The following is a 72,089-nucleotide window of genomic DNA, read 5'->3' on the forward strand; positions in this document are numbered from 1 at the left end:
GTTTGAGACCAGCCTGGCCAATGTGGTGAAACCCTATCTCTACCAAAAATACAAAAATTCGCCAGGTATGGTGGTGGTGGGCACTTGTAATCCCAGCTACTCAGGAGGCTGAGGCAGGAGAATCACTTGAACCCAGGAGGTGGAGGTTGCAGTGAGCTGAGATCGCACCACTGCACTCCAGCCCAGGTGACAGAGCAAGACTCCATCTCAGAAAAACAAAACAACAACAACAACAACAAAAAACCGAAAATGTGGTACATACACATCATGGAATACTATGCAGCCATAAAAAGGAATGAGATCATGTCCTTTGCAAGGACATATATGAAGCTGGAAGCCATCATCCTCAGCAAACTAATACAGGAAAAGAAAACCAAAACCAAACACCGTATGTTCTCACTCATAAGTGGGAGCTGAACAGTGAGAACACATGGACATATGGAGGGGAAAAACGCACCCCAGGGCCTGTCAGGAGGTGGGGAGTGAGGGGAGGGAGAGTGTCAGGACAAACAGCTAATGCATGCAGGCCTTAAAATCTAAATGACGGGTTGATAAAGACAGCAAACCACCATGGCGCATGTATACCTATGTAACAAAACTGTATGTTCTGCACATGTATCCCAGAACTTAGAGTTAAAAAGAAAAGAAAAGAAAATCAAAAAAGTCCTGGCCATTATTCCCAAACCTGGGTGTGCAATGTTCCTTGGAGATGTGGGCAGACTAAATGCAGATCCTGGAGTTTCACCTCCAGGGATTCTAGCTCTGCCACTCCATCCTGAGTCTCAGGAAGCTCAAGTTGATTAAAACGCCCATCTTAGTCTGTTTTGCACACCTATAACAGAATACCTGAGACTGGGTAATTTATGAAAAACAGAAACTTATTTTCTCATAGTTCTGGAGGCTGGGAATGAAGTTTAAGATCAAGGCACCAGTAGGTTTTGTCCCATGGTGAAGGTCCAGTCTCTGCTTCCAATTTGACATATTGAAGTCTGTGTCCTATGGACAGGAGGAATTCTGTGTCCTCACATGATGCAAGGCAAAAGGGCGAAAAGGGATAAACTCCCACCATCAAATCCTTTTGTGAGGGCACCAATCCCATTCACAAGAAAGGAACCCTCATGGCCTACCCACGTCTTAAAGGTCCCACCGCTTAATACTACCACATTGGCAACACCTGAATTTTGAAGGGGACACATTCAAACCATAACAATGCCTATGGTCCTAGGAACTCATTCAGAGAAACTCTATTCTTACTAATATAGATCAGAGAGGAGAGGCAAGTGTAGACTGTAGGCAGGGTTCACAGAAGTAGCAGATTTGAACTACCCCTTGAACTAGGCCTTAGAATATGGATAAGAAAATCCTCCCAACTTACCTGTTTCACTAGACCAGGACTTCATGTTTTACCAGCTGCCTAATCTCCAGTTAGAAAGTGTTCACTGAAGATTTACATGGATCCTGGGCTCCATTCACTAGACCTCATCCATCCCACTCAAGCACCATTGAGTCTGTTTCTAACTTAAAATGAGACCCACCCTATTGCTCAACTTCAAGGAGCAACACCTGCTTCCTTTGTAATCCAATCCACGAAAGGGCGGAGCCATGGATAGGAGCTTTCGCTGGTACATAGCTCACACAGGGGTGACTCCGAAATCACAAAACATAAGACTGAGATTTGGGAGCAGAGAATATGACTACTTCCATGATATGGTCCCAGAAGAGGCTTTTTACCCTCATCTAGGGAGATAGGTGAAATTGCCAGGCCATAAGCCAGCTGCAGGGCCAGCCCCCATTGCCCCTTATTAGCACATATCTAGCACACGTGGGTTATTTAAGAGAGTTAATTAAAAGTCAGGGTATGTGCTCTATGTACTTGAATCTCCAATAATCCAGGCCAGAGGACCTTTACCGATGACAATGTTGGAAGTTATTTTTTCTCTAGTGAATTTCCAGGATCTTGGAAATACGGAAGCAGTCTAAATTCAGTCACTTGGGGATTTCGATGGATTGATTAGATTTTTTATGGATCAATATGTAGTCTCTTTGAATAACTGTCCCAGGACTCTAAGGCAGCAGAATCGTCAAACTGACAGTCTTTGCTCCTCCTGAAAGGGAATTTTGTCTGACCCCCTTTTGACTATCTTCCATGCTGAGCGATATATCCAGAAATTCAGAGAAGCATAATCTATGTCCTTTAACCAGAAAAGAGGCTAAACACACAAACCCATGGAAATCCTATCCTTGCAGCCTTTCTTCCAAATGCAAAGAGTGCATAAGAGTGAAAAACCTCCTGCTCCTAAGACGCTTCTCTAGAGGCCTGGCTTCTTCATAAGTCCCAGAACTTTTAGCCTAGGAAAAACTTCAGGCTGACAAGGGGAGAAACTGAATTCCTCTAGAATTTTCCCATGAGATACCTTAAAAATTGCACTGTAATCCCAGATGGAGCAGAGTGGATCCAACAAGCCCCGCAGGTGGCTTTCCCCTCACCTGGCTAGGGAGGCCAGAACATGTCCCATAACTTCTCTGGGCCTCAGTTGCCCTTCAGACAAAAGAGGGTTAGACAGTCCTCATGTCTACCCCAGAAGACAGTAAGACAGGACATGATTAAACAAATGTCTCTTATGAAGGTACTTGGAAAAAAGTCTAATAAGCTCTATAAACAAAGAGTGTCTCCACATTTTCAATGTTCATATTGCCTTTAATGCAGACACCCAGTCTATCCTGGGGGTGGGGAGTGAGGAGCGACATTTGGCAACAATTTACACTACAGATAAATACACCCACCTTGACATTTTCAAAGCCTGGCTCAGAAGAAAAAGTCCCTTTTTTCCCTGAAGCATTAAGAGAAAATGTGCATGATTATCATCTGTCTAAAAAAAAAATGAGGAAAGAAAGAGGGAGGGAAAAGGAATACAGCTGAACTGACACCGAGAAACTCACCATTTTATTCTGCACAATTGAACTTCATTAATCATAGAAAATCAGAGATGGAAAAGACCTATTAGGTCACCCCATCTATCCCTCTGAAAGCATTAAAAGCTTTCAAATGAGACAGAAATCGGAGGTCCTGACTGCTGATGGCCATTAAAGATAGTTTTTGTGAAGAAAAATGTTAACCTTCGTGTCTCTGACAAATTACGCTCTGGGTAGTTACGGGTTGCCCTTGCCAGAGCGCCCCAGTTCTGGGGTTGGAGATCACCATCCCTTAGCATGAGTGCTGCTAAGTGGCTTCGGCAGGGACCCCTATTAGATAACCACCACTCGTTGACAGCGAGGACCCTGCAGAAGCAAGCATGGCCCAGTTTCCTGCTCTTCCTCTGTTTTCCACGAACAGAGGAAGGATGCAGTTTCCTCTCCAAAACACCATTCATTCAGGTCCTGCTTTTCCCAGGGAGCCATCCTTCTCTGGCTAGCACACAGTACAGCTCCTTTGCTGAGGCTTTACATCTTTTCATTGTGGGCCTCACCAAGCAGCCCTGGCCTACAGATGGAACACCTGCTGTTTCAAGATGTCCCAGATCTCTTTGACTCTTCCTCTGGCCAGAGTCCAGTTGCAGGGAATTGTCTTTGTCCCACTCCATGTGGCTGTAGTGAGGCAGAACCCCCCTTTCTAGTTCATAAGAGTGGTCACATACCCCAGCCTGCTCATCATAGTAACTCAGCCCTCTGACTACAGTTATTGGCCAGGGATGAGCACATGACCCAAGCTGCTCCAATCTAGGTCATTCTCTGGAAAGAGAAGCTTTCTCTTTCCTCTGATGACATGAAGGTGACATAATACAAATCTGAAACTGCAGTAGTGGCCACTCCCACTGCAGGGAAGCAGCTCATGTAATCAGAATAGAATGAAGACAACACATGAGGAGGCAGAGAGCTGTATGTACCTCAGGAGTCCCCAAGGGCAAGCACTCCTATTTTTCTCAGTTATGTAGCCAATAAATTAAGCTTCTACACTTAAGCTACAGTCATGCATCACTTAATGTTGGAATACATACTGTTAGACAATTTTGTTGTGAACATTATAGAGTATACTGAACAAACCTAGATGGTATAGCCTACTCCTAGGCTGTATGGTATAGCCTATTGCTCCTAGGCTACAAACCTGTACAGTCAGTATGTTACTGTACTGACTACTGTACGCAAATGTAACACAATGGTAATGGTACATCTAAATATACCTAAGTATAGAAAAGGTACCATAAAAATATGATATTATAATCTTATGGGACCATCATACATGTGGTCTATCATTGATGGAAACATCATTATGCAGTATATGACTATGCCTTGAACTTAATTTCTCTCCCTAATCACCAAATGCCCACTAGGTTCTGTCATTTTACACTTGCTTACATGTGGAAATCTTGAATCCCCAACCGAATGACGGCTCCAAGGGGGCAGAAAACTTGCTTTCTCCTTCTCTTCAGTGCCAAAGCCCAAGCTCCACCCAGATGGTCATTATTAAATACCAGTTCATTGAACTGTAGCCAAATATCTTTGCCTGCAGAAAGTTGCCTTTACTTTTCTTTCCTGCAGAGACTGCTGGTAGCTGAGAAGCATCATGAGTCACACCTCACAACTCACTAGCTGAGTGACACACAAATACATGCATCCTCCTCTAAAGATGCAACAAACATGGCCCAGTAGGTTGCTCACAGCACTGGCCTCCTCTTCCCCAGGACATCTTGTGCTGTGGTTTTTCACTGAGGGCTCCATTTGCATTTTAATATATCATACATGACTCTGCTCATGCCAACCAAAGGCTGATTCCTTTATTTCCTTCCTATAACATCTTGCTGTTGTAGTCATGAATCAGGCCCAGCTTGGGGACCTGCCCTACAGGACCAAGGACAGAATTTGGTGAGAAGAAATTTCAATAAAAGCAGAGGAGGCATCAGAACTATTTATCCCAAAGGCAGAAGGTGACAAGAACAAATTAGTCTTGATGACACATAAGAAATAACTGAAGTTAAGACCCTAAACAAAATCACAAAACTTTCATGCCCCCTCCCTCTCCTGTGGCATCACCCCCTTCCTGCATCCCTTCTCTAGGGCTCTACCCTCCAAATTCACCTCCTCCCTTGTGTCTCTGAAGGACTCCCAAAACCTTCATGTGGCCAACCTCAGATAGGCATCAAAAGGTTACCTAATGCAACCCATTTTTCATTCATCATCCCAGCAGGAAGCTGTATGTTTTGCCTTTGCTTTCTAATACTGATAATAGCAGCACACACTTATCTACCACTTCCTAGGTCCCAGGCACCATTCTAACTGCTTTACAAAGATCAACCCATTTCATCCTCACAAGAACTTTAGATAAAGAGCTAATATAATCACCAGTGAGGTTAGGTAATTCAATCACATCCACATGGCTGATAGACAACAGTACTGGCATTGGGTTTTTTTTTTTTTTTTTTTACAAGAAAACATCTGTAGTCAACAGAATTAGGAAGATGATGCATTATTTTAAGTAAGGGATCAGTCGGGATATTGAAAGTTTGGGAACAAGCTGGGAAGGAAAATTAGGAAAGTGGGAAAGATAAACCACAATGGGCAGGCAGTTGGGGCTTACCGTGTAGAAGGGAGCAACCACACAGAATTTGGACAAGAAGTCTTTGAGAAGGCTGGAGGTGGACAATAGCAGACTCATTGCATCCAGCAAGTCAACTAGTGGGTGGCAGGCAGTCCCTGAGGAGGGCAGCACAGGCAGCAGAGGCACCTCACAGATGCTGTAGCTCCAGACTAGCCCTGGGCAGCCTCTGGGATGGCCAACCCCGGTGAGAATGGCATAGACCAGGGAACAGAGATATCAATCAGAGTTCTAATAGTTAGGATTCTTCTGGACTGAGACTTTGTATGTAGAAATATAATTTGAATTTCAAATGTTGGTACATACAATGGTGAGAATGTGGGGATTCATATATTATAATAATAAATTATTTTGATAATTTTAATTATACTCAGTAAAACACATGATTTATATTTAATTGCCTTGCTTAAATGAAATAAAGTGGTTGAACTATAATTGTTACATACAATATAGAATTCATATTATAAACTAAAATAATTCTATTATCATAAACAAGTACATGATTTTGTTAACAATTGCACATTGCAAATGTTTGACCTGAAGGTTTTTTCACATCCAGGTTGATGCTAAGGTTTCTCAGGTGGAGGTCTATTTTGTAAAATTCTGTACCTCATTGCCAAATCAGGATGTGCATGGCCCCCACCTTGGTGATAGGTGGGCTGATTGTCAAAAGGAAACAATCTCCTGGTCCTTGATAGGTCAGCTTCAACTGAAGAAAGGATTACCTCCACTCCTTAAAGCAACTTTTTATTAAGGTATACTTTACCTATAATATACTACAAACATTTTTGGTGTACAAGTCAGTGAGTTTTGACAAATTTGTGCATCCACTTAACCATCACCACAATGCATGACCACTGAATTGAAAATAAAGAAATGCAAATAGGTATAGTACAGACAATTAATGTTTCTAATGATAAGGAATAGGATAAATCCACATAGATTTAAAAATTTATAAATAAGATTTTAAACCCACACAGATTTGTTGATAATGGGTTCAGAAGCACTTAGGGCAATGACTGACGCTTTAGGCTTACTATAGGGAAAAACAGTGTAAGTCATCAAATATCCAGGAAGAGATAGAGGATTGTGTCAGAAAGTAATCTAACAGCAGCAAAACAAAAACTTTAAAGATATTCACTGATTCTAAGTCTTGCTCCAGTTAACCCTGTGGGAACAGACCAAGTATAGGACAGCACTATCTATAGCTGTATTTTATGAATCAAATTAAAAGACTGGGCTCAGTGATCCTGCATGTGACCACTCTCCCTCACTTGCCAAGATGTCTCACAAAGTTGCAGGTCTCTACGTGACCCCTCATCACCCTGGATCCTAAGAGGTTAAGCTTTTGTAGCCGTCACTAATGTGACTGCAAGAGAAAGCCAAATTGTTGAGCACAATGGGATTAAATGTCTATCAACTCTCTTGCATTTGATTCTCTCAGTACTCTTCAATTGTGGGAAATCTTAACCCTGTGCTTAAGGTTATTTTGGGAGCCAAGGACATTCCCTGCCAAAGATCAAGTGTGATATTTACCATTAGGATCCAACAGTTGAACACAGCTGTTTTCTGAGACTGTGTTTCCCACAAGATGAAAAAGCAAACTGCGTTTTTCAGAATTATGGGTGCAAAGAGGACAAGAGAGTGATGGGCAGTTTGGGCACAAGCTGAGACTATGGATTCTCAGGTCCACTTAAGACATTTCAGATGCTCTCAGAGGCTGAAGGACCTGGAAAGCACCTCACCTTTAGCCAAGAGAACTCTAAACATTTCCCCTCTTCTTGAGCCTTCAACTCCAAGTTTGACTCTGTCAGTCTCTGAAGACTGACACTATTCTAAACTAATAAATTAAAATACATGTATTGCTCATCCAATGTGTGCTGACACTCTGCTCCTAAGAAACTGACATATCCATTGAAGAGACAAGACACATGGTAACGAAAACATAGATAATGAGTAATGGGCACAACCAGGACTGAAGGATTTCAAAGGTATCTAATATTACAACAGATATTGGAGATGATTTACAGTAAGACTTCCCCTTCTCCATATATTAAACAGAAATTTAAATTTTTTATATCCAACTCAGATTTCTCATGCCTTAATTTTCCTTCACAGGGCCCTGTACAGGCATAGAACTAACTAACTCATCACCAACTAACTCATAAAGTTCACTAATTCCTAAGATAGAGATTTCCTTTAGAAAAAGACAGAAATACATTTTAAAAATATTTCTTCCCTGGTTCTTTCCCCAGTTCTTTTTTTTTTTTTTTAGCCCTTTTCTTTCTTAGTCCCTAAATGTAGATTTCTTTAATATTCTGACCTTACTTGTCCTCTCTATTATTTTCATACTCTTTCCTGAAACTCTCAAACACTCTTAGATCATTAGGATGGTAAAAGATCTTATGATTCCATGGACATTATGTGAGAACATACTGTGTTGCAGACACCAAACTGAGGCCCAAACAGAAAACTGACAGTTTCTGAGACCATACCAAAACTTGATTTGGGAACCAATGATAAAACCTCTGTCTATAACAGCAAAAATCAAACAAGAAAACTGACTTACACGGCTTTTCATGGTTTTCACTGAACTGGCTGATGGGATGTTTTAGGATTATATAGACACAAAGTCAGTGCTCTAGTCCTGTGCTATTGTTAACAAGTTTAGACTACTGATTGGAGATTCAAAGATGAGCATCCACCTTATGGCAGAACATATTTCTTCTTGAGTCATCTAAGATCAACGCCTCTAAGAATATACATTTTTGAGCCATTTTATTAACAAGGAAGACCATTGTCAAACATAAATCCTCGGTTCCTTTTCTTTTAGTAGTGAACTAACAGGTATAGTACATTTTTCAAATAAAAAAAGCATATATAGCTCCCTACTTTCCTCTCCCTTCTGCTTCCTTCATCTCCCAGGTGATACCAAGATCCTTTGAGAGTGGATAAGAGATTTATGACCGGTGCTAAAAATTGACTCTAGTAAGCAGAATAAAAAGGCCACTGGACCAGTCATTTTATTCAAGTTCCACTATTAACTCACTAACCATATTACCCTCAGCAATACACTTAATCCTTAGGATTAATTGTCAAACAAGAGTAATACACATCCTGCCCACCTAGAGTGACCTTTCTTTCTAAACCAAATACCTACGTACATATGTGAAGTCCAAGCACCCCTATATATGCTATGGTTCCTTATTTCTCCACCATCCATAATGGTAGATGTTACCTTTATTTACTCAGGTATCAAAGACAGAAAAACTGGAATTCAGCCTATAGAAGCCCCAGAATCTATTTTTTCAACACAACCACTTGATCCTTCTTTCATAATACGTTGTGAAGTCTTGCTTCTCTATCTTCTTTCTCTATTTTAGACTTTATCATGCATCATCTGGATTGCTCCCATGATTCCTAGCTGGTCTTTGGAGCTCCCTGCCTCCCATCCTTGTATTCCAAGTCATTTTCCACTATTACCAAAGTGACATGTCTAAAACTTATATCTGATTATATCATCCTCTACTTAGTAGCCCTCAATTGCATGGCCTTAATAAAAGCATTAATGTTCTTGGGTGATATTAAAACATTCTTCACCATCTCTATCTCCACAATCCCATCCTTGCTCATGCTATCTCCTCTACCTGTGTCTTCATTTTTTTCCTCATTTACTTCTGTCTTTTCTCACCCCACATCCTCAGACCCAATTTTCCTAGATTCTTCATACCTCACAATACTATTGCTATTGTATTTGCTTACATAAGCATGCCTTCTTCATATTCCCAAGTTTCAAGAACTTTGAAGAGTCTGAGACTAGCCTGCCATAGTTTCATGGATGCTTGTGGAAGACATAAGACTCCTGAATCAGAGAAGACAGACAATTTATTCCTCATAGCATTGCAGGAGCCAGAGCATCAGCATTTGTTCCAGTTCCCAATTCCTATAGGATAACTTGAAGGGGCCTAAAAGACATCTACAAACACTGTGAACCATGTTGTAGGAGAGGAATTCGGAGCTTACGGAAGCCAAATCTTTTGTAATGGGTAGTAAACACACCTGCCTTTTGCTCCTGAAAAATAGATTATCTTTGTCTTTCAAGATTGTCTGTTACATAATATCTTTGAAAAGACAGTCTAAAACAAGGGATAATTAGTGCGTCACTTAGATGTGCAGAAACTTGAGAGACCCATAGAGAAGTATCTGCCAGCACATTGAACATTCTGTGATCGTAGTTTTTCTAACACTGAGTTCCTGTTAACCTTATAACTGTCTGTCTCTGTCATTAGATGTTGAACTTCATGACAATAGAAATTGAACCTTGTTATTCTGGGCTTTACATAGCGTATAACACATAGTTGGGGTCTCAAATGTATGTGTTGAATAATATGATAATTTAATCTAGATAAAATCTTAGATGCACACCAATTTGGGCATCTTTAAACAGAGAATTCATGTAATTTCAATTAGATAAAAAATGTGAAGTTTTCTAGAAAGTTATAATGAGCTATAGTGAGGTAAGATCTTTTTAAAGTCTTGAAAATTTTTCTCCAAATTATTTCTTTCTTATTTTCAAAATGGAGTCATTGAGATGGAATCTTGCTCTGTCACCCATGTTGGAGTGTAGTGGCATCATCTTGGCTGCAACCTCCACCTCCTGGGTTCAAGCAGTTCTCCTGCCTCAGCCTCTTGAGTAGCTGGGATTACAGATGCACTCAGCTAATTTTTGTACTTTTAGTAGAGACGGGGTTTCACTGTGTTGGCCAGGCTGGTCTCGAACTTTTGACCTCAAGTGATTCACCTACCTTGCCCTCCCAAAGTGCTGGGATTACAGATGTGAGCTACCACACCCAGCCAGGAGTAGTTAAATTTTAAGATCCATTTATTAGCCAAAGCCTCACCTACAGGTCTCCATTTTCTCAGATTCATTTGAATTCCTGTAAGACAACATATCCCAAATCCACATTGTCTTCAAGGAAAAATTCCTGATGGAAATAGTTGTTATTTCTACTTCCACAGACTCCTTTCAGCTACGTGAACACAAAAAAAAAAACCCATAAAAGAATATGAGGAAATTTTCGGACGTGATGGATATGTTTACTATCTTAAATATGGTGCATACATATATCCAAATCCATCAAAATGCATATATTAAATATGTGCAATTCTTAAAATACCAGATCTTAAAATATCAAATATTTATGTCTCAAAGCTTTCAAAATAAAATATTTTTAAAGCTCTTCTATTTAATTCCCATACAAAGCCTCCATTCTCCTTCAGCCAAATCCCCCAGGCCTGATTTCTCCATCTCTTCTCTTACATAGTGGCCACACTATGAAGTGCTTCCTTTCTGGGGTCTAGGACATGGTGTCATTGTCCTCCGATGCCCAGCCTCATGCATGAAGCTACAATTCTTTGAAGTCATGCAGGTAATGTTCTGGGTGTATGAAGAACTGAGCTGAGGTTAAGGTTTGGAGATTAATACTAAATTAATATAAACAATTTTCCTTAGTTATCTGAGAATAGTCTAGCTCAAAACCACTTTAATCTGCAGGAAATATATTTTTCCTTTGTATGTCTCAAATTATTACCCTCCCTGACCTGTCTTTTGCTACCTGTCTTCAAAATATTCTTGCCCCAAATACCATTGGATAGATTAGGTACATTGTTTCAAGGATATAATTGTGATAGCACAAATATAATTCAAGAAGAAAAAAAGGAAATTACTGGGGAAAGGGCTCACCTATAGTCCTTTTGCATTTGTACATCATTAAAAACATATATGAGTTTTACTGTATTTTATTATCTTTTAATGGGGAAAAATGTTAAGCATTTATATTTATTGCCATAATTGATGTCCTTAGGCTTTAGCACTTTATTTTCTCAGCTTTCTTGACATTCCCTTAATTTTTTCTTTTGCTGGATTATGTTTTAGCTGCATTTAGTTAGCTATTTGAAAAGTTATGAATCCATGCTTTTATTAATAGATATTTTTAAAATATTTTTGGTGAATCATAATATACATACAGAAAAGTGGAAATTATACATGTATTTGTTTTCAGAAATACAAAGTTATAGAAATAACAAACATATCAAGAAACAGAACATGGCTGGGATCTCAGAAGCCCCTCTTGTTCTCCATTCCAGTCTCTGGCTTTCCAATGATCATCGCTTCCTTAATTTTCAAAAGCATAGATTAGTTTTGCATTTTATGTAAATGGAATTATCTAGCACGTACTCATTCGTGACTGGCTTCCTTAGCTCAGCACTATATTTATGAGTTATATCCACATTGTTTTGTGTAGTTAAAGTGCCCTCATTCTCATGGCTATATAGTAGTCCTTTGGATAAATACACCACAATATATTTAACCATTTGACTGTTAATAGACATTATGGCAGTTTCCAGTTTGGGGTATTAAGAATAGTGCTACTTCTGGCTATTGCTTAAGATGTAGAAAACTAGAAAAAGCATCACTTCAACTCTTGCAACAAAAATGTCAAACAATCCACAAATTTATAATTTTACTCGAACCCATCAGAGATCTGAGTTTACAGAAAAAAAAAATCTAATCTGAAATCTAAGTATATGCAAGTGTCTGCAAGGAGAGATAGAACATGAGCACACAATTACCCACGACAGATGCTGCCAGATGCTGGTAAGAATTTAGCTAAAATTGTTATTGAACTGTTAAGGCCAGGCAATGGATCTCAGGAGAACAAAGTACTCCTGAGGGTACAGATAATAAGAAAAATTTGCACCCATTCACAGGCTTTTCCACATGCAACTCACCAGTGATCACAAAACAGATTGATGAGAGTCCTGAAGAAGTACCCCCTTGCAATGCAAGCCTGAAGGAAGAGAGCAGTGGCTGTGTCAGGAAAGGCATAAAACCCCACCCAGATTCTCCTTGTCTTTTTCCTTCTTCATAATAAGGCCAAAACTGCTGGAGGAAAGCCAACAAGCTCTGTCATATTCAAGGCAATAGTGAAAGCCTACTGCCTCTAGGGTAAGAGAACAGAAAAAAAAAATTTGCTCTAGGGAAAGTGCAGGAATATATAATTGGGCTCAGAATTATGCCCAGCAGAAGCACAAGAACACTGAGAAGACCACAGTCCTGAAGCCCAGGCACAGTGCCTATATAAGGCTGATGCTTAATTAGAAGAATAGAGAATACACTTGCTCCTCACCACAAGGCTAAGAAACATTGAGTAACAAGTAATAGTGGAATTCTGCTAAGACGGGGACAAGTGAATCAAAAAAAAAAAAAAAAACCTCTGTCTACTTCCGCATAGCCAAAGAAACTACCATCGGAGTGAACAGACAACCTACAGAATGGGAGAAAAAATTTGCAATCTATCCATCTGACAAAGGTCTAATATCCAGCATCTACAAGAAACTTAAACAAACTTATAAGAAAAGAACAAACAACTCCATTTTTAAAAAGTGGGCAAAGGACATAAAAGAAGACATATATGCAGCCAACAAACATGAACAAAAGCTCAACATCACTGATCATTAGAGAAACGCAAATTAAAACCACAATAAGATACATCTCACACCAGTCAGAATGGCCATTACTAAAAAGTCAAAAGTAACAACAATAACAACAGATACTGGTGAGGATGTGGAGAAAAAGGAATGCTTTTACACTGTGGGAGTGTAAGGTAGTTCAACCATAGTGGAAGGCAGTGTGGGGAATCCTCAAAGATCTAGAGGCAGAAATACCATTTAACCCAGCAATCCCATTGTTGGGTATGTAACAAAGGAATATACCTTATTCCATTATAACGATACATGTACATATATGTTCATTGCAGTACTGTCCACAATTGCAAATACATGGAATCAACGTAAGTGACTATCAGTGATAGACTGGATAAAGAAAATGTGGTACATATACACCATGGAATACTATGCAGCCATAAAAAGTAATGAGATCATGTCCTTTGCAGGGACAAGGATGGAACTGAAATCCATTATCCTTAGCAAACTAGCACAGGAACAGAAAACCAAATACTGCATGTTCTCACTTATAAGCGGGAGCTGAATGATGAGAACACATGGTCACATGGAGGGGAACAACACACATTGGGGCCTGTTGGAGGGTGGCAGGTGAGAGGAGGGAGAGCATCAGGAATAATATCTAATGGATGCTAAGCTTAATGCCCAGGTGATGGGATGATCTGTGCAGCAAACCACCATGGCACACGTGTACCTATGTAACAAACCTACACATCCAGAACGTGTACCCCTGAACTTAAACGTCGTAAATCAAAAAAAAGGAAAAGGATAAGGACACTTTTATGTGTTTGCTCCTCCAAACTGTCCATTACAGTTGAGGGGAAACATTTCTCCCTTTCTGTCTTTACAGTGGAGTAATAACTTATTATAGAGATGATATTCTAAATCAAAACACCCTCAAAAATCTCTTACATTGAAATTGAAGTAAAATAAACACCTAAAAATAGAAATTTAAAATATAAAAAATAATAAAAATAAAGACAAAGAAAATCTCTCTAAATCATAGTATAAATGGAACACCTAAAGCTAAGAGTGAACTAGACATGGAGAAAAACTACATGGCAAAAGAAACTCCAGCCTAAAGACAAGGTAGTGTTTGAGCAATTTGAAGCAGGTGATGCATTGCTAGTAACCATGGCAACAATTAATCTTAAATTCAGCTTAATTCCTAAGTAAATTCATGCAAATTCCCAAAGTTTCATCAGAAGGAAAGCCATGCCTATCTTCAAGCATATTAACTATTTACCTCAGCTTCAGAGGTCCTACACAAGCTGTATGTCTTTCCACAAAAACCTGCAAAAAAAAAAAAAAAAAAAAAAAACACTGTCAAGAGACAATGCCATCAACAGAACCAGATACATTTATGACACAGATGTTGGAACTATCAGACAAGAAATTTAAAATAACTATAATTAACATGTTAAAGGCACTAATGAAAGGATGGATACCATGCAATATCAGATGGGTAATTTCCGCAGAGAAATGGAAACTATAAAAGAATCAAATGGAAATGCTATAAATGAAAACAGTAACAGACATGGAGAAAGCCTTTTATGGACTCAACAGTAGACACGACACAGCTGTGGAAAGAAGTAATGAACTTGAAAATAGATTAAGACAAATGATCCAAACCGAAACAGAAAGAAAAGAAAATAGTAGTAGTAGTAATAGTAGTAGTAGTAAAAGAACTGAACATACAAGAACTATGGGACACTGTCAAAAAGTACAGCATATGTATAGGACTCTCAAAAGGTGAAAAGAGAGACTATAGGTCTGAAGAAATACTTGGAAAAATAAGGGCTGAGAATTTTTCAAAATTAATGATTGTTATGACACAAAACAGGGAAAAAAATGAAACAAACTAAGCATGTCATATTCAAACAACTTGAAACCAAAGACAAAGAAAAATCTTGAGAAGCCCGAGAAAAATGATACCTTACTTATGGAGAAATAAAGATAAGAATTATAGTAAGTTTCTCATCAGAAACCATACAAACAAAGAAAATGAAATGGCGGAAAAAATGTATATTCAGAACTCTATACTCAGAAAAAAGAAAGGAATGCTTTTAAGAAACAAAAGAGAAATAAATACTTTTCAAGCAAAAAAAGAAAAAAAACTGTGAAAACTCATTGTCAGAAGACCTACATTATACGAAATATTAAAGTTTTAAAGGCAGAAAGAATATGATAACAAGATAAATCAGACAGAGACTAAGATCTGCACAAAATAAAATTAAGAGAGATGAAAACAGAATTAATGAAGGAAAAATAAAATTTCTTTCATTCTTATTTTTAACAGCACTAAAAGACAACTAACGCAAAAGTAGCAGCAATGTATTGTGTTTACAACATATGTAAAAGTAAAATGTGTGATAAAAATAATACAGAAGATATAAAAGAGAAATTGGGAACAATATTCATGCAAATAAGCAGTGTCTGTTGTATTTGGCAAACATAATTAACTCCATCCTTTCTGGTCTCCCCATCTGTATGGAACTACCAGGGTGGCCGGAAGTGCACTGGACCAGAAGAGAAGTCAGACAGGCTTCCGGCCCACAGGTTGGTCCTTGCGCACAGGCTAGGCAAGGGGAAACCCCAATAAGGCTCCAGGAGTAAACAGACACAGAGGCACCTATAAACCAGGCGCAAGGAGAAAATAAAGCCAACTACTTTTATGTATTCCTGCTGCCTGCTTTTCTTTAGGCTCTGACAAATTTCTCAGACTTGGAGAAAGAGCCCATCCACCTTTCTCTCCTGGCTATAACTCAGCTTCTATTCTATTCTATTCAGCCTCAGCTCTTGGGACAAAAACTTCTCTGTAGAAACAAAGTCTTCAGGCCACATTGGCTCTGGAAGGAGCAGTTCCCCTGTGGTGGTTTTTGTTTGTTTGTTTATTTGTTTTTTCTTTCTTGTTCTCCTTAACACCATAAGAAAGGAGCCCACTTAGAAGCAAATTTACAACAGAAGCTGGAAATCCAATCTCTCAGGCAAGAAAAAGCTGGATTTTAAAATAACTCAGGAAGGTGGAATTTGAGAAAGGAATAGCTGCAGTTTTGATCATGTGTCAAATCTGCAACAGCTGAGTGAACTCCAGGAGCTGCCTGGTACTGCCCGGCTCTACGGGCTCTGAGCTGAGCAAGAGGTTGGCAGGTGGTGATGGAGACAGGGCAGGACTGCTGTAGGCAGCTCTGATGAGGAGGCAAGGAGCAGGCTGGGGATATGGCACAGACCCAGTTTTACCTCCAGAGATGCCTGCATCATTCTATCATGATCCAATAAAACATGGACCTGGAAAAGCCATGGTTTGTAAGGCAGTAAGCAGCTACCTGTGTGAGATCTAGGCCTAAAACACACAGCAAGACTGAATCCTCTGGCAGTGACCAGCTCAGGCTGGAGGGTAAAAGCAGTTGGCACCACAGAGCTGCTCTGATAATGCCTGCTTTGCATGGGAAGCCTGAGAAGCCACCAAGGGTAAATAATCCACACACAGAGTCCCAAATCTGCCACCATTGTGTTTCTAAGGTGGCCCGTTTCCAAAAGCTAGTCCTAGTACAGTGTCACAGTTGAAAGTGGACTCTTCAGCACCATGCACACTCTCTCCTCCACCTCCTAAAACTAAACTGTGTCTATGTCTACAGGAGGCAAATCTTCCAAACGCTGAGCCTCAGGACCGAGGGTCATTGTGACAAACAAGTTTTGAGAGACTTCCCCATGCAATTCAGTAGGTTTGAAGCCCCAAGACCACTAAGAATCCCAGGACATTGGCTAATGCCACTGTTCCTGTCTTCGAGAAAGATATCCTCTGCTACTGGAAAGCTAATTATCCTTCAAAGTTGATGTTTTCTTCCACCACAAAGCCTTCTCTAACCATGCCAGTCAAAACTTGATTTCCTAAAGGGCGTTGTCTAATACTTAGATATGACTTTTTTACCTAACAAATAGCAAAGATAAAAATACCCAGTCCTGGCAAAAATGAAGGAAAATAAGAAATGCACTCATTGGTCCATTTCTCGAAAGGCCAGGTCAGCAATGAGTATAAAGTGGAGAATGTATATGCACCTGAACTTGGAATTCCTCTTCAAGGAGTTTTTCTCACAGCAACATATATCTATAGGGATGTTCATTGAAAGCCAACCCATATTGTGGGTAAGTCTGGAGACAGATTTCCTAGCTCTGGTTCCTGGCTCTGGCACTTAGAAGCTCTAAAATTCTTTGAACTTCAGTTTCTGCTTGCAGAGTTGATGTAAAGATTAAGTTATGTAATACATATAGCCTGGTACATCATGAAAAACCAACAGCTTTCCTCTTTTGTTATTTTAATTCAAATATTTTAAATAAACTCATATTACCACCAGCAGGATTTGATTAGCTACAATGTGATTGATCTACACAATCGAATACTACACAAGCTTTCTATTTTTTTTTTTTAAGACAGGGTCTCGCTCTGTCACCAGGCTGGAGTGCAGTGGTGCAATCATGGCTCACTGCAGCCTCAAACTTCTGGGCTCAAGCGATCCTCCCACCTCTGCCTCCTGAGTAACTGAGAGTACAGGCATGCACCACCATGCCTGGCTAATTCTATTTTTTCATTTTTTTGTAGAGACAGAGTCTTTCTGTTTCCCAGGCTTGTCTCAGACTCCTGCATTCAAGCAGTTCTCTCTCTTCAGCCTCCCAAAGCACTGGGAGTACAAGTGTGAACCACTGCACAGGCCTATGCAAGCTTTTAAGAAATAAAACTTCTATGTACATATTGAATCAAAAGAAAAAAATCAGATTCAAGAGAGCCCATGCCTGTATGTGTGGGTCTATTTTTCTGCTGTGCTTTGAATGTGTCTCCTTAATTTCACACGTTGGGAACTTAATCCCAAAATTAACATGTTGATTGGAGGTGGGGCCTTTGGGAAGTAATTAAGATTAGATAAATCATCAGAGTGGAGACCCCATGATGGAACTGGGGGTTTTATAAGAAGAGAAAGAGGCCTCAGTGGACATGCATGCATGCATGCTCCCTCATTCTTGCTATGTCATACCTTCCACTGTGTTATAATACAGCACAGAGGCCCTCCACAGACGCCGATGCCATGCTGTTAGAATTCCCATTCTCCAGAACCATGAGTTTAATAAACTTCTCCTCTTCATAAATTTCTGTGTAGCAACAGAAAATGAACTAAGACAGCCTTTATGTGTGTATGTGTCTGTATGGTTGTGGGTGTGTGCTGTCTAGTGTGTATATATGTAATGTGAGTCCTGTGTGTAAATCTATGAGGTTTGTGTGTCCATGTAGGTTCTCTGTGTTTGTCTGCAGTGTGTGCATATGTGTGAGCTTTGTGTGTATACCTTCAATGTGTGTGCAAGAGATCTGTGTGTCAGTGGTAATGCATGTGAAGTACATGTGTGTAGTGTATGTGTGTGCATTCTGTGAGTGTCTGTGGGTTGTCTGTCTGCAATGTATGCATATGAGTTCTGTGTATGTGTGGTATATTTGCATGTGCGTTATAGGTGCACATGTGGTATATTTATAAGTTCTGCATGTGCGGTATATTTATATGGGAGTTCTGTGTATGTGTGTGTGTGTATATGTGTGTGTGTCTCTACAGGGTGCACTGCGAGTTCTGTCTGGGGGGATGTATTTGTATGTGAGTTCTATGTGCATGTGTGGTATATTTGTGTGTGAGTTCTGTGTAGTGGTGTATTTATTTGGGAGTTCTGTATGTATGTGTATGTGTGTCTATAGGGTGCATTGTGAGTTCTGTGGAGGGATGTTTTTGCATGTGAGTTCTGTGTGCGTGTCTGTGGGGTGCATATATGAGCTCTGCAGAGTGGTGTATGTGTGTCTGAGCTCTGTGTCTGTGGAGTGCATGTGTGAGCTCTGTGGGGTGGTGTATGTGTGTGTGAGTTCTCTGTGTGTCTGTGGGGTGCATGTGTGAGTTCTGTGTGTGTCTGTGGGGTATGTATGTGAGCTCTGTGGGTGGTGTATGTGTGTGTGTGGGGGTGCGTGTGTGAGCCCTGTGGGGTGGTGTATGTGTGTGTGTGTCTGTGGGGTACATGTGTGAGTTCTGTGTGGTGGTGTATGTGAGCCCTGTGTGAGTTCTGTGGGGTGGTGTATGTATGTGTGAGCTCTGTGTGTGTGTCTTTGGGGTGCGTGTGTGAGCTCTGTGGGGCGGTGTATGTGTGTGTGTGTCTGTGGGGTGCATGTGTGAGCTCTGTGGGGTGGTGTATGTGTGTGTGTGTCTTTGGGGTGCATGTGTGACCTCTGTGGGGTGGTGTATGTGTGTATGTGTGTCTGTGGGGTGCATGTGTGAGTTCTGTGCGCTGGTGTATATGTGTGAGTTCCGTGAGTTCCGTGTGTGTCTGTGGGGTGCATATGTGAACTCTGCGGGGTGGTGTATGTGTGTGAGTTCTGTGTGTGTGTCTGTGGGGGCATGTGTGAACTCTGCAGGGTGGTGTATGTGTGTGAGTTCCATGTGTCTGTGGGGTGCAGGTGTGAACTCTGCGGAGTGGTGTGTGTGAGTTCTATGTGTCTGTGGGGTGCATGTGTGAACTCTGAGGGGTGGTGTATGTATGTGAGTTCTGTGTGTCTGGGGGTGCATGAGAGAGCTTTGTGGGGTGGGGTAGGTGCATGCGTTCTGTGTGTATGTCTTCAAGTTGTGTTTGTGTCTACATAGATAGCCAGTCAGAAGCTGAGTAAGAACTTCGGTTCTGAGTGAGAGGAATCTGAACTGGATTCCTGCTCTATCACATAGTATTTCACTCTAGACAAGCTATTCAACTTCTCTAGCTCTAGTTTCCTTATTTATAAAATCTCCATCTCCTCCTTCCTATGGGACATGTGAGAATTAGAGGGCAGAGTTTATGAGAAGCACACAGCACTGTGTCTGACACATAGTAGGTGCTCAATGAAGTTTAGCAATTGTTCATCATACTTACAGAGTGGTGTCAGAACAGATGTTATCTGACATCTTAACTCAGCTAGGTGGTAGGAATCACTGTGCTTTTCATTTCCTTTTACAATTTTCTATATCGCTTGGATATTTTGCATGCATATCTATTGTCTCTATAATGGAAAAACCAATACATGTTCCTTTCAATAAAACAAAAACCCGAGGCTGGCATTTGTCACTTTCACAGTATAGATAAAACACTCCTCAATCCCTGACCCCAAAGTCAAGGATCTCCATCTTTCCAAATGCTTCTCCCCCTTCTTCCTGAAATTCCCACCCTCGTTGTAGCATTTCTGGATTAAAAGCTCAGACTGTGATTTTATGTCCAGAAAGTCCGGCTTTAAATTCCCATGATACCTGGGATTGGCTGGTTGTTGGGGCAACTTTCTATCTTAATCCCACCAGAATTGATTTTTTTAATCAGATTAACTTGTTGTCACTTTGGAAGGTATGGCGGTAAAGGGCAGCTCAGTGTCAGTGTCTGTCAGAGGGCGAGGAGGGCAAGCCAGGAGGGATGCAGACAAGTCCTTGGTGGGAGGGAGATTTCAGAGGTGCATGGTTGACATCGTGGGCTGGGGCTGGGGCTGGGGCTGGGGCTGGGGCTGAGGCTGGGCACTGGGCGTGGGGGACTGGAAGCTCAGCATGAGTGGGGAGTGGATGGGAAGAAGACTAAGGGAAAAATACGCTTCCTTTACAATAGGGTTCAGGTCAGGTGTTGCTACAAGAGCAGGATTCCCATTACATATGTGTGCCAGAATCACCTGGGAAGCTTGTTAAAACCTGAGATTCAGGCAAGACCCTTCCCTCCTCCAAGAGATTCTGATAATGGTGTGAAGGGGGCTGGGCATCTTCTTCCCAGGTAAGAACTGGACTAACCGTTGTGAAGCAATGAGGAAGATCCTTGGCGTTAAAAAATCCCACTGTGAAAATCCAGTGCTTGACCACTTTCATGGCTGTGTGGCTTCAGTGCAGTTACTCAACCTCTCTGGGCTCTTCATGCCAGTAAAATAAGGGTGATGATCCAGAACAAAATGATGATGGGGTTGTCAGGGTTGGGCAGCTTCTGAGTGACGATAAAAGCTGGCTAGTTTGAAGCCAATGCACAGTCCTGCCATTCTCTGAGAGGAGACCCGGTGCTCTGAAGATGATTTCTGACCCTAGGGTCGCATGTTTCCCCTGCCACAGCAGCTCCCGCCGCCTTTTCCTAGTCCTGAGGCAGCCGGCAGCCTGCAGCCTGCGAGTGTGCTCCACTGCCCCCTGGTGGTCCCATTTGGGAAGGCGAACAGCATCTCCCCTTTTCGGCTTTATTCAGGCCCCTGAGCAGAGACAGCGCCAGCCGCAAGGCTTCAGGTGCAGAAGGGAGGTGGCCACGCGAGCTGACTTTTGAGGCTACGGGGCCTGGAATGCACTTCCCCACCACCGTCACTTGGTTGCTGGTGCCCGAACTGTCACTGTGGAGCACCTTTGGTGCTTCCTGACCCCTGGGCCAGGCCCTCCTTGGAGCAGGGCAATAGGGGAAAGGGAAGGGCTGGGGGAGGGGGTGGGAGACACACCTGTTGCTTCTGGAGCTTGAAGAGAGGAGTTTGACCCATGAGATAATGTAGGAGGCTGTGCAGAATTAAGCACTAAAAGTGGTTAAAATGCCAGCCCTGAGGGAGCACACTGCAGGCTCTCAGCAGTCCTTCAGCTTGAAGGAGCTGAAGGCTCAACCAGAACTCTGTGCTAATGGGAAACACTGTCCTGAGGCTGGCTCTGGAAAACGTCTAAACTTAGGGCATGAACAGGGGCTCTGCCATGGGCAAGACTGGCACAGGCTAAAGTGGACATTAGTAAAAACCACACTCAGCCCCCACCCTCCTCCCACCCCAGGAACCCTGTTGCTACCAGCCTGACCTTGGGACCATTCAGGGGGTAGGCTGCCCCAACTCCAGAGGCCATGCCCCCCCACCACACCCTCTTCCCCTCTTCCCACAATGAAATGTCCCCGCCCTGTCCCCTGACCTGGCAAGCACCCATCCCTGGGCAGGACCTTTAGGCAGTGATACCTCTACTTGCACCTTCTCAAGGAAGAGCCCCCTCTTGGTCATCTGATTCCTTCGTGACCCTGCTGATGTCAAGTGGAGACTATGAAGATTGGAGGGTGGGCTCATCGCAGAAGACCAGGCAGCATCCTTTAATCAAAAACAATACAAAAATTAGCCAGCGTGGTGGCATGTGCCTGTAATCCAGCTACCCGGGAGGCTGAGGCAGGAGAATCACTTGAACCCAGGAGGTGGAGGTTGCAGTGAGCCGAGATCGTGCCATTGCACTCCAGCCTGGGTGACAAAAGTGAAACTCTCTCAAAAACAAACAAACAAACAAAAAAAGTCATCCGGACGTGGTCCAACCATGGGGAGTAGGCATTTTGGAGTGTCCATTATGGCACCATGTCCCTGTATCTGGGCATGTGCTCCATGGATTAAGGACTGGCTTACTTCATAGGCTGTGGTCACCCACCCTGGGTGTCTGCAAGGACAGAGGACAGGGCTAGAGCTCCCAGAGCTTCCCACCTGCCACAGTCAGCCACAGACAGCATCAGGAAAAAAAGGCAGAGATGGTGGCTTCTAAGCCACTCTCCTGAGCCTAGGGAAATGAACTAGATTTCTGCTCAGGAAGCTGTTTCAGCTCCAGATTTCACTGTTCCTTCAGCAGCCTATCTGGAAGGGCAGACCATGAGCTGGGCTTCTTTAGGAGCTCACAAAGCTATGTCCAAGTATGAAGTCTCCTCTCTGCCATCACTGTCATCCTTATGCTGGAAGCGATCTTATTAGGGTTCCAATCACCTTCCTTGTTATGCCCTGAAATTTCCTGAATACTCACTAACCAAAGACTACTTTCCCTGTTGCTTGTTTTTTTCATTGTTGTTCCTCTAGAAAACAAGCCTCTACATCTGTTTCAATTTAAACAGAAAGGAGTAGCAAAAATTATAAAGATGAAGAAGATGAATGCATTGTACTCTTATAATGAACTGGGTCTCCATAAATTGTTTTGGGTATAGCATGTCCCATTTAGCCCTTACATAAGCTCAGATAAGGCAAGGAAATACTCAATTTTAAAGGCAAGGGGACAAAGACTCAGAGAGGCCAAACAAGGAAGCTAGATTTGATCCCCGAATCCTGACCCTAAGTTCTCCTTACTTTAGAGAAAAGTCCTGATTGCGTGTCTGTAGTTTCCCAGTGGTGTTTCTTTGCCTCTCACCCTGAGGACAGGGTGTATCAACAGGTGCAGGTGGGGTCTTATTGTTAGATACTAGTGACCCACAGAGTGAGGAGTGTTCACCTCAGATTGCCCAGGTACTCATGGCTCCAACTCCCTTGGGAGAGGTCAGCTTGGGGCATTTTCTCAGCTTTTTACTACCTTTCCCCCGACACCTCACACTCACACACACACTGCTCATGACATGGCAACCCCTGTCTCCACAAGACCAGCCCTGGACTCAGGGCTCAGAGCTGACGTCTCACAGCTTCCCTCCTCTCCCATCAAATGCTGCTCCAAGTCGCTGTCCCAAAACATCCTGTACAGGTTATGGTAGATCCTGGAAAGATTTTTCTCACTTGGCTTAGGACGTCATGCCCCTTGCCTCCTTCCCACTTCTCTGCCTGTTTCTTCTCAGCCTTATTTTCTGGGTCTGGTCCTTCTAATCTGTAAACTTTGCAGGGCCCAGGGCTCAGTCCTTGCTCTCTTCTCTGTCCTCACTCTCTCAGAGATCTCACCCTGCTCTAAGGGCTTCCAATACTGGATAGGTAGATTGATCGATAGATAGTCAAATAGATAGATAGATGGATATCTCCTGAAGACTCCTGCTTCTAACTAAATATGACACCTTCACTCAAATGTCAAATAAGAACATCAAAGGTAACACGCATCAAAGGTAACATGCATCAAAGGTAACGAACAACCAAACTCTTCCATTTCTCCTCAAATATTATTTTCCAGCAGTCTCCTGGCACTTCCATAGAGGCAACTCCGTCTTCCGGTTGCTCAGACTGTGGAGTCATATTTAACCCTCCTTTTCTCTCGCAGCCCCCATCCAATCTGCCAGTAAACCTGATAGCTTCCCAGTCAATATGGACCTAATATCCAACCACTCCTGCCCTCTGCTGACAGCCTCCAAGGCTCCTCACCCCCCTGGAGTAAGAGCCAACACCTCATACTGGCCTTCATGGCAGGTGACTACACACCCTGGCCTGCCTCAGACTCTGGCACTCATGTCTATCCTAGTGCAATTACTAGCAGCACCTCCTTTCACTATCTAGGGCCCCGACTGGATAATAAACTGCATGCTGTCCCCCACAACAGGCATAGGTCCAATCTGCTCCTCATTCCTCTCCACCCTCTCTACTGCTGTCTCCTCCCTTGTGCCACATTGTAAACACCTTCCTCCCCAACAGGCTGTGTTCCGTGCCTCTATATGGAACACGCTCTCCCCAGGCAGTCTATGTCTCATTACTTATTTCCTTCAGCTGCTCAAATGTCACCTTATCTGCTCAATAAATAAGACTACCCCACACCCACTCTCAGGACAAACAGCCTGGTCACTCTCCATCCCCTGACCCTGCCACACCCTTTCTCAGAGCAGGTATCCCTACCTGGCAGCTGTATCTTCATTGTCACTCTTCTCACTAGAATATAAGCTCCTGAGCCCAGAACCTTTGTCTTTCTACTCATGGCTTCAACTCTAAGGCCTCGCACAGCTCCTCAAACAGAGGGGTGCTCCATAAGTATCTGTTAAAAGAATGAATGAATGGCCAGGTTCAAGAAAAGTCACAAAATGTGGAGTTCTGAAAGCTTAAAAACCTGTTACATCTAGTTACAATGCACGCAGAGGGCAGCTTGGATCAATGGAGACTAAATAAATGTTAGGAATCATTGTCAGGAGTTCACCTGCTGGTCTGAGGTTCAGAAAACATGGCATTTGGTTTGGACTGCATCACTTCTGCCTGTCTCAGGACTCCCCTGAACCTCAGTTTCTTAGTCTTTAGAATAGAATAATGTCTACAATTGTTTCCAGCACCAGAATTCTGGAATTCCACATGTTGGGCACCAGAAAGATGACAGCACAAAAGAGCAGAGTAAATAAACTGGGTTGCCATGAGAATGAATACTTTACTGCCTTCCCGCAGTCCCGCAGACCCCCAGCATCACCCACCATCCCAAAAGGTACTTCCTCAACACAGGCCTGCTCTGGATGCTCTGGGACCTGGACAGACACATGCACAAGGAAGTAACCATGTTCTTTAGAGTGTTGTCCTCCCAGAGGACACTGACCTTCAAATATAAAGGCACAGGTACCTTATCTGTAAGCAATCTGCATCATCCCATCCAAGCACATTAGCCCCTCACTGATCAACTACAGTCACCTCAAGCTGTGTCACTGGAAACAGGAAACTCCCTTGTTGGGGAGCAAGGAACACAAAGTGCCCTTCTTATGGTCATCTGTGGGCTCCATGAGGGCAGGAGCAGCCAGGAAGTTCTTCCCTGCCCCCCACTCCTTGCCCCTGGCTCTCCACATTGAGAGGAACCTTCCATGGGAGCCACACTCCTTGCCATGAAAGGACTAGGTCAGGGAATCAGGCGGGAATTTGAAAAATCAGCCCCAGATTTGGCAAGCCAGGATTCCCTTCCTCCAGCTCCTTGAGGAGATGAACCCTGTTCTCAGGGTGGCCCTTATTCTCACCAGTCACCAGCACCACCCCAGTGCCTGCAATATCATGGGCTCAAGATAAACATAAAAATATATTTCTTTACTATATATGTATTACTATAATATACATGTATTATTATAGATATACATATAAACAATATACATAATATACATGTATTATTATATGTAAATAATAAACGTGCTGTGCAAATGAAGAAATGAACAAATAAACGAATTAAACACACACACACACATTTGTTCTGACCTATCTATCTTGTTCCCCAGGAACATAGGCTGTATCTTGGGTTACTGTCTGTCAGTTCATCTGCTTCTCAGAGACTTTGAGACAAGGCTGGTTATGGAAACAACTCTGAGATTTTTCTGCTCAAAAATTACCTCCTGCTGGGGCTCCTTACCCTTCGTCAGTGGCACGCTATTGCCATGGCTCTGGTTCACAGCGTTATACATACACTGAGTTTGTAATCGGAATCTAGCAGAATCTATTTTAAATACATGGTGACTACAGTACATATGAATATGCTAATCAGCTAAGCTTAATAGTTCTCGTTTGTATTAATGCAGATTAGGCAGCTGCATTTCCCACCAAATATTTTCTTTGGTATTTACTGACGAAATCAAGGTCCTGCTAATAAGTTCTAATATTTAATCTAAAAGCTCTAAAGAAGGTGCTTTAGTTGAGTATAATCTAATTTCACTGAACAAAATTGCATCTAAAAGCAATATAAAGTTACAATTTGTTCCTTGTCAAATAGTAAAAATGGCCTTTAAATTTTACATGGTTTTGACCTTTGGTTTTTGCATTTCAATTAAACTTCCCTCAGAGCCCAGTGGATCAAATGTTCCCTGAGTGCGAATTAGGTCCTAGCAAGAGGTGCCTACTGGCCCTCTGTTTCTTTCCTTTGCAAACTGACATCTGTCTCCCTTTTGAAGCAGAGCAGATATTTTTTTCCTCAATGGCTGGAGCAGAGGTAAACTGAAATATTAGGTCTGGCCAATATTTTGTCTCTAGACACCTGAAATTTCTACGAGTCAATCATCTAAATCCATTCCTGAATCAGCACACCAATGTGCAAGCCACCCTATAACTGGTCTGAGAATGACCCAGCCTCTCCACCAAGTCATTTTTTAGCAAGGATTTTACCTTTGCAATACCTGTTGACATCTTGTATTATACTCATGCTTCATAAGAACCCAGGGATCCACAGGCGAGGTCATCATTTAACTTCTGACAGAATCGGATGCTCAGGTATGAGAGACTGTGATGCCACCCAATATCCATTCTCCTCTCCCTTCTTGGTAATAGAGTCCTATTTTTATTTAGGGCAATGATGTCTCCAGCTGTATACTACATTTCCCAGTCTTCCTTGCAAGTAGTGAAACAAAAAAACAGAAAAAGTCTTGGCATTGTATGTAATGAAAGTATGGCATTGTAGAACCGCCATACTAGCCCTGGCTACTACCTCTAGGCATCCTTTAGAAGACTGAAAGAAACCAAACGTGTTTTTCTGTTAAATGCAGCTGAAACAAATTTTAACTCTTGTAAAATTTATGTAGCACAGTTCCTGGCACATAAGTACAAAATAAATTATAACAATTTCTCAGGCACCCTCTGGATGATCAGTTCAAATGATACTTCATGGAAACCAACCAAGCACTCAGAGACAGAAAGAGATAACACCTGCATATCTACAAAGATAAAGCAGAAACTGAGAACTGCATATATCACTTAATAAGAAGAATAGTAAATATTTACTGGGTTTATAGGCACCAAGCACTATTCTAAACATTTTACATGTATTAACTCCTCTGTATTCTCAGCAATTAATACAGCACTAGAAAAACTGTGGGTCCACAATAAATGTGTTGAATAAACAAACGACAGAAAGCCAGACAACATCTTGCTTATCTGGATCTGAGCCTGACCTGCTGACTACCCTGAGCGTGATCTAGATTAAGTGACACACAAACTCTTCAGGCACACAGACAGCATATCCCTATGACCATGGTTCCTCCAAGGTCAGGATCATTTTATCTCCAGCGGACTGGGGAATCCATGTGTGCAAGGAATGTATCTCTCTCCTCAAAGAGAGAATTTCACCAGTGTGTCTCTTTCCTGAATTTGAAAAATATATAGCACTCTTAAAGATTTTGCCATCTCCGTGACCTAGGTGGTTCCAGAATGAAGACATTGTCAGGGCACAGTATTGAAGGTAGAGGGGCCTCCAGGGACCATCTGCGACACCACAGGGCCAGGCTCAAGCAGGAAGTTCTGGAGTTTCTGTAATAACCTATCAAGAACTGGGCACTTGCACATGTGCCATCACAGTTCATGGTTACAATGGCCTCGTGAGTTACAAGGCCATTTCATGCAAAACACACTAAGGATTAGAGACATCGTGACTTACTTCATTCATCCAAACTTATTAAGCACCTACTATCTGCTAGGCATCAACTTCAGGGGATGTAAGAGAAAATACGGGCTATTACTTGAAGAAGCATAGACTTCAGTGGGGAAGATAGACACATAAACAAAAATCATATCTTGTGATTGTTGCTGTAATGAAGGTATCAGGTATTATGGAGACATATTGGGACTAGCTCACAGAAGACTGGCTATTAGTGCTGGGGCACAGATTGGGGCAGAGATAGGAGGCAGAAGGGAGGTAGTCCAGGAAAAGAGTACAGTTATACAAAGCATGATAAGGAAAGTGCAGTTATACAAAGTATGATAAGGAAAGTGCAGTTGGTGTAACTGGAGCATATGTTTGATGGCTTCGTAATGTTTTGACTTGGTAGGATGAACTGCATTTTTCATAATGTTCTTTATTGTATGTTTCTTTATTGTATGTTTCTAATTGTGGGGCCACAAATGAAATTCTTCGGAGAATTTGGAGAATAGGGAGGCAGAAATGAAGCAGTAGCCATTTTGTAGCTCACACATATTATAGCTGAACTGTTTATTTATTTCAATGGCATGGAGCAAGTTCTCTCCCTTCCCTTGGTACTCCTTAGTTCCACTGGCTCCTCTAGCTGTGTTTGTTTAGCTCCATGATGGAGGGCTCAAGATGCTTGCTGTTACAAAGGTCAGAGGCAAGAAGTATGAACACAACAGCCTGTGCTCACAAAGTCTCAACTTGTGCTTATGGGTTGCAGCCTGCTCATGACTTTCCTTTCCCAACTACCTGCTTTTGGACCTCAGTCTCTGGCATTAGATGAGTTGACAGCCTTACAGAGACTGCTTAACCAGTTCCCACAATTGTGTAGCCCGGTAACAAATCCTTACATATATATACACTTACACACACACACATGAATATATCTCTTACTGGTTTTTCTTCTGTAGCTGAACTCTGACTAATAAAGAATTTGGTATCAGAAGTGGGATGCTACTTCAACAAACACCTAAAAATGTGGCAGTGGCCTTGAGACCAGCACTCTACCCAGGCAATGGGTAGAGATTTGAGAATTTTGAGGAGCATAATACAGAAAGCTTAAATTGCCCTGAATAGGATGTTAGCAGAAATATAGAAACAAGAAGCCTGTCAGTAAGAGCTCATAAGTAAGGAAGGAACATATTACTGGAACCTGGAACAAAGAGGGGTCTTTATTACACAGTGGCAGAAATATCAGCAAAATTGTCATCTGCTATAAGAGGAAAGCAAAGCTTGTAAGGGGTAAACCTGGTTATCCAGCTAAAGTGATTTCCAAACAAAGTGTTGGAGGCACTGCCAGCAGCATCTTGCTGCTAATAGTGAAATGTGAGAGAAAAGAGGTAAATTGAGGGAAGAACTGTTAAATAAAAAGAAAGCAGGACTTCATGGTTTTAAAATTTCTCAGCCTCTCCAGGTGGCAAAAAATGCTGAAACTAAGAAATGACTTCTGAGCAGTCAGGAAAACATGGAATATAGATGAGACCACTCCCTTCCTGGAGCTTCCTGAATCACCTCATAATAAACTGTTTCTGGTTCTAATTTATGAGTACAAACCTAAAACACATCCTTACTTGTTTTTCTAAATTTCAGGGACTTGAAGCTCAACCACATACTTCCTCAAATTCCAGAGCTCTGACCCTGATAATAAGACTATTCTGCAGAAGCTGGATGCACCATTGTGCAGCTGAAAACACACACCTAGCCCAAGAGCCAGAGGACCTGAATTAGGGCCCAAGGAAGGTAGAGAAATTTTTCACTGACCTAACCTTCACCCTACTCTTGTGATATTCTCACTCAGTGCCTTCTATAGTCTTTTCCTTAAGTGTATCACAAAAACACTGGTATTGGCCAGGGCTCTTCACTCACCTCTTCTAGGAAATTTTGTATAATCCTATGTCTTGACATGGACACATTACTCACTGTATTTCAATCCCAGCCCTTCCTCCTAAACTATAGCTTATCTATCCAACCTCCCCCTGGAAATCGACACTATGGTGTTGCAAAGGCAGCAACTCACATCAGAACTCATTCATTCTCTCTCTCTCTTTCTCTCTCTCTCTCTCTCTCTCACACACACACACACACACACACACACATATCCCAGAGAAAATTTTTCCAACACACCTGGTCTATGAGACCAGATCACCTGGATTTGAGCCCCGACTCTAACATTTCCTGACTGTGAAACCTTGAACAAGTATCTGTTTTCACCTCCCTGTGTTGCAACTTCTTCACGTGTGATTGAGGTTAATAGTTCTTACCTCATTAGGTTATTGTAAAGATAAAATGAGCTCTATACATAAAACAGAAGTGCCTGGCACATATTATACTCTCCATAAATTTTAGCTGTCAATATTGTTACTATATGATGAATTACATCACTCAATAATCCAAGGAATAACTCTTGAAGTCCCCTACTGCCCTGCAATCCACACGTATCCAATTGATCATCAAACTCATTGGTTCTACCTCCTAAACATCTTCCTAATCCATTCATATTTCTCCATCCCAGCTGTTACCTCTTTAGTTCAAGCCTTCATGGTTCCCCCATCAATAAGGATCAGTGTATAATTGTCATGGACCTCTACCTGGGTTTTATGTGAACCATAACCAAAACAACCCCACCCCTCTGTACCTATGTCCAAATCCCTTCTCCACACTGTAGCCAGAATGTCCTTCTAAACTAAAACTCTCATCATGTTTCTCCCCTGATTAAGAAGCCTTAAGAATAAAATCTTGGCTCTTCATGCCCTTCCCTCAGTGCTCCCTGCTGTCAACCCCACCCTCACTGTCTTGCATCCTATGATCCCGCCACATTGGACTCTTGGAAAATTTTGAACCGTTTAAACTCTTAACATGTCCTTCCTCCTAGACTCTTTGGTGCTATTAAACAAAACTAGAGCCAGACAGTAGTTAAAGCAGTGAAAACAGATTTCATTCAGGAACTACAGTGATAAGGGAAAAGAGACCTCAATATAGAACTGGGCTCAATTCTGAATATAGCAAGGACAAGTGGGGATTTATAGCCAAGGAGCAGGATGGGTGTGAAAGGTAGGTGGATGGAAAATTACTAAGAAGAGACATCAAGGGTAGGGGAATTCTTTCTAAACTAATCTAACAAGATCTTTGCTGAAGGCAAGTCTGAGTGATCAGATATCAAGGATGGAGGATGAAGAATTTAATCAGATATCAAAGGTGATCAGATGTGGAGCTGGAGAAGCCCTTCCCAAACTTACTTAGTAGGATTCTTTTTTTTTTTTTTTTTTTCCTGAGATGGAGTCTTGCTCTGTTACCCAGGCTGGAGTGCAGTGGCCCAATCTCGGCTCACTGCAACATCCACCTCCCAGGTTCAAGCAATACTCCTGCCTCAGCCTCCCAAGTAGCTGGGATTACAGGCATGCACCACCACGCCCAGGTAATTTTTGTATTCTTAGTAGAGATGGGGTTTCACCATGTTGGCCAGGCTGGTCTCAAACTCTTGACCTCGTGATCCGCCCGCCTAGGGCTCCCAAAGTGCTGGGATTACAGGCGTGAGCCACCGCGCCTGGCCACTTAGTAGGATTCTTGATAAAACTAATCTATGAAAGTTCAGCAAAAATTGGAGCCAAAGTCTAGGCCAGTTGAGAAGAGGTCTCAGGGGAGCCTTATCAAAGTCTGATCAAGGAGAGAGTCTTTGTCAGTACTAAAACAAAACAAAAGAGGGGATTATTATAGCAAAGACTAAATATGTATGTGGAAATCTAATCCCAAATGTGAGAGTATTTGAAGGTAGGGGCTTTGGGCAGTGATTAGGTCATGAAGGCAGAGGACCTCATGAATAGGACTAGAACCCTTATATAAAAGGCCCCAGAGAGATCCCTTGCTCCTTCCACCATGTGAGGACATGACAGAAGAGGTGGCCATCTATGAACCAGGAAGCAGGCCCTCACGAGACACAAAATCTGTTGACACCTCAATCATTGTCTTTCAGCCTCCAGAACTGTGAGAAATACATTTCTGATGCTTATAAACCATCCAATCTATGGTGCTTTGCTATAGCAGCCTGAATGATCTAAGACAGAAAATTGATACTCAGAAGTGAGGTACTGCTATACCAAATACCTAAAAATATGGAAACAGCTTTGGAACTGGGCAATGGGAAGAGGCTGGAGAGTCCTGGGACACATGCTAGAAAAAGCCAACATTGTTGTAACAGATCTTTAAGGGCAATTCTAGTGAGCGCTCAGAAAGAAAAGAGATCTATAGAGAAAGCCTCAATCTTCCTAGAGAATATCTGAACAGAATTCTAAACAGAATGATGGTAGAAATATGGGTGGTAAAGGCCATTCTGATAAGGTCTCAGACCTCATCAGAAATAAGGAACCTGTTGGACAATAAAGGAAAGGCGATCCTTATTATAAAGTGGCACAGAACTTGGCTGGATTGTGTTCATGTCTTAGTGTTTGGTGGAAGATACAACATGCAAGCAATAGAACTGGAAATTTGGCAGAGGAAATATCTTTAAAAGTATTGAAGGAGTGGCCTAGTTCCTTTTGACTGCTTAGAGTAAAATGTGAAAAGAGAGAAATGACTTACAAACAGAGTTATTAATCAATACAGAAGCTGCACTTAAAGAATTGGAACATTTTCAGCCTATCTGCATTGAAAATAATGAGAAAGACTACTCAAGAAAGAATACTAAGGGTGTGGCCAAATAACTATCCAATAGAGATTAGTCAGTCATCTCAAAAGAAGCTACAAAAAAAAAAAAAAAATGCAGAGAAGTAACCACCTGCATTGCCCAACACTGCCTCACATCGCTGGCTTCACTCCCCACACTGCAGCTCCAAGCAATTCAGCCACCCCTAAGTGAGGCTTCAGTGGGCCCTAGTGGGGGTTACCCTGTATCCAGCAAAGCTTTGGGTATGTGGCTACCTCCACCTAGATTCCAAAGGATGAGCTGCCTGGAGCTGCTGGCATGGAACCCAGGCAGAGGGCCACTGGGAAGTTTGGGACCACCACAAATATACCCCATTAGGGCAATGCCCAGCAGAACTGTGGGGGTGAGTCCCCCTAGAGACCCTACACCTCTAGAGCCTCCAGCATACAATCGCAGCCTGGAAGAGCATCAGGCACACAACTCCATCCCATGAGAACTGTGGCAGGGGCTGTGCCCAAAGCCGAGATGACAGGGCTACCCAGAGCCTTGGGGGCTCAACCCATGTCCAGCAAATCTGCAGAGGCGGGACTGCTGTCTCAGTCGGTCTAGAAGACAGAACCCCCACCACCGTGTGCCTAGAGAGCAAAGCATCAAGCCAAGGAGCCTTAAGGGATAATGTAATTTGCCCGTTGGATTTTAGACTTGCTCAGGACCTCTTCCTACTTTCTTCTTTCCTATTTATGCCTTTTGGAAGAGAATTGTCTATACTATGTCTGTCCCTCCATTGTATCTTGGAAGCACAGGACATGTTTGATTTCACAAATTCACAGCTAGAGAGGAATTTGCCTCAGGATGACTCATATCTTGAGTCTCACCCATATCTGAATTAGATGATATTTAGAAGATAGTTTAGACTTTGGGCTTTTGAATTGACAACATGTGAGAAGTACATGAATTTTGAGGGGCCAGGGTGAAATGCTATAACTAAATATTTGCATCTCTCCCAATGTATGTGTTGAAACTCTATTCCCAATGTGATGGCATTTGGAGGTGAGGCCTTCGGGAGGTGATTAGGTGACTTGGGAATGGGATTAGTGCCCTTATAAATGAAGGCCCAGAGGGATCTCTCACCCCTTCAGCCATGTGAGGTTACAGTAAGAGGACAGCTGTCTATGAACCAGGAAGCAGGCCCTCGCCGAACACTGAGTCTGCAGCACCTTGATCTTGGACTTCCCGGCCTCCGGAACTTTGAGAAATAAATTCTTGTTGTTTATAAGCTACTCAGTCTATAGTACACTGAAGCCTAAATGGACTAAGATAGCCCCTATACTCCTAAGTGTCCCAAACAGCAACAGGTGAGTGAGGAGGTGTTTGGTTGGAGTCCTAGGTGGGAGAGGCAGGCTGGGTAGCAGGTGATCCAGGAGCAGTGGTACACTTGGACCCTAGACTGCCCTGGCCTGCTTCAGAGGGCCACTCCTGGCTGAGTGTAGCCCTAAACTCTGTTTTGCTTGCTTGCAAGGCAAGGGATAACTCTGACGAAAAGGTTAACTAGTCTAATCACAGCAAAGATCAGGACCCCAGTGATGGAAGCAGACCCTTCCTGCAAGAGTGGAGGACATCTCCATAGGAGAAGCAAACCGAGGCACTCTGATAGAAAGGCTTTTATGTTATAGGGTTTGAGTTTCCTTTTTTCAACCTTCCGGAAAAAAAAAAAAAAAGTAGTCAAGAGGCTGTCAGGCAGCTCAGCGTCTCCATTAGAATTCAGAGTATTCCACGGTAATTACAAAACAGCTGTAATGGAAAATTGGTAGTCAAACCCATTTTCCAGCGACTAGAACGGTGAATGGGCTCCATTATGTTCCTAATTCTCATTAACTTAATTTGCATAGGAAACAATGAAGGAATACATAATGAGGTACAGTGGGCAAGCAGCCCAGCCCTGGCCCCCACGGTGCTGGGCTCAACCCACAGTGACCCACCCCAAGGGAGGGAAGGCCAAGTGCTACTGTTGGGCTGGACTCCACTGGGCAACCTGAGGCTGCTGCCCTGAGCTAGTCCAAAAACTAGCGAGGTGGAGGATGACTGCTTGCCTGTCACTTGTCCAGGATCACCTTGCCTCAGCACACCCAATGCAAATCCTGTTTCTTCTCTCCACTTCCCTCCCCTACTCTTGGTAAGGCTGAAGAACTGGAGCAGAAGGAGGAGGGAACTTGTTTTCGGGTAAGCAATTCCAGGCTTTGGCTGTGTGTGCACGCATGTTTCTCCCTACAAATCTGGTTTTAATTATAATTGGCCCTGGCAAAAGAATGAGATCAGCAGCTGGGGAGTGGGGTGGGGTTGGGGTGCAGAGATAGGCCTGAGCTGAGCCCTGGGTGCTTTTGAGGAAGTGAGGACAGCAGAGCCTAGCTCCGGTTTTGCTACCTTAAGCCATAGTGACCACATCAGACCAGATCTTTGCTGGTGGATTAAATGGAACTCGAAGTAAGGCAGAAACAGGTCACAGCCAAAACTCAAAGCTCAAACAGCCAAGCTATCTCCGATTCCACCTACCAAGCTGTGACGGCAGTGGAAAGCCAGAAGTTCTTTGTGTTCTCTATTTTAACAAATAAAATTACAAACCAAAAAAAATAGTGGTATCTTCAACTCACAGTGAGTTTAGGCATCTGTGATATTTTAGACACTATACTGGACTGTCTCAATGAATCTTTACAGCAAAACTGACAGATAAGAATTATATCAATTTCACTGATAAGGAAACTGAAGCTCAAATAATTTTATATGCTGATTGTTTAGCTCTTCACAGGCAAAGCCTGGTCTTATGGACCAGCTAGTCCAGCTAAGCTGATGCTTCCCAAACTTTCTAGCTTCACGACACTCATAGAAGGTGATCATATTTGTATAGGGTACTCAGGGTGAAGGAGAGAGAATATGGAACCTGAAGAAGGCTGTCCCAAACTTCACTTGGTTGAGGGGATCAGTATTTCAACCCGTATGTGTTGGAAACCTCAAGTCTAATTCATAGGAAAATGCTGGCCCCTTCCAAGAGCCACCAGGAAGGTGTATATGCCAGCAATATCCCAACAGTGTCTCACTTGATAAAACAGAAATATCTGAAATACCACTACTAGTTTGGGTTAATTATTGCCCTCCCCATATTTCTCTTTTTAAATGCATATCTCTGTAGGTGATGTATAATATTCATCCCATAAAGAAATACAATGTAAGGAGCATTTAACTCAAAGTAAGAGACCCGGGTTTGTTTCCTAATTCTGCCACTACATAGCTGAAAGAGTTATGCAATTCATTTCAAGAGTGCTGGACCAGATAACTTTCCTTCTCTTAAAACTCTGCAAAGGTACCTATGTAGGCTTTTGTCTTGAGGTGAGAATGGGAATGGGTCAGTGCTATGCCAAATGCTGAAAGGAAGAATGGCATAGGCAAAGTGAATGAAAACAACTTTTTTTTCCAAAAATTAATCATTCCAAGCTGCTCCACACCAACCCTATTATCCTCATCATCTCCAACAGTAATTTCCTGAGAATGTACTACGTTCTGGGCATCACACATATATGGTTCATAATCCCTGTAACAACACTATGAGATGGGTTTCATCATCACTGTTAGATATGGCACTGTCACGATAAGAGGTTGAAGCCATACAGCTGGGTGTTGCACCTGCTCTTCGTGTGCTTCTCTGTCTCACCTAGAACGTGCACTTTCTTCACTTTTTGCAACAACTTGCTGCCTCTCCTTTACCTCCTTCTGAGCCTGGAATGGATGACATGCTCTTCAGCATTTCAGTGAACTCTTGATGCTCATGGTGAATTTGGGAGCACAAGTGTGTCCCATCTCATTGGCTCCCAATCTTATCCTCAGAGACACTACCTATATCCAAAATCATTGGAGATGATTTAAGCAGAACTTTTGGTTGACTTGACCAATTGGATTGGTTCTTCAGGTGCCATAGCCATGCATCCCAGACAGAGACACCCTTAACAACCAACACGGCAATCCTTTGTGTCCAAGGCCAAGGAAAACAACTAGTCTGCATTCATGTGCACAAACTATTGTCTTTCTGTTTGTGCCCACCAGAAATCAGTTCATACAGTGCTCAGTGTTTGTTGATTAATGAGTTGACTTACTGCCTTTATTAATAACCAAGACTACTTACTCTGCGCCTGATATGTGGAATCATTTTACCAAGAGTTATAGAGAATTTTACATTTCTCTAGTTTGTAAAGCACATTCAGATTTTCCATCTAAGTCTTCATATTGTTCCTCAAAACTGCTTGCTTCAGACTAGGCACTGGGAGGTGGTCTCCTTTCTTGATGCCAACCTCATGGCTTAGGGAATTGCTGTAGGATATGGCAGGAAAAGCCCAAGAGACCAAGTTCAATGTTCTAATGTTGTCCAACTTCATCCCTGATTTTAAAGAGAAATACCAGCTGGCCTATTTAACCAAGCACCAGTTCCAAGCAACTCCCACTCTCAAATGGACTGGCTTTTAGATTAGTTTTCCTGCAGGTTCTCCAAGCACTGTCTCTCATTTCCTATATATAAGAGAGCAAAGCTGAAGATGTGCTAGAAAGATTCAGGGCTGGTTTGTTTGTTCCCTTCTTGGGTTCACTCAATGGCACTTACACACAGACAAAAACCCACTTGTGGCTGAAGTCTCCCACGCAGAGTTGCAGGCACGCAGCGTTCCCTCAGTAAAGTGCCTCTTGCTGTGTTCCTGGGAACCAGCACCGCACCACACAGCTCTGCCAACTGCGTCACTTTTAGATTCTGGGCTTTGAAACCAAATAAAAATTGATATGTGTGTAATCACATTTGTTTAATTAAAGTAACACATCTGTGCAGTAAATATTCCAGCACGAGCTGGTCAATAGCAAATCCTCAGCATGTACAGTAATAATTGACTAATGTAATTAAATGCATGTCAGAGTTTTAAAAGAAAATATAATGAGATTTCATCATTTTATATGTACAGGTAATTAGTTCTTAGGAATGTGAGTAAAAGCAAATTATCTACAGATTTGAACTATCAGCAGATAATTCAAATGACCTAGTTTGGGAGAGAAAATGGTATCTAAAAAGTAGAGAAATTTAAACCAAAACAAGTATTTTTTTACTATTAAATCAGAAAGCTACATTAAGAAATGAGAATGAATAATTTTGCTCAACGTGTTTTCATGGAGCTTTTCTCTTTGGATGAGTTGTGCCATAGCGAGGGCACCAGATTGGAGTGAAGTCTCTCCTGGCCTCTTGGTTCATGCTCCTCTTCCAGCTGTCTAGGTATCCAGGAACTTCCTAGCCCCAAGCTCCGGGTCATTTTAAACAAACCTTTCTTTTGGTTTCTTCAGTGTTTAAGGTGACCCACCTCCTGCTGCTTCTCAACAGTTCCTGTTTTGTCCAAGAGTTATCATCCCAGTTCCTGGAAAGCACGTGCACAGAGAGGGCTTGGGAAGGGCATTCCAGGAGTAGGGAACAATATGAGCAGATGATGCAAAGATAGAGAAAAGTTCATGTCCTGTTTGGGAAACAGAGAGGAGCTCAGTCTGGCTGGGGAAGAGTCCAGTAGAAGAGAAGGAGATGTGGCTGTCAAAATAGGCAAGGATATGATGGGCAGAAACTTGAATATCAGCCAAGAACTTTGAGCATCATTCTCTGAAGGCCATATAAAGTTGCTGAAGATGCTGTTTTTTGCTACCTCACTCAATGCTAATCATGCCAAATGCTTCAAAAATCTCAGCACTCAAATATAAACTAGCTCCTTGTAGAAACAGTCAAGTCCTCATCACAAAAACCTGGTCATTTTGACATTAGGGTTATTTTTCTCCATGATGAAAGCTATCTGTACACTTCTCTCTCCCACTGGGTGATGCCTCAATTTCTTTCCCTTCTCTAAACCCCTGCAAATGTTGACACTGCCACCTTAATGGTCCACCTTAGTGGCTTATCTTAGCAACTGTAGCTCTGGACTGTAAATCAGAGTTTTATTGCCATAGGCAGACTAAGCATGGGCAAGGACAGCATGAGCCTGTCCTGTGCATGTGAATTTAAATTTTTCATATGTATACACAGGCTGTTTAGCTTCATTTTGCTGCCACGATTCTGTGTCAGGAAATAGCAGTGAGAGAACAGAATGACCATGATAAATGCAAGATTTGGCCATCGTTTCATACGACAGCCAGATGTTCCTCACTAGTTGGAGGGCAGAAGCTTTACGGAGTTTCATGGTTAGTGGCTGTACCGAGGGATATGCCACTCACTCCCTGGCTTGCACCCCTTGTGATCAGGGCCTTCCTTCTCTGGGACAGTTTGTGCTGGTGCATCAGTGACCAGAGCTAAGCGTCAGTGTGGCCCCATATTTAGAGCTTAATAGTTGGCAGTTAATAGTTCCTACAACAGCAACAAAAAATGCAATAACAATAGTAATAAAGAGGAAACCTATAAATTAAAAGACACAGGCATATCAACCAAAAACAATGTGCTTATTTAACAAATAACAAATAACTTATTTGGATCAAACAAACTGAAAATTTCTACATATAAAACAATTTGAGAAATAAAATCACTTGCTAGATACTTGTGCATAAGGAAGTTTTAAGTTTTAGGTGTAACAATTATGTCATGGTTTTAACCTGTCAATCTTTTTCAACAAAGCCCTTATATTTTAGAGATATAAACCAAAACACATACAGATGATAAGATATAATGATGTCTGCATTTCCTTCAGAATAATCAAGGAGAGGGAGGAAAAAGGAGTCAGTAAGGTTATGAATGAAAAAAGAATGTACTGGTAATTGTTGGAGCTGTGAAATACATACATAGGGCTCAATATACTAGTTTCTTGACATTTATCTATATTTAAATTTTTCATTTAAAAATTGATGATAATTCTGATTTTTAGCTAGCCAAAGAGAGAAGTCCTTCTGGGTTGTTAATTTATGGCTAGAGTTTGAGGTTGAACTGAGGCTGGAGCTCTGGGTTCCATTTGTGGCTAGGGTTATAAATTTATAATTTATCAAGTATGGAGCAATCTATGACCAAAGAAAGAATCCAGGAGTGGTCAGACAAAATATAAAGTGGATGATCATGATTATGGGGTAACTTGGGTCTGGTCTTGAGTCTTGAGATCAGTCTGTGGCCAGCTTTAGAGACTGGTCCAAAGCTAGAATTAAGAAGAAATTGTAGCCAAAGTAGGAGGTCATTCTTTCTGGAATTAAAGATGGTCTATGCCATCAATTACAGAATTATGTATTTCCAGAGCTAAAATTCAAACGTGTGACCAAATGGAGAGGAAGTTTTAGATTTTCTCTGTGGTGATGTGGGGGGGATGGCATGTTGGGTCTGGTATGACATCATATCAGTGATTGAAAAGATTTAGAAGCCAGTGTGTTGAAGTCAGGATCAACTATGAATGATTTCAGGGAGCTTATTTGTGACTGGGGTTAAGGGAGTCTACAGTTCAGTTTCTCACTGGGGTTTTGAGGTGGTTTTACACTCTAGGATGCACAATTAGCATTACCTGAGGAAGGACAGTATCTAAAAATGTCAACAACTAGGCCCTACCTAAGGCCACTGATCCTGGAACTCTGAGGCCAGGGCCAAGACTTTGATGAGAAGCCCTAAGTTAGAGTGTCACAGAGTGACCAGACTAAGATATCCTTTATATCTGAAGTTAAAAGGTGTTCTGTGACTAGAGTTTCAAGTGTAAGGAGTTAGTCAGTGGCGACATAATAGAGAAATATGTGGGCCTCCAGAATGATGCAGCAAGTCTACTTTTTTAGCACTGTGCTAATCCTGGGGTCCCTGATTCAGACCACCCAAGAAGCACACATAAATAATGTTGTTCCTTGATTTAAAACAATGCTTCTGACCTACCTATGTAGCACATATTGGAGTCTTTTTACCTGAAGCAAGAATAGGTTTCTCCACCGAGAAGACCAAGGTCCAGAGCCTAGCACCATTCAAGATCATGGATAAATGGTCCATTAGGAAACCAAACCTCAGATCATGGCCTCAGTTAATTCCTGCACCAGCCCACTTAGCTAACTCACCTAGCAAGACCTTACCAACAACCCTATATAGAGTAAAATATATGATAAGCAATGGGGCTGAATGGAAAGAAGGTCATGAGTATTATAAATTTAAATGATAGAAGGAGGGTATCTTAGTCCGTTTAGTGTTGCCCTAACAGAATGCATGAGGCCGGATAATTTATAAAGAAAATAAGTTTATTTTGCTCATGATTCTGATGGCTGAAAATTACAAGATTAAGTAACTGCATCTGGTGAAAGTCTCCTGCTGCTTGAATTCACGGTGGAAAGTGGAAGAGGAACCAGCATGTGCAAAGAGATCGCATGGGAAGAGAAAAAGCAAGAGAGAAAAATCAAGGAAGTGAGACTCCTTTTAATAACCTGCTCTTATGGGAACTGATGCAGTTTGGATGTTTGTGCCCTCAAAATCTCATTTGGAAATATGATTTCCAAAGTTGGAGGTGGGGCCTGGTGGAGGTGATTGCATCACGGGGCCAGATCCCTCATGAGTAGTTTAGCAGCATCCCCTTAGTGATAAGTGAGATCTTGCTCAGTTAGCTCACAGGAGATCAGGTTGTTTAAAAAAGTCTGGGACCTCCCTCTTCTCTCTGTCTTGCTCCTGCACCCACCATATGATGCCCCTACTCCCCCTTTGCCTTCAGCCATGATCGTAAGCTTCCTAAGGCCTCACCAGAAGCAGATGCTTCCTGTACAGCCTGCAGAACCATGAGCCAATTAAATCTCTTGTCTTTATAAATTACCCGGCCTCAGGTATTTCTTTACAGCAATGCAAAAATGGACTAATACAGGAATTAATTCATTCCCATGAGAACTAAAACTCACTCACCCACAAGAGAGTACATTTCTATTCATGAGGAATCTACCCCCATAACCCAAATGCCTCCCAGGGAGCCCTGCCTCGCCACACTGCCACACTGGGGATCAAATTTTAACATGAGTTTTGGTGGGGCAAACAGCATCCAAACCATAGCAAAGGAAGAGAGGAAAGATGTGTCTCCTAACTTTTCCTTAATTAGTAAATGCTTTCTTGAAAAGGTAAAATTCTGCAACACAACACGTTGCTATGGTTTCCATTTAATTAGTTTATGACATGCTTAATGTACGCCTATTGTTTGTACCCGTGAGGGTGTCTAAGTCATAGCTCTGTTCATAAGAAGCTTGTAACCTAGGACAGCAGGGGCTCACAGTCAGCTGAACAGGAAAGACATGAGAAATGATGTGAGTGGACTAGGTTACAACACCACTAGGTGGATGGTCCCTGTTGGCTCACGGTTCTGTAGGCTGTACAGGAAGTCTGGTGCCAGCATCTGCTTCTGGTGAGGCCTTTGGAAGCTTATAGTCATGGATGAAGGCAAAGGGGGAGTAAGTGCATCACATGGCAGGAGCAGGAGCAAGAGAGAGAGAGAAGGGGCAGGTCCCAGACTCTTTCAAACAACCGGATCTCCCACGAACTAACTGAGCAAAACTCACTTATCACCAAGGGGATGGTGCTAAACTATTCATCACTATTCCAAGGCTCCAAATGGTCCTCCAGCATCTCATTGAGAAGAAGAGTTAATCATTGTTTCCCTCTTAGATGGCTTCTGGGACCAAGAACTGGTCAGAATGCTTTTTATACCAAGCCTGAGACCACCAGGAGGCACATTATAGCTCCTTTAAGGTGGCCTGCACTCTATCGAGATCCCGACCTGGGTTCTGGCAACACTGAGAAAAAGCACAGAGAAAAGGTAACTGTGGGATGAAATGTTCCAAGAGAAGGAGCTCAGAGAAATGCTAGGTAAGGTAGGTTGACTGGTGTCATTGGAGATGACAAACACTGTAGTTGCCTACCAAATGCTATCACTTTTCCTTCCTACAAATAGAATTCCAATTTAATTCAGGGAGGCAATGCATTCAGTTTCAAAGACTATTTCCTGGCCTTCCTTGCTATTAGACGTGATCATGTAACAATGTAACTAATGATATATTAGCGAAATTCTGCTGGAGAAATACATAAAGCACTCCTTCCTCCTTTACACACATACTTCCCAAGTTCCAACACATTTTTTTCTTGCAGCAAGGACAAGAGAATTGAAATCACCAGTTGATACAGAATAACATCCTTGAGTCTGTTCCAGAATTGGGTGCACTCTTCTGAATCATTCTTCTCCAGCTAGTGACAAGGAAAGAGGCATTTTCTAGGTAGGAGTGTCTTAGTCTATTCACACTGCTAATAACAAAATACCATAAACTGAGTTACTTATAAAAGTTATTTACATAGTTCTGGAGACTGAGAAGTCCAATATCAAAAAGCTGCAGATTTAGTGTTTGGTGATAGCCTGTTTTCTCCTGGCTTGAACATTCTCACCCTGTCCTTACACAGTGGAAGTGACGAACGAGCTTTCTTGGGCCTCTTTTATAAGGGCACTCATCCCATTTATAAGGGCTCTGCCTTCATAATCCAATCACCTCCCACCTCTTAATACCATCACATTGAGGTTTAGGATTTCAACCTATGAGTTTTGGATATTCAGACCCTAACAGAGCCACTACTAGGTCTATGCTAGAGCCTTGGATGGTGCTATGACCCCACCATGCTAGCCCGAGCTATTGCAAATTGCCATCGCACATTGCCATCCAAGCAGTCTTGACAGAGGCCCTGAGCATCAGAAGAAGCACCTCTTTCCCTAGTGCTTCCCCAACCACAGCAACAGCAGGAAAAGGACATAAGCAACCCATACCTCACCTTACCTGTGAACTTGTGACATCTACAGTAGAAAAGAGGAAGGGTGTACAGATGACCTGCAGAAGCTTATTTAGGAATGTCAATGGATGTGGCAAGGGCTATGGCAAGAGCTAGAACATGCTGGATTCTAGGTTCTGGATGAAACTCTTCCATCTTCCTGTTGAATTAGCTGAGGTCATAGTAAGTCAAGGATCTAGAAGTCATGGCTAGCTTCAGAGTGTGTCCAGTGATATGTGAGAGTCACTAGACCATGAGGCTACAGAGGTAGACCAGACACCAATACCAGAATTCCTTGTGTAGTCAACAAAGAGGAGGTCTTGACTGAGTAAAAACTGGCCAAGGGGATAGGACTAGATCTTCATTGTCTCTGCTTACCAAGGTTGGACCTCAGAGAATAACTTTCCAATTCTCCCTCCAAAACAAGCAAGAGCCAAAGGCTCTCACACAGGCTGTGTTAGGTTGGTCACAAGAACTGGGAATGGAGGAAAGCTGGGTGGCCTCTGATAGCAAAAAGTAGAGCAAATGGGAAATAAAGTCTGCCATTTTAAAGGCCAACTCTAAATAGCTAAGTAAGGGCCATGAAGTCCAAATGGGGAGGGGAGAATCAGAAAGATTCTCTTGTCTCCAAAGAGAAAGGACCTCAGCAGAGGGCAAGCAAGATGGAAGAATTAGGTTCCAGAGGGAGGAGTCTGTCCTAGCCCATAGTGGGAAGATATTGTGACAGGTGAGTTCAAATAACAACAATCCTGTGTAACCATTATTATTATTACTTGATAAATATTATTATTACTACCTATGAATGCAGATGAAGAAGCTAAAGGTCTGCAAGATGCACAGTCAGGCAAACAGCAAACAGCATAAGAAAGAGCAAAGCTCCAGCTTGCATGTTCTGCACATGTATTCCATTTTTTTAGAAGAAATAAAGAAAAACTTAAAAAATGTTTTAAATAAATAAAAAATTTAAAAAAGAAGATCAAAGCTACAGCTACAACACCAAAGCCCAATTTTTTTTCTTTTGTGTGTGTGTGTGGCCTTAATTCCATGCTGAAACACGTTCAGAGAAAGAAAAAAAAGAGAGGGCACCTATATGTTGGGAAAAGTGAATGAGGAGAAGGAAGAGGGTCACCCAGAAAAAAATGATGATAATAATAGATAGTCCTGAATGTCCAGCTGAGAGGCTTTCTGTTGATTTGACAATAAAGAAGATCCATTGTAACTCCTTGAACCAGGGCAGAGACCACAAAAATGGTGTTTGGGGATGTTTAATCTTGCAGGGAGAACTGGAAGATAAAAGCCTGGGGAGCAGGGCACTCAGGCTTCAAGAATCAGGGTTACCTGTATTCCCTCCTTGGCCACTGAGTCAAGAATAACCAAATTGTTTCTTCATCAATTTCCTTTTTCAGGCTTGCTCTTTCCCATTTCTAAGAGAGAACGAAGATTACCAGTTATGATCATTTGTATTGGGATTCGCACCTCTGAGAGAAGTTTCTCCTTTAAAACATAGCAATATGTTCAATCCTCATTGGTCCTCATTTCATGTGAAAGAGAAATGTCACAAGCAACATTCTCACAAGCTACATTAGGGGGCTGAAGTTAACCTCCTATCTAAAGAGGAAAATCCTACAAACAGCCAAATGTGGCAGGCAGCCCTATATGTTACAAGATGGGACCTTCTTGAATAAGAACTTGGAATTGATGTTGCCAGGGTCTCCTCCAACTCTGTGATATTATGAGGAGGAGATTCTAATTTTTTTAATATCAGGTCCAGCCTTCTGCCTTTAAGCAGACCTGCACTCTTGGAGGAAGCTCAAATTCCTGTTTGCCAAGGCTTTCTGCATTCCAGGGACTTGGCACTTGCTGATTCCTCTTCCTGGATGGCTCTTCTTGCTCTTTGCAAAGCTGGCTCATTTTCTTCTTCCAGGTACTTGCCTGAAATGTCTTTTGCTCACAGAGGGCTTTCTTGACCACGTGCTTAAGTGGATCACCCTGTTTTTTCCTCATGATAGAACCCTGGTTATTTCCTACATGAATCTTACTACACTCTGACAATTGTAATATTCGTTTGCTTTCTTAGTGCTTATCTTCCCAATAGAATACTAAACTCCACGCTGGATCCCCAGGATGTAGTAGTGTCTGGCACATAGTGGGTAACCAAGATGTGCTGGAGGGATGAGGATAAAAGTTTAGATGGATGGATGGATAAGTAGATGGATAGATGGATGGATGGATGATGGGTGGAGGGATGATGGATGGATGATGGATGGATGGATGGATGGATGGATGGATGGATGGATGGAAGAATGAACAAATATTTCATTAAGTATGTCATGTAAAAAGAAGGTTAGGAGGTCAAATGAGTTTGGAAAATGTGTGCTCTTCCCTTCTTGGAGATTCACAGTGCACATTAGCATTTTAAAGGGTATGAAAATTCCCCAGGAAGAAAAAACTTACTTAATTTTATTTTACCCAGCATTTCCTAAAGTTATTTTAACTCAAAATACTTCTTTTTCATGGTACACTTACTTAACATCCTGCCAAAGAATGTTCCTTGAAACACCAGTTTGGAAAATCTGCTCCTTTATAACCATTGCCATGTTGAATAGTAATTATTTTTTAACTCTCCTTCCAGGCTGTGAGGTCTCTAAAGATATAGACTGAGAGTTACTCATCTTCATATCCTCAACGTATAGCACAGTGCCAGGCACAGAGCAAATACTCAGAAAAAATTGAGTACCTGAGAAGGGAGGAAACAAGAGGGAGGAAGGCAAGAAGGAAGGAAAGGAGGGAGGAAGGAAGAGAGAATGTAGCTGGGTTAGTCCATAAGTAATTACTTCCTGATATGTACTTCAGTTGACTTTGAGGCAAATAGTAAAATGCTAATGATGACTTTACTGTGTCAGAAGTCAGCATTACATTAACCATCTCAGATAAATTTTAGATTAATCATTGACCTTGGGTTAGGATTTAGGGGTTAATTCACAATAAAACTTCCCTGTGTCTCCTATCCCCCTCCCCCAACACACACACATAGCATTCTTAAGCTGAACTCTCTCCTGTGTCTGAGAGTCAGATAATTATTATATCTAGAGAGCACTAGCAACAGTGTTACATACTGGTTAAGAATATAGGTTCTGAAGGCAAATCCAGACTCCACCATTTACTAGCTGTGTGAACTTAGACAAAGTACTTAACTTTTCTAAGGCTCAGTTTCCTCCTCTGTAAAATGCAGACAGTAATAGTATATAATTATAGTGCTGTTGTGAATATTAACTAAGACTAAAATGATATGAGCTTAAGACAGCACCTATCATGAAGCAACTGATCAATAAACTACTACTGCCTCCTGGAGGAAGACTCCCTTTCTGACACTGACATCAGGAGCTAAAGTACTTTATCTCCTGGGTGAATTGCCTTTAGCAGAATAGCTAGGGAAATGCTTAACTCAGAAGAACAGTGATAAAATTGTAAGATTTCAGGTCCATAGAAGGACAATTTCAGGGAATGGGGCTCTTCAAATCTTATACCAAGGTTCTATATCCCCTTTGAACACCTTATGAAATTGCACATGATCCTATTTCATCTAGCACTTTGTAGATGCCCTCTGCACCACAAGGTTGGTGGGAAACCAATAATAAGTGCACTTTCTCTTGAGAAAATTCAACCCACACTGTGTAGAAATGCACCTGGAGCCAGCCTTGTCCCCTCCTTCCTTGTAATCATGTAGGATTCATTCCTTTTTTCTTCACTGCTCTTTGGGGTTTGCGAATTACAAACACAGGTAACTTCTGTCTGCACAATGCCTGTATGTACCTCAGGGAAAGGAGGAATTGGAGGGGCCATGAAAGGCAGGACTATTCATGGTCTTGTCCTAGGGTGGTATTAAAGAGGGATGGCTAGAGAGGGGGTATGGTTACAAATTTATCACCTATGCAGGGCTGAACACAAAATAAACACACAGGAAAGACTGAAATGAATTAGATACAAAAATACCATCCAAGAATTGTTATTTTTAAGGAGTATTCAGATTCAGAACAAAAACGATATTCTCCCTTTCTGATTTAAAATATGCCTCAGTTATGGCCCCAATAGAAGAGTTACCTGCTCAAAAGGCTGAAAGGAACTCAGACTCTAATATAATCCCCCAGCCCCTAGACAAGATTCATGTTAAATCAGCTCAAATGGTTTTTACCTTTCTTTTAAATAAACTTTAAACTCGTCTAGAAAATCTCAGACTCTTAGAGGTGGAAGGTTCTCTTTCCTGAAATCCAACATCTTTGACAGATGGCTGTTCAGGCTTGGAGGGAGGAGGGGGATGAGTTCAAGAGCTTCATCCCACATCTCTATTCTTTAGAAAGTTGGTTCTTGTGTCAAGCTGAAATCTGCTTCACTGTAACTTCCATCTGCTATTCCAGTTCTGCCATTTGGAGCCACACACGACATGTCTGCTCTCTTCCATTTGACACCCTTTCATTCTTGACCTCCACCTCCCGTTGTCTCTCCTCTGCACAAAACATCCCCCTTCTCTTTGAACATTCCCCACATGCTGTGGTTTCCATATTCTTTAATATGCTAATAGCCTCCCTATAAAGCCACTGTTTGGTTATTGTCTGTCTTAAAATGTATCTTCTACAACTGAGTCCAAATGTCCTAGATATGTTCAGGCCCACATAGAGCACCAAGAAAATCAGTGGTGAAGAACAACAGCTTTTTCAGTCAGATATACTTGGTTTCATCATGTCCTAGCTCTGTGTCCTGGCCAAGTTAAACTCTTTGAACCTAAGTTTCTCCATTAATAAAATGAACATAATAATGTGGTTTTCAGGAGTTGTAGTCATGTATAAAAAAGCATTAAGCACAGCACTTGGTACATGGTTAGTGCAGCATAAGTGGTGGCCACATAGAATGTTGATTTTTTTGTATTATTAGACATGATATTCCATTACTAGTATAAAATTTGAACAGCTATTCATGCCATTAATTCATAATGAGTCAGCCAAAACGTAACTTTTTTCTACAAATTATTGTCAATAAACATCTCTCCTACCTTGTTTTTGTGCAACTTGTTATTTGAATCCAAATTCAGAATTTGTCTGTATTCATGTTTATCTTCTGGATCATTACTCCAACATACCAATGTCATCTTTCATGGGTGAAAAAGAAAAGATCCTCCCTTGGCCACAAGCCACAGGACTTGGCTGCACACAAAGTCAGGAAGCTTTTCTAACATAAACAGAACCCCTGTGTAGTTGGGGTCCTATTGCATCGTGGTTTCTTTCCCCACCTGGAACTCCAGTGTCCAAACTTCCACTATCAGGAATTTGATGGGTTCATTCAACAAGTTAAAGGCATGTTTATTGAGTGCCTTTTCTATGGCAATGACTTCTCTTGACTGGAGCTATGCAGTGGATAAGACAGTCAAGACCCCTACTCTCATCAAGTATACATTCTCGAGGGGGGGGACAAGCAAGAAGTGCCCATATCAGATAAGTATAGATCGTACATATTATGTGTGAATAAAGCAGATGGCAAAATGGAGAGGGATATGGGTGGGGAGAGGACCACTAGACTGGTGGTTCCAGAAGGCACCCCCTACCTAGAGCAAGACCAGGAGGTGCCAGACCCAACAGATGTACAAGTCAGCAATCCCCTGGTCTATTTGGTTGTTCCTTTTTTATAAATATGAAAGACACCAAAACGAATGTCATTAAAGGCAGTAAATTGCTCTATCTTCAAAGATTCTAAAAGCCTGGCTCGAGTTGTCTACCCACAGCAAGCTCCTCTGGCTCGTGAAACAGAGCCTTCTTTGCTGTTGCCAGGAATGACAGCAGTTTAGTGTGATAATCTGGAATATCACACGCTCTTTGGAAGTTAAGGGAGCAGTTAAAATGGGAAAACATATTTTTACTAAACTGGTTCTCTTGGGAAACAAAATCTTATGAGATCCATCAGAAGCTGGACACAGTAGGCCTACTTGGTGGGAGAGAGTCCGGGCATCGTTTCTGTAGAGCTCGGAGCAGGTAGGGCCCAAGCTCGTTCCCTGAATTGCTCTCCATCAGTGTGAGAGCACCATCCTCATGGGACTATCCTATTTCTCATGAAAAGAGGCCTCCCTCTTTTCTAATCAAAAGATTAGAGGTGCACTGGGGTAGGGCTTGTTGTTTAAGCCATTCTCTCCTGGGACTCCAGGTGTACTGCCACTAAGAGCAATTTGTCCTATTTTCTCCTCAAGATGGCCTCTTCCTACCTAAGTATAGGACTTCACTTTTTTAAAGCCCCATAGGAAAAAAAACATGAGAAAAGAGGAGACTAACAGTGCTAACTAATAAATACACCTTGGTCAGAATCAGGGGAGAAGCTCTACTGGTTCCATGAGCTCTGGAGCTGAGGGGGTTATTGATTGGGTACGTGAGCCTGACAAGGAGAACAAAGCCACAGCTTGAAAAGATGGTCTCATCTTTTCCTATGGAGTAAATTAAGTCTTGAATCAGAAGTCCAGGTCTACCTCATCTGACACTGGCCCATTCACTTGCTATTGCAGTGGGGCCTTCTTTCTAGGTAATCAGGAGTTGTTCTGGGCCCCTACCCATCCCCCAGCCCCCAAAATTTCTCACTGATGCATTCGACATATATTCTCAGGTTACACTTTCCCTGGAATAATACTGTGTCCACATTTACAGATATATCAGTATACACTTTTCCACATTTACAGATATGTAGGTGTAAATACATAGAAAACTTAATGGAAAGATTCATATAAAATGTTCACAGTAGTTACCTCTGGGGAAAGGGTTTGAGTTCAGAAAAGGGAGATCAAATAGAGTTTTTTATATATCTGTACAGTTTTAATATTTGGAAGAACAATGCTTTCAGAACTTACTTGTGCAATGGAAATTAATTGTGTAAAAAAACAAAAAACACTACCAGCATCTGGGTAGAAATGAATCAGATAGACTACAAGACAAAAAAAAAGAAAAAAAGAAAAAAGAACAGGCTCAAACTTCTCCTGTACAGCACTAAATATGAGAAGACTTAAGAGAAATACATAGAATTTGGGGGGAAATTCTACAACCAACCCCGTGGTTATTCTGTGATAACTATGACAACAATATGTCTTCTGAATAAAATTACTCAAAAACGTATCAGTTAATCCAAAAAGGAACTGTGTTAAATAACTTAGAATAAAAGACTATAGTTCAAGAGGAATGGTGCGAGTATCAAAAGCACTTAAATGTAGAATTGAGTCTGAATGATTATAGAAAATGTGGACTCAAAAAAAAAGAAAACATTTTAATTTAAAGAATATACATAATGTAAAAATAATTAATTATTAAAATTCCAGTTCTGAAATTCCCCAATAACAACAAAAACAGGAAATGAATGGAGAGTTAAAAGCATGGCATAAAGTAAAATTGTATTAATGTCTTCATCCACAGAGTAGGCAACTGACAGTTTCTGCTTTACTTGGGCAAGTCACTTAACTTTCTGTGTCTCCAAATCCTGCTGTGAAGACCAATCTAATGAATATACATACATCACTTAGCACAATAGCATGACATATATTAAGAGCTCAAACAACATTAACTGATAATTATAATTATCATTATTATATTGACTTTTATACTTCTAAAAATACAGGCTTGAGTATATATTAGGCTACTTGATTTTTAGTAGAATTAAAAAAATAAATCCTTAGCAATTCACAGGAGAAAACAAATGCAAATAAAATATCATCTACATACATATAACAGAAAACCAGAAACTAAAGAGAAATAATACATAAAAAGCAAGAAATAAAGGTGAAAAGATTTAAAATGAACATATTGTGTGGTTTCAGTGCTCTTTCTATAAGCAGCTGAAACCCTGATTTAAATTGGCTTATGGCCAGGCGCAGTGGCTCTCGCCTGTAATCCCAGCACTTTGGGAGGCTGAGGCAGGTGGATTACGTAAACCCAGGAGTTTGAGACCAGCCTGGGTGACATTGTGAAACCTCGTCTCTACCAAAACTAAAAAAAGTTAGCCAAGCGTGGTGGTGCACCCCTGTGGTCCCAGTTACCCGGGAGGCTGAGGTGGGAGGATCACTTGAGCCTGGGAGGTGGAGGTTGCAGTGAGCCATGATCGTGCCACTGTATTCCAGCCTGGGCACAAAGTGAGACCTCATCTCAAAGAAATAAAATAAAATAAGTTGGCTTAAACAACAAATAAAATATTGCCTAATTTTATGTAACAGGAGCACAAAATGTAGGACAATCACCAGACCATTGATTTAGAAGCTCAGGGATACTTTCAAGAGTCCCAATTCTTCCCTCTGTCATCCTTGTGAGGACTTCCCCCAAGGCAGGCAGCAAGACTGCTATCTATCACATTTCCAGGAGTACCATTTCAATGTGATCCAGCTCACTTTTCCTGTGGCTTTCTTAAGAATTGGATAAGAATTTCTTATCCAGAATTGAGTTACCTGCCCATTCCTAAGCCAATCACTGACACAAGTTGGGGTTACACTTGGACCAACTTGCTCACCCTGAGAGCTAGAGTGGAGTCAGGTTCTCCTGGGATGCAAGGGCTGAATTCCTATAAATATCTGGGCTCACTTGAGACAAGGCAGGAATGAAAAGATTCTGGGCAGGGAATAGCAATGTTCACTACCCATATCAGTTTTGAAAATCACTGTCAATGTAATTAACTCCCTTATTAATAGACAAAGGCTTTTTTTGTTTGGTCAAAATACTTAAGCTACAACTCAAACAAGGTCAGAAATAAAGGCTAAGGACTTAGCCAAGATGTATGCACACAAAAAGGAAACAGGGATAGAAATTGCAAACAAAGCATTAAACAGGCCAAGAGGGGCATTTTAGATTGATTATGGGTGTAATCCACAATTAAGATACAAAAAAATGCACAACCTCATTTCACATTGTTATAGCATAATAGAACAAAAGCAAAATCTCTGACAATGAGAGAAAACCAAGTGTCATACAGTCACCTCAGAAAAGTTGGACACATTTCTCTCAGGTTATGGCTGATTACATTGTCAGAAAAGGGTGCAGAATTATAAATAATATGACTAATAATGCTTATCTAAAACATTTCTAATCTAAATGTCTTCTAACCTGGCTAGCCTGGTCTAAAATAAAATTCAATTGATGGCTCCAGTCATGATCATTTTAATCACCCACCTACCCTAGAAGGCAATAATGATCTCAAGGTGCATTCTGATGTTTCTTACAGCCCCTCAGGGCTCCTCATCCCAGGTCTGCTTCATCAATCCCCAGGACTGGGCCCTCCTGTTCATCCATGTACCCCCACCACCTCCAGCTGCTTGGCCACCATCTTTGGTACCCTGCCACCCGGCTAAGGCTGCCCTCACCTTGGCAGAGGTCTCATTTCCCCTTCCCTCTCTGCACAGGTCTAGAAGATACCAGAGCAGATAACAGCCTTTAGCAAGGATTTACTGAGAGTTCATAAAGAAGGAAAGAGAGGACCAACTATCCCTGCCAGCAGATGTACCCACTTCTGGAGGCCTCAACCAGGGCCTGCCCTCAGGGTTCCTCCAGCAACTTGAGGAAGTTCCTCCCTGCCCTGCCTCACTCTGTTCCTGAGAGCTGGACCTTTCTGTCCAGCTGTGCTCTACTGTACTTTCCAGGCTAAGATTGGCCTCCCCAGCCTTGACTGATTGACTGTCAGTATTAGTATTAGAGTCTATTCTAATTAGTATTAGAGTCTATTTCTGAAGCTGCTTCCCTGTACCACTGGTCCATTTAATAATTTTTGCTTTGACTGTGGGAAGGTCTGTCAGCTTCAGATGGAATCACTCATGTCTCTAATGGCTGTGTGTGTGCTCTAGCCCACTGGTCTCATCAGTGCTATCCAACAACTTTTACTTTCTATTATGTTTTTGAAATTCTTAGAATTAAATTTCATCTTGAGTATCCCATTACAGAAATATATCTAACTATAGATACTACCAACAGAGAACACTGTTATCTTTTCAAATACACATGAAGCACTAAAAAAAAAAAAAATGAATTCTATATTAAGCCATAATAAAAATCTGAATAAATTGCGAAGAGAAGAAATTTTGCAAATGAATAGCAAAGAGAAGTAACAACAAAATACAACCACTTGGAAATTTAAAGGTATTCCTAAATCACACTGGAATTAAATGTTTTTTATGACTGTTGAGAAAATTATAACAAATGGAAAATTATGTATAAAACTTTTGTGTGACAACCAATATGTTTTCAGTGTGAAATCTGAGTCCTTAAAAGCCTATAAAATTTAAAATGAAATATGAAAATAAATGAATAAAACATCCAACTTAGTTATCAGAAGAAAAATAAGATAAACTCAAAGAAAGCAAAAATTTATAAATCCATTTAAAAATATGAGTTAAAAATGAGAAAATTGATAAATCCTAGGAATAGATCTTTGGAAGGAGAAGCCAAATAGCTAAATATCTAGCAAGTATATGCAAGTAAATGATACAGAAGATACAAAAACAAAAAATTAAAAGCGAGGAAACAAATATATTCATATACTTTTAAAAAAATTGTATAACAATGAAATGGGCAATTTTCTAGGAAAACATAAGTGAATCAAAACTTAATCATAAAGAGAAAAACTATCTGAACTGATCAAAAATGCAGAGAAAAATCTCAAAAGGCAAATACGTATTACCTCCTAAATGGCACAGAAAAATATGTGGGTTCTTTGAAACTCCATGTGATATAAAATATTCCAGAATATATTCTTAACAGAAGATTTCTAGGTTATTTTCCATAACCCTAATACCCAAACTTGATGGAGAAAGCACACTCCTAAATACACATACTCACACACACACACCACCACCACCATATACACACATCTCTAAACCCCACTTACTGACAATACAAGTGCAAAAATCCAAAATAAAATATCAACACAAACCAAAATCATAAGGTTACTGAAGATAGAGATCAATACAGATGATCAAGTAAATGTAATTTCAGAAATGTAAAGATTAAAGAAAAAATTATATTTAGATAAAAAATAATATTTCTGGTTAAAATCATTTTTATGTAAATTCACATATCTTGTATATATATAAATGTAAATGTGTATATATAAGATATATAGATACACTAAGAATAAAGCTTTCTTCCTAAAAAGAAGAAATGTCTTAAAACTGGACACTTGGTTAAATGATGAAACCAAAGGTCCAGCTTTACAATTCCTCCATCTACCTTAGAATGAGCAGCAATACAAATAATACAGGCAGTGTCCCTGTTTTTATGTAATACTTTGAAAGTTCTAACCAATGCAACAAAACAAAAAAAAAATACATGAGTAATATATATTTTAATAAGCAAAAGGAAAACTTCAGAGAAGAAACCAAAATATTAGGGCCACATACAAAATGCATATAACACACAGCACGCTCCACAATCCACAACAGCTTTCCACCAACAATATCAGCAAATGTATAAAATATCTAGTGATAAATTTAGGAAGTAGGTAGCACTTGATGAAGAAAATTGTTACACTTTACTGAGGAGCATAAAGGAGTTTTAAATAAATGGAGAAACTAATAGAATTCCTGAGTAGGAAAAAATAATTTTTCAAAAGGACTTAATACTGTAAGTATATCATTTTCTCCAAAAAGAATTCATGTTTCCATAAATTTTAATCAAAATGGCAAAATTTTCTTCAAAATGAACATAAAAATTCATCCAGAAGGATAAACACAGAAGCCCCTCAAAGAGAGAGTAATGAAAGGGGACTAGTACTACCGGAAACGATGCTTACCACATTGTCAAACTCAGTAATTAAAGCCATGTGGTGCTCAAGCAAAAATTATTAAATGAACCAGTGGTACACGGAAGCAGCTTCAGAAATAGACTCTAATACTAATTAAAGTTCAGCATTTGACCAAGATCACATTTAAAATCAAGGGAGACAGAAGAGAATGTAATGGCTTTAGACAACTGATTACATTTTTGGAAAAGAAAATGTTAGATTTCTGCTCTATAGCATATCCCAGAAGTACTGACCAATTAGTTGTAAAATGAAAAAAAGGAAAGAAGGGAGGGAGAGAAAGAGGAAGGGAAGGAGAAAGAATAAAACAGAAGAAAATGTATGTTATTTTAAAAGCGGATTGAAATCTAAAAACAAAGGAAAAAATTATTGAGGAATACCTACATTTTAATATCAGACATGTCTGTTTATGGGGAGAAATTACTATTTAATTTTTAAACAAAAGCAATATCTGGGAAAAATATTCATAGCATTTATCAGAGCTCTCCAAAGAAATTTTAAAAAGCATTTACAGATCCTTAGGAAATGGACAAGAATATAAGCAGGCAATTCACAAAAGGGAAACAAAAAATAAACAAGAAGAAGAATGTATTTAGTATTTTATGTAAATTAAACAACTGTGTGATTTCCTTTTTGTCTGTTTATCAAAATAGTACTTTCTTAACAAGGTTGCAATGGAAATATGTACAAATGTTGTTAATGGGAGCTTAAATTAGTTCAGACTTTCTGGAGGATATTATTGTAATGTTTATCAAACACTTTAATATTTTTTTAAATCTACTTTTAGCAATATTTCCTAAGGAAACAATTTAAGATGTGCCCCAAAATATGTGTATAAATATACCCACATATGATATATCTCAAATTTAAAAATTAATAAATAACAACTTTCATGTCTTCAAAACAGGGCTTTGGTAAAATGTTTCTAAAAGTTTGACAAAGATGTTCATGATATAAGTGAAAAAGCTAAGTGTGTAACCTTAATCATGTATAGCATGGATATGGACTTAAATTTGTAAAATCAAAACAAAGGTAGACGAGACAGAGAGAGAGGTGAGGGCAGGAGTGAATGAGAATGAAAGAGAGAGAGAGAGAGAGACAGAGACAGACAGAGACAGAGAGAATAAGCACACCAAATGTTAGCTAAGTGGTGGGAATAGAGATGTGTTCTATTTTCTTCTTAAATCATACGGGGTAATTATTTTTTAATTTAACAACAAAGCATTGCTTGTAATGTCTGAAAAAAGGGTATCATTTTAAAGCTAGTCATTATTTGCATCAGGATTCTTATTTAGGTGGAAGTGTTTTGATTAGAATCAAATCTTCTTGAACTGTATTTATACTTTAAATGTTGTATCTACAAATAATCATCCCTGTCTTTGTCATGATGAAGACACTTTTATTAAGCTTCTCTTCATTTCATGCAAACAGTGTGTCTGGTGATAGAGATATATAATAAATCCACTTACTTCAAGGACTTTATAGTCTAGGTTAGCCTTGTACATGGAACTTGATGACCCATTGAAGATTTAACTTGTATTTATTTTATGTGTTTCTCTCTCTGGGCTAGACATAGTGTTGGTCTTTCTTAGGATAAACCAAAATGGAGGAGCAAAGATGACTCTTTCCCTTGCAGTGGCAAAAAGGGCACATCGTCACATAAAAGGCTATAAGCAGACCATTTGCTTCTGTTATTCTGACAAAGAGAAAGTACCTCCTCCCACAGTGGTCCTGGGGAGGAAAAAGAAACAGTATGAGAGACACTAGACCCCTGCTGATACCACAGCTGGGGCCTTAGGGGACAGCTATGAATGGGACTGAGCCAGTTAAGTAAAAGCATTGCAGCCCAGGGAATCACAGCAAAGGGCAAGCTTTTCCTGATGGCCCCAGGGACAGAACCATTCTCCACACAGATGCTGCTGGAAGATTCCTCCCTCCCAGGGCAAGTTTGATGAAGATGCTCATGACATAATATACTAAGTGAAAAAGCTTGATGCAAAATTTTGTCATATGTGCATGAATATGAAATTAAATTTGTGAAAACCAGATTTTTTTATTTATATATATATTTTTTATTATACTGTAAGTTCTAGGGTACATGTGTACAACATGCAGGTTTGTTACATATGTATACATGTGCCATGTTGGTGTGCTGCACCCATTAACTCATCGTTTACATTAGGTATATCTCCTAATGCTATTCCTCCCCACTCCCCCCATCGCACGACAGGCCCTGGTGTGTGATGTTCCCTTTCCTGTGTCCAAGTGTTCTCATTGTTCAATTCCCACCTATGAGTGAGAACATGTGGAAAACCAGATTTCTTTCCATTCAGTAGTGGACCACCAACTTACAAGTCTGGAGAAAGGCTTTCAACACCATCGAAATGGCAGCAAGAAGAAATTGCAGTACTAGGAAAAAGAGCCTAATTCATAACCAGGGTACTCCCCACACAGCTTGTCATTTAAAGATGACACTTTCCCCTGCTGGATTTTGTAAGATCCTGAGATTTCATGTTTTCTCAAAATGTGATTATACATTCAAAGAATGGGAGAGGAATTCCAGTAAGGAGAGCTACATAAGCAACAAAAAAAAAAAAAAAAAAAAAAAAACTGGAAATGCTATTTTATCTGCAAGAACCAATAAATGGTTGCATTTTCTTCCAGGGTGTTTATTATTACAGTTTGTCCCTGGTTCAAGTTTAAAGACAGTTTATCCCTCCTCACATCAGGATGAATTTTTTCAAAAGACATAAATTGCATTTACCCAGCTGGATTTGTCAACAACAACAAAAAGTTTTTCTGCTTTCCTTTCCTTTGTTTTACTCGAAATATTTGGTCCTCCTTGTATCCCAAAAAGAAGAAAATAATAATCAACAATTGATTTATTTGTGTGGACAGAATGATTTGATGCTGTTTCTTGTCGTTGACAGAATGATCTGGGTGGAATTGCATTCCATTGATAAAACTGTGATGAAATGTTATTCGTTGAATGAATAAAGTTAGAAGTCAAGTGAAATTGCTTTGGCTCACATGATATTTTTTCTGCTGTCAGTCATTTCTTGGCATTTGATCACATCATTGTCTCTGCTCCCATCATATTGACTGCGTTGTCTGTTATTAATTGAAGCATGACTCTTCTTTCAAAACTGCAAGGAAGAGCACAAACTCCAGAAAATAGAAGAAGTTTCACTTTTACTTTTTCTGGCTTAGCTATCTGGTTCTCTCCAGAGTGCCTCAACTTCCTTATTGGTAAGCTTTAAACATCATAGCCAGGGCTCAGTGGCTCATGCCTGTAATCCCAACACTTTCGGAGGCCGAGGAGGGAGGATTGTTTAAAGCCAAGAGTTCAAAACCAGCCTGGGCAATATAGCGAGGCATCATTGCTACAAAAACCTTTAAACAAAATTAGAAAATTAGCTAGGCCTTGTGGCACATGCCTGTAGTCCTAACTAATTGGGAGGCTCAGGCAGAAGGATTGCTTGAGCCCAGGAATCGCAGTGAGCTATAATTGCATCACTGCACTCCAGCCTGGGCTACAGAGTGAGACTCTGTCTCAAAAAACATTATAATAATAAACATTGTAAAATAAAAATTAAAAAATTAAATATCACAAAATGGTGTGCCTTTCTTTTAAAGATGTACTCTATGAAATGAAACTTCTCATGATTTGACTCTATCCAGCACGTCTTCAAAGAGCCTCATGAAGATACACACTTTATAATAATACCCTCTTGCTATGCAACAAGAATACCACACAGCACTGAGAAATAAACAACTGATCATGCGTAACAGCATGGATGCATCTCACAAGCATAATGTTGAGTGAAAGAAGCCAGGCAAAAAGACGTGTACTGGGAGTCCATTTATAGAAAGTTTGAAGTCAAACAAGACTTATCACTGATGTTTGAAGTCAGGAGAATAATCACCTTTGTGGGGCAGTGATTGAGAGGTGATGGAGGTTACTTCTGCTAGGAAAGTTCTGATTTTTTTATCTGAATTGTGGTTATGGAGATATATATTCTACTTGGGAAAAAATCTCATCATATTGTACACTTATGGAAGCTTTTTGCATGGATATTATACTTTAACAAAAGTTTACTAACTAAAAAATAGTTTAATCACAATTTAATTAATTACTTTAATTAATTTTAATTAAAGGGGGATTTTTTTGTCATTAACTGATTAGACGTAGAAATGAGAGGAAACAAGACTGTAGGATAACCCCTATGTTTCCTTTAGGCATCAGTGGGTTAGGTGTACAGAGGACAAAAAGGACACAGTAGAGGGTCTTCTGTTGTGGGGAGTTGGTTTGGAAAAGTTGAGTTTGAGATGCCTGCAAGTCAGGACACCCAGTATACACTCAGATTGGACACCTGAGATGGAGTATATGTTCAGGAGTAGTCAGTACAGCAATAATAACTAGAGCCTACCAGAGGATGCAATTGCCAGAGAAATGGCAAAATAAAAAGAGGAGGACTGAAGAAGAAGCAGGAGTAGGCCCCTGGGGTGGGCTACAAATTTCCATCCCAGGGCACATGGGAAGTATGGACTTCCTGGAAACTCAACTTCCATGGACCCAAACTGCCCCTGGGGCCCATCCCACTCAGAAGGAGGTGGGACTAATGCCAGGGCCAGTCTCCTTCCTCAATGACCCTTCTGACATTGACCTCCACTTTTTACATTCAGACCTAAGCTCCTTGCACATATTTGATGAATGAATGAATGAATGAATGCTTCCCAGATAAGTCCTTAGTCATATCAGCATTTATGCGCTTTTGCAATGCCAAACAAAAATGAAATAGAGGCCAAAGGTGAATGCAATTGATGTGCATGTGTGCTGGCAAAATGAGGAAGGCAATTCAAAGCACATGTTGGAGGGGAATCAGGGACCATGGATATGGGAGTTTTACATCAACTTTGGGCAGAGCAGTGGGGAGTGGGGTGGAGACAGTTATTAACAATTCTCTCTCTTATAATCCCCTATCCCCCTTCTCCCAGTTCAGTTCAATAAATACACCCAAAAATAAGTTCTTTCATTCTATAGACAGTCAAAAAATATCTGACAAGAAGCAGGTCAGCAAAAATGGTAGTTGTATCTGCAGTATGGAAATCACCAAAGGAAATCACTGTTTTAAAATTAATGCCTGTTAGAATCAGTAATACATTGGAAAATTGATATTGACTACAATGTGTTTGTGGGTGGCTTTCAGCAGGGTTGGAAGGTCCATCAGCTTCCTTTTTACCGCAGAGGTTAAATAAGCAAGCCACAGTGCACAATAGTTATAAGGTCCCTGTCCGCCCCATTCCTAGAAAAGAGCACCTGACACCTAATAAGAGATCAGGGAATATTAGCAACTATTTGTCAATTTGTGTTTTGGGTGTTAGTGTTTTGTCATTTGTTGGTTTTAAAAATCACCGTGAATTAACAACACTTGATATAATGAAGGATTTAGTGCATATGCCAATGTCACCTTACGCCTGGCTCTGTGCCACAGACTCTCAGGAAACTCAGAAGTAAGACAAAGCCCCTCTCAGGGTCAGAACCAAACCCACCTTTAACTAAAAAGGGTTTATACCAGCATCTTTGCCAACCACTTTGTTTTCCAGATGAGGGAATCTGAAGCAATAAAGGCCTAAGTCTCAGTTTTCCTGAGTCCCAGTTTAGGGAACAACTTTCAACTATAGTATCAGATCTCTTCTGTACTTAAAATTTTTATAATTGTATTAAAGGAAACACAAGAAATTTTTACAACAATGAAAACTAATGTGTTTGCAGTTTATAGTTCAGGGTCTACTGGCAACAGTGTTCTGAGAAGGGAGGAAACCCAGAGGCAGTGTGGTATAAAGGGATTTTAGTCAGAGAGTCATGGGTTCAAATCCCAGCTAGCAGGATGACTGGAGATAAGCTACCTAACCCTCATGAGCTTCTTTAAAATGCAAATAAAACAGTAATACCTACCTTAGAAGTAGCTCTCAGGAAGAAACAAAATACAGCATGAAAAATGACTAACAACGCACCTGGCACATTAGACAATATGTGTTAGCTTCTTCCCTTTTTTTCTCTCCTTGTAGTACCAGTCAGGGGTTCATAGATAATATAGACTGGCAATGAACCCTAAGCAATATAGCTGGTTTTTTTGTTTGTGGTTTTGTTTTTTTGTTTGTTTGTTTGTCCCTGAGTTGGTGTGTTGAGGTTTGCCATCCAATATTCACAGTGCCCAAGGCCTGAGCTGTGAATTCCCACTCTCAGGGTCATTGCTTACTTGAACTTGCTTGCCAGGGAGTAGGGTGTCTCAGCTCCTCCCCAGGTTCACTCTCTAGAGCACGGTCCAGGAAAACAGAAAACAATTGTGCAGCAGCCTTCCTTCCCACCTATTGCATGCAGCCCTGCTGGCTGCCCAATATGCAGACCAACAATGCAAAACCAAGGTCTCCACAAAGGCTTTCATCTTTATCTCTTCCTTCTCCTAAGAACCTTTGAGAACATCTGGATTTCTTTCATTTATCCAGAGGACAGTTCCCTCAAAAATAACTGAACCAAGTAGAAGTTCACTGACCACACTGAGGTGCTTGCTGGAGCTCCCTGGGCCCATGTGTGATTGTGCACTGACCTTGACTAACTCATCCAGTTGGGGCCTGCACTCAGTCTTCATCACCAGGTCTCCCTTGGAACACTCCATCTCTCCTGAGAATGACTGAAATCCACTCAATCGCCCTCCTCCCTAGGCTGTACACACTGTGAAAGCAGACATATCACTAGAGTAACTCTCCTTGTTCCAGAACTGCTCATGCAGAGTCAAGAAGAGATGGCACAAACACAAAGACACAGTGTGTCATGCCCATACACTCCCTACACCAAGAAGACACCCCCACAACACACAGATATGCAGGAGCACAGAAAGACACCCAAGCACACAAATTATGGTACACACACACTCACCCGCACAGCTTCACACGAGAGCAATCACACATGTTCTGCATATAGACACACATCTCTGCAGAGACTACCATGACTGTGCATGTCTCTGTGTCTACGCAGGTACTATGTGTACCCTTCTCCAAAGCTTCCCCACTTGCAGCTTCCCCTGGCAGGGTAGTTCAGCTCTGGAGTCAGAACAGAATTTGAATTCCTGTTCTAACTTTTCTGCTCTATAGCCATGGGCCTAGAGCTTGGGCAGGTTGTTCAACCTTGCTGGCTTCCTTTTCTTTATCTATAAAAGAGGGGAAATAGCAGTTTCTACCTATAATAATGTTTGTTTGGTGTTTTCCTCACAGGGCTGCTGTGAGTTTTAAATGGGATCATGTATTTGAAGTGTTTGGAGCACTGCTTACCAAATAGTTAATGTTCCACAAATGATGCAGGCAGGTATAACAAGCCCACAATCACAGAATCCAAAAAGATGAAAAAACCAAAAGGTTTTTCAAAACCTGACCTGGAGAGACACGAGGCTTTTTATAATGCTTATTTACCCCAGTTAGGATCAATGTTCATAACTTTTGCTGCAGAATTGTGTATGTTTGGTTAGAATACTCCCCCAATTGCTACTGGGGTTTTGCTTTATACGCATTATTTATCGCTTCACCTTTGGGAAGTCTGAAAAATTCGATTTTGAAACAAGTATGGTCCCATGGATTTGGGCAAGAAACTGTACACCAGAATTATCATTAATATCATTATACTTTTTAACAAAAATAAGAATATATTATATGTAATAATAACATCACGATAAGATTCAATAGTACTGGAATAACAGCTCTCGTTACTGTCATTACACTCATACTCTCTGCATTTCTAGCGCATACATTTAAGTGTCAGCTGTGATGGTGAGCTCACACATTAGCCTGCCTTCCTTTCCCCCCCTCACATACCAAGTCACTTTCTCCTGGCATCATTTCCCCATTTCAGGAGGGATTGAAGCTTCTCACAACTCGCTAGTGCAATGAGCATCTAGGCCATAGAGGCCGCCCTGGTCTTGCTCTTGCCCAGCCTTCCTTGGCCTGCAGCACATCCTGACCTCTCTTTCCAGCCCCCACTCTGTCACACACACACTGGACCCTGATGTCCCCAGTCCATGGCTCTATGTAAGGTAGTGTTTCAGCACTGATGGGGTGTGGAGAAGAGGAAACATCTCTCCCCATGTGTGCTGTGAGACTCTGGACAGCAGAGGTCTCAGAGCTCATTTCCTTGAATCCCTCACACATGTCTGAGGACCAGAACCATAAAAATGATTCGTAGATACCAGTGCATCCAAGACATTTACTTGGCTTTCTTCTCTCTTGTAACCCTGAGTACACTCAGGCTCTCTCTAAGTCCCTGTCAATGAGACTTCAGGCCAGACCTGCACTTTTCTGCATTGGTGGCTTTAAGGTTGGTCCTCAGTGTTAGGTGCTCACTAGAATAACCTGGGGAGATTTTTTTAAATCACAGTAGGTGGCCCACATCCCAGACCAATTAATTCAGAATCTCTGGGGATGAGACCCGGGCCTCAGCATTTTTTTTAAAGCTCCCCTGTATTTCCACTGTGCAACCAATACAGACAGTCCTGTGCTCTGGACCACTGGAAGGAAGACCACACCTGCATGTGTTATTAAACCTCACTACATGATTGTTTCTGGGTAATCCCAGGAGGCAGGGACTGTGGGATAAGTACTGTGAGGAGGAGAATCTCCCACAGAAACCCCGATGTGTTGCCCTGGAATGAGAATCTGGAAAGAAGGCAGAAGCCGAGCAGATCCTTGGAGGACTGGGCAGGGGACAACCCCAGAACCAGAGCTCCTGAGTGGGCTCAGTGGTAACTTGAGGCCTATGGAAGGTAGAGTTGCCAGATAAAATACAGGGCACCCAGCTAAATCTGAATTCCAGATAAAGAGCAAATTTTTTTTTGGTTTCAGTATCAAATATTGCATGGGATATACTTATACTAAAAATTATTCTTTATCTGAAATTCAAATTTAACTACACATTCTGTAGTTTTATTTGCTAAATTTGGCAATGTTAGGGGGGACAAATTCACTCTGATTGCCTCCCACCTGTGTTGTGAAAGTATGTTTATACAAAAAAGAAGGAAAGCAGTCATGTTATTCCAGACGGCATTCGTTCCATTTGCCAAATAAATAGAACTTGCATTTTCCTTTTTAAAAAATTAAAAATAAAGCTTTGTCACATTTCTTTCTTTTTTCTTTTTCCAGAGACTTGGTCCTTCATTTTATGCTGACACCTTAACTCTTTGTCAAAGGCCATTCCAATCTGTAATGGAAGGCATTCACAGATGCCTTCCCTTTCTGTGTGCATTGTATAAAGACAGAATTGGAGATTCACTGGCAGAAATACCCTCAGCTGCCTCTCTGGTCTTTTCCAGCAACTCCCAGAAGGGCCCTGATCTCAGGGCTCTTGTCTGCCCCAAGCCTGGGAAGCTTTGCTCAGGGAAAGAAGAACAGAGGGAACTGGGCTGCAACAGAGATGGCGTTAATTGGAGCAAAAGATTTCGCCTACTGGAAATAGTAGCTGTAAGCGAGATGAGTTCCGAAGAACCCAGTGAAACTCTTCGGGCCTGCCGGCAGCCTGGCTCCTCCAGGGAAGACAAGACTGAACCCCCATTGAGGCAAGGCAAAAAAGGCTCAAAATGAATCAATTAACAGCACATATAAGATAATAAATGCCTGTATTTTTTTTCTTCTGTCTCTGTGTGAATGTTAAAGTCGTATTCTAAAAGGAGAAATATTTGCTTCACATCCTCAGGATCTGCCAGTCAGGTCAATTCAAGCTTCAACACTGAAGGGTCATGGAGGATGGCCTTGGCTGGGAGATGTTACCTTACTGTCCGCAGCCTGCTGGAGTTGTGCTGGACTCTGAGCTGGGTACTCTGCAGACCTCTGAGGCATTGGTTTTGGTTAGGTCTGGCTTCCTCAAGGCAACATCTTCCCCTATGTCAAGAGCCTCCCAGCTGAGACCATCCTGCTTCTGAACCCCACAGCACAGTGCTGCACCTCTCTTACGTAACCTTGCACCTCTCAGCCATCATCATTGGTGTGCATCAAGCCTACCAGACACGTGAGGGTGGGAAGGGTATACAGTGCCCATCCCATCATCCTTTCATCCATGCATTAGCTAGCCCAGTGCATTGCTCTGAAATATTTGATGGATGAATGAGTGAAGAAATAAAGAGTGACAACCACCTTCCCTTTAAATATACATGCCTGCTATCTCCTTCACCTTTCCAATTGCCTCATCAGAGCAGAAGGGCTACAATTATTAAGCTCATCTTGCAACCTAGAAAACCAGATTGGGATACATGACTTTCTCAAATGGGTTTTAACTCACTTGTGGCAAAGCCAGATTAGCGGTCCCCACCCTGGAGTCCTGCCTGGGTGCTATTTCCCGGCACAGCACTGCCTCTTCGCCAGGCTGCTGAGAGAGGACACATTGGACATAAATCTCCCATTGCTTGAGAGTTTATCAACAAAAACATGGAGACCTGATATGGTCCATCTCTTCCATAACAAATAAATAATACCTACTAATAGTTGTATCAAAATATTAGGGAAAGGACAGAAACTGCAATGCATGTTATTTGGGAAAAATATACAGACTGTATCCTTTTGAGTAAAAATTGTAGTCAGCTAGAACTTGTTTCCCAAAAAGGAAATCAAAGCTTTCCAAATCAAACAGCATCTCTTTGGGGCCGATTTATTTATTTAGTCATTAAGTAAAGACTTACTGTGTGCCTGCTCTGGGCCAGGCATCACTTTAAAGGCTGGGATAGAGTTGGGGAGTGAGTCAGGGAGGCTTTCTGCCCTCATAGAGTTTCCATGCTGGTGTGGGGAGATGGACAATAAAAAATAAACCCAACAAACAGGTAACACAGTGCCAGGGTGTCATCAGTGCTATGAAGAAAATAAAGCCGGATAGTGTAGGAGAGAGGGTGAGTGAGGGGCTGCTTTAACCTGGTCAGAAAAGGCCTCTTAGTGGAAGCGACATTTGATCTGAGACCTGCCTGATGGGAAGCAGCCAGCAAGAGCAAGACGTAGAGCAAGAGCATCCCAGGCAAAGGAAACAGCCAGTGCCAAGGAACCGAGGTGAGGACAACCTCAGGGCCTCTGAGAAACAGTAGGTGGAGTGGGATGAGCAAACGGAGAAGCAGAACAAGAGATGACATCAGAGAATCCGGCAAGGGCCAGACCCCAGGAAATTCAACTATGTGGGCTAGGATAAGAAATTTGCATCTTATCCTCAGCATGATAGAAAGACTCTGGAGGGTTTTGAGCAGAGGAGTGCATGGTTTCATTTATGTCCTAAAAATACCATTTGACTTTGTGAAGAGTAGATTTAGGTAACAGGTGAAGGCAAGGGGATGAGTGAAAAGAAGATCTTGCAATATTCCTGATTGTGAAGACTGTGGCCTGCCCTGGGTTGAGAGAGAACAATTTAGAAGAACGAAGAATATGTTTTTAAGCAAAGTCAGTAGGATTTGTCAATGAAAGATATCCAGGGAATAGAAGGATGAGATAGATTAGAATTAGGCTTCTGCTTGGCTTGAGCAACTAGGTATATGGTGGTGGTGGTGCCATTTACTGAGACTTGGAAAAAAGAAGTTACAGAAGGAAGCAGAGCCTCCTTTGGGGATGTTTGAGAGTTGGGATTCCTATTAGATGAACAAGTAGAGGTGAAGAGAAGACAATTGGGTACCTGAGTCTCAAGATCATGGAAAAGGCCAGGTGTACACACTTGAATAATTTTGGAGTTATTGATATAAGTTTAGTAATTAAAACCACAAGGTAAAGAAATTTCCCTGAAAAGAGGAAGTGTTTGTAAAGGAAAAAAGAGAGCCGAGCACGATGCTCTGGGTATTCCAACATTCAGGTGGGCGGGAGGAAGGTGAGTGAGACAACGGCAGTAAAGCAGGAGGAAAATTAGAAGAGTCCAGAATCCAAGAGAACTGGGGAACTAGAGAAATCATGAAAGGCTTCCTGGAGTAAGTGGTATTCAAACCAAGCCTTGGAGACTGGGTGGTGTTTAGATCAGTGTAGAGCAGTGAAGGGCATTCTGGGTGGATGTAAAGGTGTGAGCAAGGCCTTGGAGTGGGGTCCAGGCAGTGAGGATCCACGGACAGGAAAAGGAAGAGGCAGGTGATAGTTACTAGGATCACTGCCCTTGCGTTGGGGGCCCCAAGTGAGAGGCAAAGCCAGGGCTGTGTGAAGGCAGGAGGAAACCAAAGCTGACTGCATCTTCTACACCCCTTGTCCTGCCTGTGCTTCAGATACCTTAAATGCCCTGGGAGTTGGGCCTGGGCACCTACGGCTCTTGCTTCCTCCCTCCTCCAGGCCCATCAGCAAAGGGCCATGCAGCAAGCTGTCCAGGCCCCAGGGCCCTTTGCCCACTATGCAGCCAGACCATCAGCTTCCCTGGCTCAAACCTGCTCCTTTTACTGCTGTCTGCTTTTGGAAGGGATGCCATGGGGAGTCTTTAACCCAAGAATTCAGGAAATTAGCTCTACTTCAAGCTCTACTCTCTCCAACCAACTTTCTATAAACCCATCTCTGCCCCAAATTAAGGTGCTTTCTTAATTAAGGTGATCTCCTAGTTTCTCTGTAAGCAAAGGTACTTTGTTTTCCAACTTTCCTTCTCATCTACTTCTAAAAATTTGCTTAATGGTCTCAGTTTCTCTAGATTCCTCTTATATTGAAGAAAACTTAAACTTTACCCAGACGAAGAAGCTGAGTCCAGCCCGGGCAAAACACACATCATTGGCAGTGTCCTCTAACACTTGTGGACTGGAAAAATGCTTCTCATCTTGAAGTCGGGAAGCAAGGAGAAGTCTAGAGCTGGAATGGAGCTCCAGCTCTTCAGGAGGAACCTGTATCTCACAGGGAAACCCAGCCAGACCAACGCAGGGATGAAGTCTCATGGGTTCACAGGGAACATTTCCTGGAATAAGAAAGAGAGCAGATTAGATGATTAGTGCATGGGCATATTCAGCCTCCCCCACCAGAAAGGAAGCCTCCACAAGTGTAAGCACACACACACAAACATGCACACATTCTACACACAATTATGCTCACAAATCATAAACTCTTGCATACAAAACACCTGAGTAATGCTGTTAGAGGTCCCTCAAATATGTCCCCTTGGTAATTTTCATACTTTCACATATATATGCATACAGTTGCACAGTATTCACTTTCAGTATTGTACAGCATTCACTGCCTGCAATTAGGGAGGACATTGGGTTTTCTAATAACTAATGCTTTATCTACAATGTACCTCCTCTTGCCTGGAGCTCCCCCCGAACCCCCGCCCTCATCATCACCTGATTTGCTGAGGGGCGATGGGCTGACTCCATGCGTTTAGGACATCCTGCTCTCAGCTCTGTCTCCCCTGTCTACTGACACTAGCTATCCAGCTGTAACCATCTTCACATGTTAATGTCTTATTCGTGTCTCTTCATGGGTCTTTTAAACATGTATGTTTGTCCTAAATACTGGCCTGTGGCAGAAACCACATTTCTCAAATTAGGCCAGGAGGCCTGAGGCTCCCCAGGGTGCAGACTGTTTGTCTTCCACCAGACTTGAGACACCTGGTGATGATGTGCCTGTCAACCCACTTGAGTTGGAGGCTGCTCGAAGGCTGAGGCCTTCACTTCTATTTCACTGGCACCCTCTGTCTGGCCCACACCAGGGCTTGGCCCACAGGAGATGCTCTGCAGGCGTCATGAGACTGTTTGAGGTTAGTGGAGTTATGGGCCTCCTTCCTCCTAAGTACTGGTGTACTGGCCATCCTCTTTTCAGCCAGTGCACACAGAGGGGCAGTTGTCACAAAGACCCAGCCCTACTTGTTCTCCATCACCAGGTCTGGAGGTGCAGGACTGCATAACCTCATCTGCGCACATCGGTCCACATATGTCCAGTGTCAGAAGCATCAGGAGGACCCACTGGATGCTCCTAAATCTCACCCACCTGCTGGTTGATGACTGTTTTCTCTTCTACCACTTAAGACACGGAGGGAAAGTCTCCCTTGGAGGGTGTCACACTGACTTTGATATTATCTCCCTAACAGGTCAGCTCTCAACCTGGAGCTTCTTCATGGGAGGGGCTGAATATGAGATCTCTGGGTGCCCGGTCTTGGTGATGGCGATGGTGAAAAGCCTCCAGGGAAGGAAGGGTGAGTCACACATGAGAGGCCCAAACTGAACTCTCGAACTGTATCTGTATTACTCAAGGTTTGCCACAGAAACATAACCAATGCAATGGATTAATGGATGAGTGGGTAGACGGATAGATAGATAGATGATATAGACAGGTAGATAGATAGATAGATAGATAATAGATGATAGATTAGATAGATAGATAGATAGATAGATAGATAGATAGATAGATAGACAGACAGACAGACAGACAGACAGACAGACAGGAGTGTATTTATTATGAGAATTGGCTCACATGATTATTGAGTCAGAGAAGTCCCGTGATATGCTGTTGGCAAGCTGGAAAACCAGGAAACCCGGTGGTATAATTCATGTGAAGCCAAAGGCCTGAGAAACTGGGAGGCCACCGGTATAAGTCCCAAATCCCAAAGGCCCAAGAACATGGAGTTCTAACGTCCAAGGGCAGAAGAAGATGGATGTCCCAGCTCAAACAGTAACAGCAAATCCACCTTTCCTCTGCCTTTTTGTTCTCTCCGGCCCTCAGTGAAATAGATAATGCCTGCCCACATTGATGAGGGCAAATTTTCTTTACTCAATCCACTGATTAAAATGCAAGTGTGTTCCAGAAACAACCTCACAAGCATCCTGATAATGTTTTGCCATCTATCTGAGTATGCCTTAACCCAGTCAAGTTGACATCTAAAATGAACCATCATGATGTCCTATATACCTTGGTTCTTGCACTTTTTTCTTTTCTTTATTGTCTCTCCTCTACTCACCACTTTCTCTCCTACAGCCCACCTAAAGTGAAATAAAGACTATCTGGAACATACAAGTTTGTAGGGGCAAGCAAAGCAACTGTTGTTTAAAGAAGGGGTTCAGCCCCCTAACAGACAGCTAAGAACAGTTAGAATGTATAGACCAGAGTGGCCTTGGCTAACCTCTTTGGCCAGGACATCAGCATCTCCCTCTTCAGTGCTCCCATACCACTTTTACATTGCTATTACAGCAGCTCAGACAGGGCATTGGAGGTGGCTGTTGACCAGCACCTCTGGTAGTTGGCAAACCGCTTAAGTAGACACTGGGTTTTATTTCTCTTTATATTCCAAGCACCCGGCACAGAACCCAACATGGCAAGCACTCTTAAGTACTCACAAAAGAATTATGAACCAGGAAGAACTTTTATGGATCAGGTTCCCCAGAAAGCAGACTCTGAGATTAAAACTGGCAGCAGGGATTTGTTGGAAGGTGTTTTTGGAATCTACAAGTTCCCCTGACAGGAGTGGGAGAAGGAGGATTGGGCAAATGGAGCAGTTGAATTGCAATGCAGTGACTACAGGAAGCTCTGGAGGTGAAAGAGCCCTTCAGAATTATCCTGTCTTCATACTTCTTCATCCAGCAGTCTCTACATGGTGGACTAGTGTACCAACGCCCCCAGCAGTGGGGGGAAGGAGTGCTTCAGGGCTGGACAGGGGGTCTGGGGCACCATGACATCCATCACAGGAAACTTGATGGAATATCAGTATTTCAGAAATGGAAAGAAATGTACTAGCAGAAGAGCCACAGAACTCAAGTCAGGAGCCCTGTGCACTACTCTACACATGTTTTCTGATCTTGGACAAGTCATTGAGCCTCTCTAGTCTCTTTTATGCTGGTGGCACATTAAAGTCTCCTGAGAAGGTTTTAAAAATTACTAACTCTGGTCCCCACCTCACACCAATTGAATCAGGGTCTCAAAGGGTGAGTGTCTAGGCATCAGTGTTTTTAAAAACTTCCTGGTGATTTTAATAAGCAGCCAAGTTGGAAAACCAATGGAAAATACATGGGCCTTAGAGCCTCTCCTAGGTGATTTTTAATGTCTATGGTACTGGATTTCTAGTGTCTATGCTCTGTAGCCAAGAGCTGGCTCCTCTATGAATAGAAGGACGTACATGACTTCTGGTTGCAGAAGCTTCCCCAAATTCACTCCTTGTTACGTCTCAATTGTATCCTCAGATTTTGTATGTTGAAGTCCTTACCCCACTCAAGTACCTTGAAATGTGTCTATATTTGGAGATAGAACTTTTAATTAAGTAAAAATGGGGTCATTAGGGTGGGCCCTAATCCAAGGTGATGGGTGTCCTTATAAGAAGAGGACATAGTTATGTACAGAAGGATGACCATGTGAAGACACAGAGAGAAGATGGCCATCTACAAGCCAAGGAGAGAGGCCTCAGAAGAAATCAACCTGCCAACTCCTTGATCTCTGACTTCCAGACTCCAGAATGGTGAAAAAATAATTTATTTTATTTAAACCACCCATTCTGTGGTATTTGTTATGGCAGCCCTAGCAAACTAACAGAGTCCTCAACTCCAAACCCCTCTTCTTTCTCTCAATTTCTCTCCCCAGTTTATTCTTTCACTTCTCCCAGAAACCAAAGTTCGTAACACTCTCAAAGTCTTCCAGCTCAAATGCTGGTAACACAGGATAGAGCTCAGGAAACTTTCACCCTTGTGAAAAATCAGTGAAAGCAACTGCAGAACTGTTCCCCTGGCA

General features: G+C 41.7%; 1 long non-coding RNA gene across 1 annotated transcript; it reads right to left on the bottom strand.

The window, feature by feature from the left end:
• Nucleotides 1-12,424: 12,424 nt before the first annotated feature.
• LOC116468090 (uncharacterized) lies at nt 12,425-24,781 on the bottom strand. The gene is made up of 3 exons (XR_009213758.1): nt 24,684-24,781; nt 14,361-14,407; nt 12,425-12,441 (listed from the first exon to the last, which is right to left on the bottom strand). It is a non-coding gene; the product is annotated as an uncharacterized LOC116468090 (long non-coding RNA).
• Between the last annotated feature and the right edge of the window lie 47,308 nt (nt 24,782-72,089).

The sequence above is a fragment of the Hylobates moloch genome, unplaced genomic scaffold (genome assembly GCF_009828535.3).
Source record: "Hylobates moloch isolate HMO894 unplaced genomic scaffold, HMol_V3 SCAFFOLD_5, whole genome shotgun sequence".
Classification (NCBI taxonomy): domain Eukaryota; kingdom Metazoa; phylum Chordata; class Mammalia; order Primates; family Hylobatidae; genus Hylobates; species Hylobates moloch.